General features: G+C 31.2%; 1 protein-coding gene and 2 long non-coding RNA genes across 3 annotated transcripts; 2 read left to right on the top strand and 1 right to left on the bottom strand.

The window, feature by feature from the left end:
- Positions 1-17,928: 17,928 nt before the first annotated feature.
- On the top strand, positions 17,929-23,802 carry LOC143062223 (uncharacterized). The gene is made up of 5 exons (XR_012974616.1): positions 17,929-18,279; positions 19,656-19,720; positions 21,054-21,135; positions 22,686-22,914; positions 23,685-23,802. It is a non-coding gene; the product is annotated as an uncharacterized LOC143062223 (long non-coding RNA).
- A 19,809-nt stretch (positions 23,803-43,611) lies between these two features.
- Positions 43,612-46,803, top strand: LOC143062222 (perlucin-like protein). Its single transcript, XM_076233993.1, has 3 exons — positions 43,612-43,687; positions 44,530-44,764; positions 46,480-46,803. The coding sequence occupies exons 1-3, from the start codon at positions 43,627-43,629 to the stop codon at positions 46,517-46,519; spliced, it is 336 nt and encodes a 111-aa protein (XP_076090108.1). The 5' UTR covers positions 43,612-43,626; the 3' UTR covers positions 46,520-46,803.
- A 5,710-nt stretch (positions 46,804-52,513) lies between these two features.
- Positions 52,514-66,981, bottom strand: LOC143062221 (uncharacterized). Its single transcript, XR_012974615.1, has 5 exons — positions 66,657-66,981; positions 65,024-65,088; positions 64,012-64,093; positions 57,743-57,977; positions 52,514-52,728 (listed from the first exon to the last, which is right to left on the bottom strand). It is a non-coding gene; the product is annotated as an uncharacterized LOC143062221 (long non-coding RNA).
- Positions 66,982-72,089: the final 5,108 nt, after the last annotated feature.

The following is a 72,089-nucleotide window of genomic DNA, read 5'->3' as shown; positions in this document are numbered from 1 at the left end:
TTGATCTGTTATATATATTCGAATCTAATCAGTAAACTTGACCATCTTCTTAAAATTAGTCAGATCGTACGCGTATGGGCCGACCGTATGAACATTTAAAAAAAAAAAAAAGTACGCATACGGTCCGGAACATATATATATTAAAACATATACAAGATAGATTTAAAATTCAAGATATATACAAATTATAGTGGGTAATAAGATATTGCTAGGTAGACGAAATGTACATTTAAACGATCGTATTGACTTTTGATGTCCAAAAATAGGCAGACGGGACATATTTTTACTTTATTAAATGATTACTTTATTTTGGGATTAATGGTTATAATGTATCCCGATAAGACTGAAAAAAAAAATGTGTTTTTTGTTAAGATAAACAATTATTTCATCTAGTGTAGCCGTGATGAAAATGTATATCTGCATCACTCTTTGATGAATGACTTGTTAAATTGAATAAAACGTCTTACTTGTAAACTTTATCTTTTTTCTCCACAAATTAAACAAAAGTCATGTATGAAAAGCATTAACAGTTCGAAGGTAAACTAATACTAACTTAATCCAATCAAATTGCGTAAGATTCAATAAAAATAACTGGTTCACATCATAATGTCGGTAAGTAATAGGTGTACACTGGGTAGTGAGAAAATGTCAGATATTTTAAGTTTTTGCAATAACTAATACAAATTTGTCAACCAAAAGTTTGTTATTATTTCATAATCATGTCGTTCTGTATTGGTTTAGTTTTTGGATCTTTCATTTGCGTATGTTAGGTTATACGAAGTCTTCAAAAGTTTATATAATTATGGACTTTATAAAGACAATTTTCCCTTTTAAAACATTTAATGTTTCACAAATAATACGCGACTACAAAGTAGAATCTTTTTTTTACAACACTGCAAAATATGTCATTCTGATTTGTATAGTGGTATTAGGCATAAAGTGTGTTGAAATTGATAGTGGTATAGCAAACATTGAATTCCGTCAAACAATGTTATCACACATTTGTTGGCATGACACGGGTTATGTTCTTTTCATATATATTTTATGATGGTATAATACTAAACCCCTAACGGGGGATTGTGCCTGATATTCATATGATGAAGACATAATTTTTAAATCAGTTTAATTGAAGTCTGAAGCTGGCACGTCAGTAACTGCTAGTTATCTGTTGTTATTTATGTATTATTGTTATTTTGTTTATTTTCTTTTGTTCACCTCTTCTGACATCACACTTGGACTTCTCTTGAACTGAATTTGACTGTGCGTATTGTGATGCGTTTACTTTTCTACATTGGCTAGAGGTACAGGGGTAGGGTTGATATCCCAAAAAACATGTTTAACCCCGCCGCATTTTGGCGCCTGTCCAAAGTAAGGAGCCTCTGGCCTTTGTTAGTCTTGTATAATTTTTAATTTTAGATCCTGTGTATAATTTGGAGTTTAGTATGACGTCCATTATCCTTGAACTATAATATATATTTGTTTAGAGGCGAGCTGAAGGACGCTTTCGGATGGGATAGTTTCGCGTAGCATTGATGACACATTGGTGACCTTCTGCTGTTGTCTGTTCTATGGTCGGGTTGTTGTCTCTTTGACACATTCCCCATTTCTATTTTCAATTTTATACTGTAGTCAAATAATTAAGATTGACACTAACTCTTTACATGTACTGAACTGAGTATACGGATTTTGTTCTTTGCAGATGTTTTATAAAAAAAATTGTTATTATTTGATAATAAGAACTGCATCTCCCTTTGCGCACATATCTGATTTCTTCTCTGGTAGGCTGGTAGATTTTGGATATCTCTTTTGCCGAGTTTTCTACGTAGTGGAACCTTTGTATAACTAGCGTCTCAACACTGAGGTTCTGAGTTCGCATATGGTAGGTGCAAAACAAAATACCAGGATGTTTAAATTTCCTACCTTAGGTCAGTCCATGGTTCTTTATGGGAACTCCTGCTTCCTTTGCAAATAAAAACTGACCGTTACGAAATAGAATAATAGTTCTGAAAGCGTCGTTTAACATCAATCAATCAATCAATCAACTTTTTTTTTATTTCTAGTATGTTTTGGATTTTTTGAATACTTTGACCTCGAAAAACACTGTAGATACATTAATTTATAGAACGTCAAAGCTGTCTTATGTAGTTCCCTGATATTACGCAAAGTTGTATTATTATTACTTGATGATATTTTATCTTTACATAATATGTTTGTGACATAACATAATGATGTTTTGATATTACTCAGTATGAAATAGTCATTACTTAATGATATTTCGATATAACATAATATGGTTTCGTATGGACTTGATATAGTTTTGTCATTACTTAATAGGGTTTTATCATTACTCATATCATTTCATGATTATTTAATGTGGTTGTGTTATTCGGCAAAGTTGTTTTAACATTACTTGATGTGTATGTGGCTAAATGTAACTTAGTTGTTTCGTAACATGATGTGGTTTTGTTATTTCGTAATTATTATTTGCCATTTCCTTATATGGCTTTAAAATTACATAATAATGTTTCAAAAATTTACGATTTTACACTACATGATGCGTTTGTTCGAGTATTTGATATGGTCTTGTCATTCGCTTTAGAATATAACTACTTTTAGTATATTTATAAGTTAAATGCAAAAATGAAATGTGCACATCTTCGATATACAATCAATAATTTGAAGAAGAAAAAAAACCCATTTGTGCAGCTAAATTACACTAGGACAACTCAAAATTCTACTTTAAGTACTAAGCATTATTGATAATATGTTCTAAAACTTTGCAAATATTTAAACAAAAAACAAGGATACATTTCCAAGTTTCCAAATGAAGAATTATTTGACATAAATCGGGCTGTAGCTTTTTTGGTTTAAAAAGACAACATTCGAAATGATCCACTTAGTCTATTACAGATGCCACAATAACATTATATAGGGGCTTTTGTATTCACGGTTTAAATCGAAATAAACGTCGATCCACCAAATTGTAAAAAGTGAACAGTTTCTGTCCGTCAATTGGGTTGCCTGCTGTCACATCAAGAAGAATCAATTCCATACTTAAGTCTTGTGTATTGTAAATAAACTTTTTTAATTGTTACCATTGCTAAACTATTGACTTGGCAGTGTGATACTATGTACTTTGCCATTTTATGGTTTGACGTGTCTTTAACATTCATGAACTATTAATCATTAGTGATAAGTTCGATTTCCTTTACCTTTTGGCGTTATTTGTGTTGACTTGTTCAGACCCTTCATAGGTAGTGATGAATCATTACATACCGATAAGGGTTAAGATTTTTATTGTTTGCTTCAGTATGTCTTATAGTTTTAGATGTTTTGTAGGAACTTATAATCGCATGGTCCGTTGTCATTAGTGATAAGTTCGATTTCCTTTACCTTTTGACGTTATTTGTGTTGACTTGTTCAGACCCTTCATAGGTAGTGATGAATCATTACATACCGATAAGGGCTAAGATTTTTATTGTTTGCTTCAGTATGTCTTATAGTTTCAGATGTTCTGTAGGAACTTATAAACGCATGGTCCGTTGTCTCCTTTTTATAAATTTTCATTATGTTTTATACTTTAACCTAAAATGTCAATAAATTGTAGTAATGAAAAATATGAAACTATATAGGGTAACTCACAATATAATAGAAATAATTTGTGAAATGCAATCTATATAAATAAACTACTTTTTGGTAAATTACTTGTTTCTTGATTTAACTTACTTGCATAGTTTGTACATATATTTTAATGCATTACCGGTATGTAAAAATTGTCCTCATGAATTTATTTCAAACTGGGATCATTTTAAAAAAAGGCATCATTTTTGAAAGACAGTTCTTGATTAGATATGACATTTATTGGTTTTGAATCCAAAGCAACATGATTGTTACAAACGAAATAAACATTTCCTAAACATAAACATGCAAACATATTTATGTTCACATTTATAAACGTAGGATATATAAATTTGTATGTCACATTTATAAACGTAGGATATATAAATTTGTATGTCACATTTATAAACGTAGGATATATAAATTTTTATCATATACTTAGCATTGATATGATAGCTTTTGCATATGTGTAATGAGCGGAAGTACACAAGCCATAATTTCCCACCCTGGCTGATAACCCATATCAGGTGCATCTCGTGCACAAAACCCATAATAGTGCCTCTCGTGCAAGTTACTTCAGGTGTTTCCGGTATCGGTTGTTTACTTTTCCATTGTGACGTCAGATGTTTTTTAGGACGACGTCAAAATTTACGGGAACTTTTGTGGGGATAGTTTAATACTTGCTAACAAATGCCATTGACAATTATGGATCATTTTATAGTACAACAAACATGGAGTAGTAATGATCGTAAAACTCTTCCAAATTTTCAATGTTTCAAAATGCCTCTATGAGAAATGTTACCATAAATATATAAGGAGTTAATGATGCTGTTGTTGGACAACTATAGTATATTTGATTCATAATTTTAATTTTCTTTATAAAGTGTTTGACTGTTTTAGTTATTGCATTAGTTTATTTGCCTTACATAAAACTATTGTCGGAAGTATATGATAAAGCGATTAATACATGGCATTTTCCATATCAGCCTGGGTATCATCCCGAGACCCCCATATTAGCCCGAGACGGAGTCGAGGTGCTGATATGGGTCGAGGAAAAGGCCATGTATTAATCTCTATGTATATCACCTTCATTATGAAGAAAATATTGTTACACTTATATATGTATATTATCCCTTCTGAGGATGTGGTACCACAAAGTAATTTATTACTCAATAAAACATTTCTAGAATTGGGCGTGTCACTTATGAATTTTACATTAACTATAAATCACGAAAGTCTTTTAACTTTTTCATTGACAAGTTTACATTTTCAAAAACTATCAAAGAATAATTGAAATTTTATAAGACTTTTACAGGTGGCTTATCATTATACATGTAAAAGATAAAAAAAGAAAAATGGAGGTCAAAGCCATTTTTTGTAAGGCATTCAAATGAATGAAACCTGAGGTTTCCGAAAATCTGACAAAAATCCCAAAACATGACAAGTGAACTATCCACTTGTATGTTTGTCCATCTGATGAGTTAAGCCTTTTTCAACTGATTTTTATAGTTTGTTCTTATGTTGTACTGTTATACCACTGTCCCAGGTTAAGGAGAGGGTTCGGATCCCGCTAACATGTTTAACCCCGCCACAATATTTATGTGCCTGTCCCAAGTCAGGAGCCTATAATTCAGTGGTTGTCGCTTGTTTATGTGTTACATATTTGTTTTTCGTTCATTTTTTTTTACATAAATAAGGCCGTTAGTTTTCTTGTTTGAATTGTTTTTCATTGTCTTATCGGGGCTTTTTATAGCTGACTATGCGGTTTGGGCTTTGCTCATTGTTGAAGGCCGTATGGTGACCTATAGTTGTTAATGTCTGTGTCATTTTGGTCTGTTGTGGATAGTTGTCTCATTGGCAATCATACCACATCTTCTTTTTATACAATGTACCTCAACTAAGCTCTGAACCAAAAACCAAGTTATATCGATGCTATATATGAAATTTCTGAAGAAAAAAAAATGGATTCTATTTATAATCAGGCTCTCCGACCAAACGTTATCTTTTCAAGAATCTACATGTATGATATTTAAAAAAATAAACTACTCCCCTTTTTTTCTAACTTTCCAACCCCAATATAACATTTTATATTACATTTGTTGAACTTTATGAAAAGAACAGAAAAAACTGTGAGTGAAGCAAAGCATGCAGTCATATTCCGATTTGAAAATAAACACCTTCTATTTCTGTATTTTTTTACATAAATTTCTATTTATGCAGTTTTAGAGTGGATGTTGCTATGGATACTATGTGTTTCCATGTTAACAATTGAAGGCAACAACACTTGACGATAGTAATTTAAAGTTTGCGTTAGCTTTTACGTATTTTCATATCGGTTATAAAACAATTCAGGACAATTAAGCTCTTAAACTGCAAAATTATGCATTTCCAAGGAAAAAATTGGTTGCTATCTTTTGTGATAAAACTAAAGAAAATCCCACGCATTTTTCTATTCAATTTGGTAAAGAAGTATCCAAACTTCATAACTACAGTGCTAACTATTTTGTACACATTTGCACTTTTCTGAAAAACAACAGAGAAAATTTGATAATTTTGCAAAGATCCCAATTTCAGAAAAGTTGAAAATATGCATTTTTTCGCAAAATTTTACCACGCTTAACAACAAAAAAATAGAGTGTCCGTTGCCATGGCAACAACTCATATTTTCCCACTTAAAATAATTTTTTGAGCAGTATTCATTTACTGCTTCTACTAGGCCAATTATAGATAAAATCTGAAACCTTCATGTATCACACTATGCCTGGTTCTTACCATGTATCGAAACTGGTTAATATTTTTTATATTTTTACAATCTTGAAAATACCAAAAAAAAGGACAAAGTTTCCTTGTCAAATTACCAAAATGTTGCTTTGTGACAAACAGTGCATTGCTGCATTTTTCAAACATAAAAATGTTTGAAATCTTACATTATCTTAGACGTCAACAAAAAGGAATGTAAAGTTTTACACGTGTTTGCCAAGCATGTGTTCCATAATTTTATACTTGATACATTTAATTCCAGACCCTGACGGATTATGGATAGGAAGCTCAGATTCGATAACTAAAGGACAATGGAAATGGGATAAGCCAACAAGAGCTATAACCTTCGATGACTGGGGAACGTCACTATTTTTTAAACAACCAAAAGGATGGTTCATTGAAAACTGTCTATCACTTTGGCATTGTGATCCATGGTTTTCGCAGTATCAATGGGTAGACGAGCGTTGTAGCAGAGACTTTCCGTTTTTGTGTGAAAGGTAAATAAAACTGAAAAGGAACTTATAAGCATAACTCATTAAAAGGGAAATATGTAAGCAGACAGATATATGCTCCTCACAATAACATTACAAGGCAATATATATCAATCATGTGTCCTCAACTCGATTAATATGGGACCAAATAATAAAAGTCTTAAAATGTATTGAAAGTGATTTTTTTTAAATTTCAATAATCTTCAGTATCTTCCCAACTAATGAACAAAGTTTGGCATCTTGATAAGAAATAACTACTAATAAATTACGTGCATCTTTAGCACTTTTCATAATTTCAGGAACACTAACTTACATGTTAACATTTGAAATACACGGATGTGGCCGTAGACAGTAATTAATTTCATTATAGTTATTCGAAATGTTTCGTCATATTTAACAATTCAGCTCGGTTAACTAATCTTTAGTGGCATGTACTGTACAAGTCTAAAATATAGCAAACATTTATAAACATTGAACCTTTACAAAGCATCTAAAACGTATAGCTTTATTCATCATAAATAAAAAAATTGGTCAACTTTGCATTATGTAGTATACAGAAAATTGCTTTGTTTTTCAACGACAAGTTTGAGAAAATTATGTTTTACATCATGTTAAGTACTGAGCTGATGACAACTCCATTTTATTTTAATATTTCTTCATATTTAAGACAATATAATTAACAAAAAAAAAATCATAATCATTTTAGACTTTTAAATGTTTTGTGCTGACGCTTGCCCGCATTAACAGTGATTTTTATATCAGCATGACGGTACTCTTAAAATTTCAAAATTTTACATTGAATAGCTGAGAATTTTCTGAACAAAAATAGATAACCTTATTTGTATTTGGAAAAATCATTTCACTTACTTGTTTGAGCGTCACTGATGAGTCTTTTCCTGACAAAACACGTGCCTGACGTACTTAATAATAACCTTAATACTTTTGATATTTGAAATTTTGTATTTGTGTTTATTTTTATAGATAAATAGATATGATAAAATTTCAAATGAATAACTATTCATTATAGAAAAAAGACGGGATAAACATTCTTCGAAAAAATTTCAATAACAGATTGGCAATGCAAACATGCACCCGGCTGGATTTAAAAGATAAAAATGTGGTAGTGTTATAAAGATGTTCAAGCGCTCAAACCCTGGTCTATGGTGATTTTTTGTTAAATAACATCCAAAGTGTCATTCTTACACGTACATCGAAAGGTGCACAAGTTAATGAATTTTATACTGTGTGACAATCATACGATTGATCAAATCTTTAAAAATGCCTTGTTTAAGAAAGCGAAGGTATTATAAACACTTGAGGAATAATATGATCGACTGTAGTGTTAATGGCATTGTCAGTTTGATTTCGACTGATGAGTTTGGAACGTCGCTTGGTATATTTCGCCTCATATTTTACTAATAACAACTCGTCTCATTGAGTTGCCATATAAGCCGCATATTTCTTTTTCTTTTTCAGAGTTCTTCGTGTCGATAGTGAAACCTGGCTAATTGAATGATCAATAAGACAGTCAAGTCAAGAGGAGGAAAACTTTTTTTTTATATCTAGTAGTTTGTAATTAATACGTTAACACTCTTGTGGTTCATAAAAAGTTACAAGTTATTTCAACAAAACAAAATGTTTGATAGTCAAACTGTTTACAAATTGTAAATACCGATTAAATAATCAATGGTACTAATACGTACTATCACGCAAGTATATAATGTATTCTCGTGTAAAGTTTGAAAATTTGAAATATTCAGCCTCGTTCAATACAAATGCTTCATCTATCAATACTAAATAGGTACACATTTTATAAATTAAGGTGGTACCCAACACTTTCACCAAAATTAATTTGGCTCGTTTAATTTTCATAAAATTTTGTCAAATTGTTTATTTTGACCCTTTAACAAAAATATAAAAATTTCAAAAATTTTGAACCAACCGTTTTGTCAGAAAAAATACACTGGTTATATAGCAGTTTGACAAACACCAATTTTGATCATTGAGAAGCTTAATATTCCTTTTACAACACAACGTTATCAAAACGTTTGGCTGACTTTACAGAGTTATCTCCCTGTAGTGTTAGGTACCACCTTAAGTCTCCATTAGAACAAATTAAACCGTTAAAGCTTCACTTTCCAAAAGGAGTAACCGCAACAGAAATCGCGAATGAGTAAAATTGATGTTAAACAAAGAAAATTGTAATTATAGCATAAACAAATAGACTCGTACATTTCAACGGAAAATTATTCTATTGATATGTTTGAGATTTTTGTTTTGCCATTTTATTACGGACTTTCCGTTTTGAATTTTCCTCCGAGTTCTGTATGTTTGTCATCGAATTTTGTAATCATTATTTCTTACAAAGACAGTTTCTGTACAAAATGTCAGCTGAGTCTGTGTAATATGCATTACATTAATATTATGGTTTAAACGTTTTCCATCGTTTTCGTTTGAAGCAAATTGTATTTGCACGTCGTTCTCGTCAAAACAATGTCCAGTTCTTCAGTCAATTGCTAATTGTGATATACAGAAGTGTGTCGGAGTTTAGAATGGGAATGATATATTGTAAAACAACTAAATATTGCCAGCGATTTATTTTTGCGACTTTCGCGGATAGAATATATTTCGTAGCGAACTTATAAAACTTTTCTTTTAATTAAAATACATCAATTTAATTTAAAAATCGTGAAATTAAAGTTGGTTTCCAGTATGGTAGGATAAAAACGTAAATCATTAACAACAATGCATGTTCCCTCGAAAGTTCAATCTATGAGTATATTTCGTCCCTCGTTTACAATATTATGAATGTTCTACTTAACAATAAAACTAGTATCTCTGATATCCATATTTGTGTCTCTTTCCCTTTCTTGCTTTCTTTGCAGAGCGAATAATTAAAACAAAATACCCTGGTATGTTCGATTGTAATTGTTTACGTATCTAAAATTCTATTCTATTACTACTTCGACTTTTTTTCAGTTAAGAAATGAAATTTATGTATTGGCCCTGAATCATAGTATGAACATAATCTCTTGTTTTTTTTATTAGATAAGAAAATAATATTTTTCTTGTATCAGGAATTCGAATAAACAAAAAAAGGAAGCAATTGAAAGCCCATAATTCTAAAATTGCTGTGTTGGATGTTCTTTTCATTAGATTCTCTCGTAACGTAATAAAATATTATGAAACAACAGAAACAATCTGGATTAGTACATTTTATAAGGTTTCACAATATCATATTTTTATCATTTAATGAAAGATAATAAAGGAATTGGACTAGGTTTTAAGTCAGTTTTCTGTAAGCAGATACAACAAACTCCTTTGTAATGGTAATAATTTTAATTTTATCAAACTCATAAGTTTTGTAATACAAGAGATTAACAATTTCAAGTTCAATTTAAACTTCTTGCACTTGAAAACAAAATGAATTATTTGATATCCCCTTCATGCTCACATATAATTATGTTTGATCAACCAGTACTTTTTAATTTATTTTTCTCTGTTGATATATGGAGTTTTTACTCTAAGTATAGATTGTTTTATTAAACTCTCAGTCTTTTAATTTAACTTCACAATATTTTGTATTAACAATCGTACGATTCATAGGATGTTTTTGAGATTGTGTTCATGGTTTGAGAAACATAAGTATCAGTTGTCGAGGTCGATGAATTAAATTTACACGAATAGTACATGTATCAAGAAGGGACAGAAGATACAAAAGGGACAGTCAAACTCAGAGATCCAAAAAATATGAAAACGCCATGGCTAAAAAAGACAAAGACAAACAGACAAACAATAGTACACAAGACACAACATAGAAAACTAAAGACTTAGCAACGCTAACCCCCAAAAACTGCGGATGATATCGAAGGTAAGTAGATCCTTCTCCACTTGTGGCATCCGTCGTATCATTTTCACAGCACCACATGGGAATTTCGAAAATCTATGTCCTTGCAGTGAGAATCAATGACGAAATATCAGAAAATCTTATTTTATACAAATGAGTTGACCAAACAAAGGAGAACCGAAAGCTAAGCTAAATGCAGACAAGGAATCAGAGTTTTGCTCTTTTTTTTCAAATTTAAAATATTTTATTTCACTACTGGTTGTTAACAATATCCCTTAGTGCTACAACAATGACGGCAAGGTTCCTCCCTGTGTTAGTAATTGCTAATGAGCCCAGGGGATTTGATCAGAAAAATAGATCAAATATTTATATTATGTGTAAGTTGCATTTTACAAAGTATTCATACAAGCACTAAATACATACATTATTCAGTTATATATAAACAATCATATGAGAAAGGAAAAAAACAGGGTTTTGTCCGTCATTTGTTTTGTTATAAAAAAAAATCTAGCTTAAACCGAAAGTATAATTTACCAATCAAGCATGGTTTGCCACATGGCTTGAAAAATAATTTCATGAAATGTTAAATAGTTTATTCTAGTCATCATTTCAATTATCTCATGTGTAAATTCTAAAACTTAGAATAATTAGACTTTTGCATTGAGAAGAGAATACCCTTGATTCTAAACAATTTCTGAATATCTAAAACAGAAACTTTTAACAAAACAACATCAATTTCAAGCCAGTACTGAACTGCAAACATACAAACATATGTAATCCAACCGTGATAATTCAATTTCAAAATATAGTAATAAACGATTTCTATAAAACAATGATTAAAGAAACCAAACATCATAAATACAATCCGATATGTTCATGCTAATTTAAAAAAAAGTAAAATAACAAAAATACTAATCTTCCATGAATATTCAAATAAAAAAAATTTCCCATCAAATGGGAAAACTAAAAGAAAAAAACATATGCATCAACAGTTGGTTTAATCAAAGATTGTTATTTTCAGTATTTGTTATATTCCTAAAAACATTTAGATTTTTATTATTATCGTTTAGAAATAAAAAAGGAAAATAGAATTCTTTTTTCCCCCTTTTCCTTATATACCCGTATTGGCGAGTTTGGTTTTTGTCTTCCTTTTTTTTTAAATCTTCAACTGTAGAGTAAGCGATCTTGAAGGACAGCTTACGAGTTGAAATTAATTTTGACATCATTTTTCCGACTGCTTAAGAAATTGGAAAAACTCACTTAAAACGTTTTGTAAACATTGTTCGATATGGCTTGACACTGTTTTTCTTGCAAATAAGATTCATAGACAAATTTAAACAGTTCAAATAACGAGTTTCACCTTTAATTTCAAATTCCAATTAAATATAAAAAGGAAGATGTGGTATGAGTTCCAATGAGACAACGATCCACAAGAGACGAAATGACACAGAAATTAATAGATATAAGTCACCGTATGGCCTTCAACAATGAGCAAAGCCCATATCGCATATTCAGCTTTAAAAGGCAAATGTAAATCAATTCAAACACGAAAGATCAAAATTACAAACTATAAACGACGATTTTTATATTTAAAAAAAAATGTTCTATTCACAATTACGTTAGAGATCAGGAAATATGTGTAGTACAATCAAGCCCTTTACATACAAATATATCTATAAACATTTGATAATAGAATAAATCCTTTAATTACAAGTATGTTTGAGTTACACTTAGCTACCGTCTGTTCATAATAATGCAAATTTTATATAATGTTAAATTTGTTTTCACTGTAAATAACGTGATTTAACATCTCAAGATTAAAACTAACGGTTTATATGATGTGGGAATTATTTTATTGCGTTTACAATCGTTTTTCTGTAATACCAAAACATGTAAATGATCACTGTTTTGTAAGCATTTTATTTCATTTTTGGAAATGCCATAAATTCAAAATCTGATCCGAAATTTTAAACATACAGAAAAACAATTGACCTCAAAATGAAAACACATTTTATAATATTTGTAACGTTTCGATGAAGTGTTTTTAACAAAAAATATACAATCATATTGCGAACAACTGTGGTACTTTGGTTCTTTTCTTGTCAATTTGTTTTTTTTTTTACATATTAAACAGACTTTAAACGCAAGATCCTCGTGAGGAATGTATGAAAGCTGGCATTATTCCTCAAATATACATTCTGTTTATATATGATGTTGATCTCTTATTAAAATAAACACCAAAGTTTGGGGAATATGTCGAACGTCACACCGAAATTAAATTAAAGTTAAAAATTACAGTTAATTTTGCGTATGTCATTTGCTGACTTGCATATAGAAATTGACAATGAGTGTCGATCGAGACAAAAGGGATAACTTCAGCTTCTCAATTATGAATTTTCCTTTTCAATTTACCAACAGTTCAACAGCACGCCTTAATATGAAGTAAAGATCTCCAAATGATACGATAAATCAAAGCTTACGTTTCATATCATGAATTCATTGATAGAAAAACTTATCATAGATATATTTAACAAGCTTTACATTGTGTACGCCATATGTGTTTCATGTACTGAAAGCTCATCAGTGAAAATCGAATCAAACAAGTGAAAAAGGCCAAATGAACTCTAAATGGAGTTAAAATTAATTGATGAAATCAGATAAGGTTATCTTTGCATTGCTGGTGTAGACAATTCTTAGTTTTCCAAAAAAAAAAAATAATTAAAGTTTTGTAAACAGCTGATGTAAATATGATTATGACCATCAACAGCTCAAACACGAATGCTGGGATAGATTATTATTGCTAACAAAACATTAAACCAAGGGTATCAAGATATGAAGTTGTATTTATGCCTTCAAATTAAAGTTTTATGGACATCATATCGAGTTGATTGAACATTATGGAATATTATGGCTTTCAATGCAGTTTTCATTTTGAAAAAAAAATAGCTTTATAATGATACAGGCTTATGATTCTACATCCTGCTGTTACTTATATTTTGGCATTGAACAACGGCATTTTTACAAAAATTGTTTTGACGTCTTTATTCTCATTCCTGTTGATGTGTACTGATTTATACTTTGTCCTGGATGCATGATTTTGTTTTATTAGCTATGAGTTGTCTGGAACTAGCTTTCTTGGGCACTTTGTATCTTTTTCAATGATATTTGTGTGTGTGTGTTGTTTGAATCGATCGAACCAGCTAAGTCCCTTTCAGCTGTTTTTTTTTATAGTTTGTTCTGCATATGTCCTTTTCGCCACTTTCCAGGGCGCATATGGTACCTGCAAACATATTGAACATCCGCCACGTTTGCATGTGTCCGTTGCAAGTCAGGAGTGTCTAGTTTGGTGGATGTCGTTTTTCGCTGTATATTAAAGTAGTTTTGGGTTGTTGTTTTGAAATAATCAGATTGTTGTCTAATTTTCAAATATTTGACGTTTTATCATGTCAGGGACTTTTATAGATTACTATAAGGTATAGCTATGCTGGTTGAAAAGAGCTGTACTGTGACTTATGGTAGGTCTTTAGGTCTCCGGTGGATAGTTGTCTTTTTTGAAATATTACCACATCTCATTTTTATGTACTTTCATCGTTTGATTTTGCCTTTGCCTTATAAGTTATATCTCGACTTTGAATACCCCTCGGTATATTCCATCTCTTTGTTGAGCTTGTTAGACGAATGTTTGGAATACTAATGAGACTGCTTATCGAGAATAGTTATTGCCTTTCGTCACATGAATTAATGGAGTTTTAGCATTTGTTAGCGAGAAATAAGGATTCGGTAAGAAGAGAAGATGAATAATTTTGTATAGACAAAATAAAAAATAACTGGTCATTTTTTTTCTTGCAATACATAGTTCCTAACAAACCATATTTTGTTACTGTCGATAAAACCTTGATGCTTCGATTGGAATTTGTTATATTCGATATACTATTTGTATTTTCGGTCGTTATTTTCCATGATATTTAAATTTAGAACGGAAATGGGGGAGTATGTCAAAGAGACAACAACCCGACCAAAGGCCTCCAATTGGTCTTCAACGCAGCAAGAAAATCCTGCACCCGGAGGTGGGTTTCATCCGCTTCTAGATACAATCGTGTATTAGTTCAGTGAAAATGAACGTTACACTGAACTCCAAAACATATAAATGAACTAAAATTAAAAAAAAAATCATACAAGACAAACTAAGGCCTGAGGCTCCTGACTTGTGACAGGCGCAAAAATGCGGCGGGGTTAAACATGTTTTGTGAGATCTCTCCTTCCCCCTATGTGTTTAAATTTCTCTTTCGCATCTGCTTTATCTTGTATTAGTTTGTTAAACAATTTTTTGTTTTAAAAAGACCTTTTTTAATGATTTTGTATATAGTTCCAGGCTTTTAATTTGATACACCAGACGCGAGTTTCGTAAACATAAGACACACCAGTGACGCTTATATCAAAACAGTTTCAATCCCAAACAAGTACAAAGTTGAAGAGCTTGGGGACCTAAAATTACAAACGGTTGTACCAAATTCAGCTAAATCTATGCAGTTTTAATTCGTTGTGGGTGCTTTTTTCAATAAATAAACCTATTTTTTGCTTAATCGAAAATGAGCTTAAGTAATTATATTAATTCTCTGTAAAAGGTAATCCAGATGGCCGTTATTTTGTCATCAATTTTACCAAGTTATTGCATCTTTATTCAACAATTATATGAAAATGAAAAGAATGAGAAGCGCATAAATTGTTTATTCAGCAAACAATCTAAAATGAAGAGAATAAGAAGCGCATAAATTGTTTATTCAAAAAAATCTTACGCATAGGAACCATGAAATTGTTACGCTGCCTGATTTTGATGTCTAGTCGCCCGTATCTATCTTTTTGTGTCAATTATATTGTTATACTAGTTTACAGAGTGAAGACAATACAATGATATATGTTTTGTCAATCCTGTACATTCATGATGGAAAAAAATGGATGTCATAGTTCACGACACAAATTCAATACAGTACAAAGGAAAACACTAACAGAAAAGGAACAGTAGATGATTTTTCTGTTTTTTCCCATCTAAGTGTCAGAGTGAGGATTTCAACATAAACCATATGTTACTTAAAGTTCAAGACAGCAAAAACTAAAAACTATTCTTTACTATATTTTGATAACGCTTCAGCTCTGCATTAGACAATCGCAGTTTCAATAAATTGCAAATAAATCTAGCATTAAAATCTACAAAATACTATTTGAGAATTTCAAATCAATCTTACTGAATATATCCAAAAATCTAAACAACTACAATAAATATCAAGATAAATATCAGAAAACATTACAGGAAATTGTGTATCAAACGGCTACATATTTCGGATAGACAGCATAAAACTACATATTATTTGTCAATAAGCCTGTAATTCGTCATCCAGTTATATAATTAAATTATGACTTTCAAATTTAAAGAAAGAGGCGGAAAACATGATCTCTCTAAGGGCAATCCAGTCGAACTTTAAACTTTTCAGTAGACCAATTACATACATTGTACATGACTTATGATGGACATCTTTTTGTTACCTAAATGCTTACCCTTCCGGAGCACCTGATTTCACTCCCGGTTTTTAGTGGAGTTCGTGTTGTTTCTTAATTATTATTTATAACTGTTGATGTAAATGCCCTTTGGTTTTGTGAGTCTTTGTTTACTCCTTGGTTTTGTTTGTTATTGTCTTTGCTTATTTTGTGTAAACTATGTCTTTTTTTTTTGAGTTCTTACTTTGTTGTCAATATAATGAAATAGTTAGTGACTTACATAAGGTGAGAGGATAAGTTAGCTATAAAACCAAATTGATTCCACATTTTTCTGCAAAAGAAAATTTCTGTACTAAGTTCAGAACATGACAGTTGTTATCCATTCTTTTGATGTGTTTGGGCTTTTGATTTTGCCATTTGATTAGAGATTGTCCGTTTTGAATTTTTCCTCGAAGTTTGTTATTTTACTTTTTTATATTATATATCCGTGACATTTTTCTTACCTACAATACGATTGTAATAGTGTTGACCTACAAATTGACCAGACGGTACGGAGACATGGAACTACAACACAACTTTACGGTTTGTCTATGTAATGCTGAATATTTAGCACTTGCTTCTGTTTATTATTCATTATCATCTGGAACGATTATCTTTACTTATCATATGTTCTTATCACAAATTTATTATTCATTAAACCTTATATTTAGGAATAACTGAAGAGAGTGTACTACTACTAGGGGATGTTTAACGACCTTGAATTCCCATTAAGATCTCCACAACAGGGGAAATTGATAGTTAACTTGAACTAACAGACGCAGATGTGGTTTACATGATTTTAAAATGCATGATTTAACGACAAAATGGAATTGAATTGAGAAAATAAGAATACCATTTGAAAATTTTGGAAATCATTTTTGATTTGATGGTCTTTGGGTGTAATACCACCATTGCTTTCCTCTATTAGTCTTTATTAAATTTGCATTTTTCAAAAAAATGTGCAGTATTTATCTTTGCTTCAAATATTGGGTAAAGTTTTATCCTGTCCAGTACTATAGAAAAAAGTTCGCAAAACATTTCATTGCATATAAGAAAATAACCATCACTGGAAGTTTAACAATCAAATTTCTCCCCGTATTTAATATGTGTACAAGGTTTAGTAACCATGTAACCTCAAGTTTACAAAATATGCCATAGAAATCCCAAATAAAAAAAATAATAATGCTTTGAAATTCCTAAGACATATGCTTATGCCACAGAAATGTTTTACTGCAATAAAATGTAAGATTAATTACCTACAGCTGTCAAATTCAAGGGAATATTTTTTTCGACCTATTTTTGTATCCAACCGGATGTGATGTACCATGATTTGGTGGTATTACACCTTAAATATATCTGTAAAATAATCCACGGGTGTATCGTTAGGTCGATTTTATATTCATGTTTGTTTGTTACTGTTATTTGTTTAAGTTTCCCACTTAGAATATCCAGTTGTATTGCTATTTTGGTTTCTTTTGGAGAGTTAATTAAGTGGTAGATATTGAGTTCTATCAATATTGCGTTGATTCCGGATATCGACAAATTCCTGAACTTAATATATTATTGTACATCGAATTCAATTAATTGTGAAAGGTACCACTCCATTTTATAATTTGTTGTTGCTCTGTAACAGTTCGGTTATGAGAGTATAACAACTTTCACAACTTATTCAGAGTTTTTTTTGGAACCACATGGAAATAAAAACAAATGCATTGATATCAGACTTATTTTAGAAGAAGAAAATGATAAAAATACTATTACCAATTTTGGTTTTTACTTTTTGGGACAACTTCCTATTGGTTATGTCTGCAAATGTTGATGGTTTTATTACTGAGAGAGACAAGGGAATTTCTATTAATAATCAAGCTACTATAGTGGGATCCAAATTAGCATGTTCTGCTCTTTGTCTGAAAGACACTGACTGTTGTTTTGCTAATTATAGGGACAAAACAAAGGAATGCATTCTTGGAACATTGGACAAGTGCCATGCAGCAACTCAAACAGCAATCGGCTGGTTGTTACTAAGAAAAGGTATGTAAAAAAATCATTAAAGATACAAGGATATATCATATTTTTTATGTCATTTGGTCTCGAGTTGTATAATTGACAATCATAATCTATCTTTTTAATACCAGACTCTTGTTTCGTCGACAAAAGACGCATCGATGAGATAAACCTAAATGAATTGTAAAAAATATGGCTCATGTCATTAATACAGATAAAACAGAAGTCATGCTTTTCTCGAATATCAATGTACCAAATATTTATTTTATGTTAAATGGGCATATTTCATTCACCGATTACCAAAACGCCTTCAAGTCACAATTAGTAATGATGTAAAATATAAAAGCCGCACCGGTAACATTTTACTAAGTGTACTTATTGACTGGGTATGAATGGAATAGTAAGTTGATTGTGCACGAGATGCAACTATTGCCCTTAGGCGTAGTCGAGGACAATTGTTGTATCGATGGGACAATAAACTTAATATTCCACGAATATCCAGTCAATAAGTATAAAATAGTTAAATATCCAGTCAGTAAGTGTTTTATTATACCGAAAGGGACAACAGAAATCAATATCGGGGCTAAATCAACTATCGTAATATAAAAAGCAAAAATACAATCATACTGTTTCAAATATATTCGGAATTATGATATGATATCTGAGGTATAATAAATAAACATACTACTTAAGCTAAATTGGGAATTGATTCTACCATCATTGCAAAGAACAACCACACGTTATCCTTTAATAATTTAATTTTGGATGTAACACGTCTTCTGAATGGTTGACGTTATTTTCTTATCAGCCCATAGATATAATTTAGTCATGTGACCGTGACGTCATCAACGTTATGGTTTTCTACGGTTTAAAATGGAATTTAGAATTAAATTATAAGAAATGACTGTAATATTTTTTCTGTCTATTCGAAATAACATAATATTTTTTTCATGTTATTTCTTCATAGACAGAAAAAATATTACAGTCATTCCTTAAAGGAATAAATAGTGCAGATATTATGTTACCTTTTTGTACACTTTAGATAAGTAGTGACTCATTTATCCTATCAATTATTAGGCAATGGAAAAGATTGGACATAATTATCCGTGCGAACAGCAGACACTTTTTTAGTTTAAAAAAAGGTTCTAGATTAGGTAATTAAACGGTGCCTAGTTACTATGCACTAGATCCAAGAAACCTCAATGTTATTCAAAGCAATTAGGATGTTCAGCTACGCCGGTTATTCACTGTGTACCACATTTTTAATGTAATGTCTTCATAGACAGAAAAAATATTAGTCAGTCCTTAAATATTTTAATAAATATCTGTAAAATAATCAATTGTTATCACATGAATGATTTCTAGACATTGTGGTACTCATATAATGTAAATCTTTATTTCAGGTAAAGCATACAACAACAAAGTCTTTTTTTCCATCGCTGATGCCTTACCTTGGTTGGATGCACAAGTACGTAAATGCCATAGTAAAAGTGTATGCATAGCCTATAGATATATATACGCAATAGGCTATTGTGATAAAAATTGGAATCTAGTACCCAAACTGTATAAACATAAACAACAAACATTTTACACAACTGTTAAAAAACATTCCAACAAGTGTATATATAAATCTAACGAAGACGTCAACAAAAGATATCATTACAATTGATAGTAAATTGGACAAAGTCTCTCAAAAAACTGTTTTGTAGAAAGAAACCTAAAAATATTTACCTGCAGAGTAAGAATATATAGATTCCTACACTGCAACAAGTGTGTTACGATATTTCTCCACTCGAGACAGTTAAATTTTATTATTTAAAGCGCGAGGCTTGCCGAGCTTTTTAAATAATTAAAATTTAACTGTTGAGAGTGGAGAAATATCGTAATACACGAGTTATAGTTATAATGAGTTTTTCCTAATTTTTCCAAGATTTTCAGAAAGTTGTGTTCTTTATATGCGACGTCATCAGGCATGGTCGCCTTTTTTCATGACATCACAATAGGAAAATTCAGAAGAAAACATGAAATTTCGAAGTCAAAATCAAATTTGGCTTATCATTTGCCGAGAACAGATATTTCACTAGTGAGGAGAAATATTTTTTCTCACACCGCTCAAGAAATGTGAAATTAGCACAAAAGTTAGAGAAAATGCCTTCCTACATTCTTTTTTCTTAAAACAAAATTTTATTAACACTTATAAACAAATACATCTAATACCAGCACCTTATTCCGGTCTCTGTAACGTAAGTAAATAACATAACGGTGAATGGTGTTAGAACACAGAGTTTAATTAATCCGGATGAAAATTAATGTCTTCACCTGTTTACAGAATAACTAGATAACACGTGAAGTGCTTTATATGGAATGTACATTCCTACATTTTTATACATTTAGCCATATTTAATAGGAGACTTTATAAAGCATCGTCATCAACAGTACATGAAACTTGGCATATTTAGCTCTGGACAAAATATACATAAATAACAAGAGTAGCATTTATTTAAATATTGATTCAAAAAGGGGGACGAAAGACATCAGAGGGACATTCAAATTCATAGATCGGATATTTAATTGACAACACAATGGCTAAAAAAATAAAAAGGCAAACAGACAAATGATAGAAAACAAAAGCCGAACTCCAATCAAACAAATAGGGATGATCTCAAGTGCCCCGGAAAGGTAAGCAGATCATGCTCCACATGTAGCACCTATCGTGTTGCTATTGTTATTACAAACCCGGTAAATAATATATTTTGATAAAGGATACATTCATAATAAAAAGATGTTTTCTTTGATTTTAGGCATACTGTAATAAATTCGGTATGAGACTCGCCACTATAAGTAGCGCAAATGAAAATGATTTTTTGAAATATGTCACTTCTCGTAAGTAACTTTAACATTATACTAACGAAATGCTGTTTTGGATGACAATAGTACTGTTGTTTTATGGAATGCATTATATTGAGATACAAATCACAATAATCAACCCATCGAAACGCTGACAAACAGTCTATATACGGTGACCTATAGTTGTTAATTTCTGTGACATTTTGGTCTCTTGTAGAGAGTTGTCTCATTGGCAATCATACCACATCTTCTTTTATTATATTATGTAGACAGTAGACGTACTTGCAAGCATACAACTTTTTTTTCTGTTATCAGTATAGATTACTCATTGATTCAAAGCAAAACTACTAATGGACATTCAGGTAAATCAACCTTTTTCGATTATAATCTAGGATTATAAAAAGCAGTACACAATCGGTTAAGTTCATTGCTGAAATATGAATTGTATGCTAATGCAAATGTCATTTCTTTTAAAGTTTTAACTGTAGCACAAAGAAGTTTAGTGAAACCATTTCCGCCTTTATTTGCATAAAGCATACTGAAAGCATATCTTTTTCAATATTCCATTACACATTTTTTTTATATGTTTTTAAAAAAATAATTATTATAAAATTGGGTCTGAAGCTTCCACAGCAGCACTGCTGCCCATATACTGCGATTTTATTACAGAACGGTAAAATCTATATTTTGGTCAACATTAAAATGTATTACTCCGGTTGACTGTCTGATCTTTTTTTTAGGAGAATCGGTATGTTATATCGACAAATTACTTCGGTTAACTGCCTGATCTTTGTAGGTTTAAATTCGGAATAATAGGTACGTTATATTGACAAACTATTTTGTTTTACCATCTGGTCGTTGTCGGTTTGCAATTGGGAGATTCGGTACCTTGTGTCCACAAATTATTTCGGTTTACTGTCTGATTTTTGTCGGTTACTTTTGGAGGAACCGGTAGGCTGTATTGACAAATTACATGGGTTACTGTTCGATCGATGTCGGTTACTTTCGGGGGAATCGGTAGGTTGTATCAGCAAATTACTTCAGTTAATGTCTGATCGATATCGGTTTGCAATTGGGAGAATCGGTAGGTTGTATCGACAAATTACTTCGGTTTACTGACTGGTCGATATCGGTTTGCAATTTGGAGAACCGATACGTTGTGTCCACTAATTACTTCAGTTTACTGTCTGATTTTTGTCGGTTTATATTCTTGAGAATCGGTAAGTTGTATCGACAAATTCAGTCGTTTTTTTCAATATTAGAATAATACAAATCGGATAAAAATCATCTTCTTAATAGTACCTGATTGTTATGCTGATCAAATTTAAGTTTTAATGCCTAGCTTATGAAAAAAAGTTTATTTAAAATGGTCCTTTTAATGTCATCTTATGTACGGCCTTCCACAAAGACTAAACCCTATACCAAGAAGTTAAGTTCAAAACGGAACTTTGATATCAAAATTATTAACAATAAAAAACCAACAAAATCTCATGTTATTTTACTCATTATTGTATAAAATGATAATACAATTTTACACTTTATGAATAACTTTGCTATGTATTGGAAACTGGTAATATTAATTTCAGGTATGACTGCAACATGGTTAGGAGGATCAGATTTGGTGACAAAAAAGGACTGGAAATGGGATAAACCATCGAGAAAAATAACTTATTTTGATTGGGGACATAATCAATATAATAAAGAACCCGATGGTCTTTCGTCTGATGTGAGGGTAGCGGATTGTCTGATATATTCTCCTATATGGAGATGGTTAGACGAAGGATGTAGAATTCCTTACCCCTTCTTATGTGAAAGGTATTTTTTCATCAAATTGTAATGAAGGCTATTACTTTGATAAAACAAAAACAAACACGTGTTACTAGCTTGCGAACTATAAACAACTGTCATACAAGAAGGAGGTTAAGCTAGATATAAAACCAGGCTAAATCTACAATTTCTGCGGAAATTACTTGCACAAAGTTAGGAATATGGCAGTTGTTTTCACTTGTTCCGTTTATTTGTAGCGTTTAGTTTTGTCAGTATTTCAGCTTTGAATTTCGGTATCTTTATTTGTTTTGTTTCATAAGTTGACCAAACTGTCAGAAGATCTCAAACGTTTCAAACATTGTTCTCGAAAGTATCTTATTTTTTCATTAAATTTCAACACACACAAATTTAAAATGTTAATATTTGGAATACAGTCGTGTTTAGTCTACAAATAATTGCCCAACAGACCTCGAGATCAAACAATTACAAGGCGAAATCGATAACTAAGAGTTAAGATATAGACAACCAAATAAAAAAAACCCTGAAAAGATGGGATACTGTGAATACTGAAAACACAGTATTTGTCCAAATGGTTGAGACTCCTTTTGTTTTTTTTTACCTGTTTGGCTGTCGTCCTTTTTTGTCGTCAGTCATATTCTTGTACGTCAATGGATGCCTGTGTTGACATATTTTTTCTTTTCGATCTAATGATACGTTTTAAAGTCATTTTGACATAGCGAAGTGTTCTGAAACCAGAATCTTATATTTAATAAATTGCAAGCTAATTTATAATAAATTGGTATTATCATCTTTTGCAGGATTGTTCGTATTGATAACAGAACCTGGCCCGTTGAATTGAATTGAGAAAGAGATCAACCTGAATACGCGACAGTTACATACTAGTCCTTTTATATAGTTTTTATTGTACTGTTTAAATCTGATTATACTGCTTAAATGGGAATTAGATACGAGTAAGACGAAAAAGAAAGTAGAATTTGAGGTTATTTTAAACATTGATAATAACAAAATACTTAAATAATGATTCGTTAATAGAAGCATCAATATTTTTTTTTTTTATATTAAAACCATAAACATCAATAGTATATGGTTGTCTTGATAGACAATATTTCGGACTCATTAGTGTCCGTATGCATTTAATCTTATATTTTATTCTTAGTAGAGTATTTGTTACGCTTGTGTTCAACATGTCAAGTAATTAATTCAATTGCAAAATAAAATTGAGTTTTAGCTGTAAGCAAAATTATAGTGAAATGGTTTACTTTAACTTATATATCTAATATGTTTTATTCAAGAAGTCGAGCAGAAAGAAGAATTCATACATTGAGTGTGTCTTTAAAGAAACTGCGTGGTTTTGTATATCAATAAATTAACTCATTGAAAATATCAAGTGTAAAATATGTATGACAGACTCGCGTTTCCTTTACATGAATTTGCAAAAATAAGACGACAAAACAGAAAGAAAATATCAAGATATTAAATTGAAAATTAAAAAAGACATTTAAAAAAATGTTGAACCAACTTGTCAACATTAATTTGGCAAACAAATCAACACAATCAAATATTCCTCATCAGTTAGACAATTTTGCCATCTGGTTAAAGGAGTGATTGCCACCAACAAAAAAGTTTAACCCCGCCACATTGTTTATGTACCTGGCCTTAGACAAGAGCGGTTGTAGTTTGTCGCTATAGTCATAATAAATCAGAATTGTTTGCGTTCATTGCTTTGTACATAAATCAGTACGGTGACCCTAACTTCTTCTATCTCATCTGGTGCAGAGTTTAACATGAACAACTCGACAGGTGTTATATGTGGGGCTGGATCTGCTCACCCTTGCGGAGCACCTGAGATTACCCCTGAGGTTTTTGGTGGGGTTTGTGTTGCTTAGTATTTATTTTTCTATGTGTTATTTTGTGCAATATTTTCTGCCTTTTACTTTTTCAGCCATGTCGCTGTCAGTTTATGTACGATTTAAGAGTTTAAATGTACCTCTGGTATATTTTTCCCGTCTCTTGTCTCATTGACAATCAAACCACAGCTACGTATTTTTATATAATATAGTATTGAATAAGGAGATATGACATAGCATGCTATCAAGGGCTCAACTTAACATACAAAATTGTTGAACCATTGAAATGAGGAAGCCAATTGCCTGATTTACTAGTAAGTACAAACAAAACCGAAGGACAATACTGAAATAAAGTAACAAACGGCACACACAAGAACAAAGAAAAAACGATAAAACAGTTGACGAAAAAAAAACATATATGCTATACAGAAAACAAAGACGTGCTCGACACTTGGGATGGATACATGTATAATGTAAGGAGGTTAGACATATTTTCCGGCGTCTAACTCTTCCTTTACTTTGGACTTTAATGTTATATTTAGCACAACATAACAACAAAATGAATATTAATATATATCCAAGATTATTTATTGATCAGTTTACATGAAATAAATTCAGTGTAAAAGCAACATTGAAAGTGCAGGAAAACAGCTGATTTTCCTATAGTTCATCTGTTCTATTTAATGTGAATATCATTGTCATACTATAGTTTTCGTTTATCGTGTTTATATTCTTTGAGCAATACAATTTTATAAAGTCATTTTTAAATTATCATAATTTTATCTGTATATTTTGTTCATGTACCACAGACAGTTTAACTTTTCTTTTTGGAGTCTATTTAACTGTCTGGCTTGATAACGTAACAATGATACACAAATTACTTTCATTGGAAACTACAGACAAGGGTGTAACGACGGGTTTGGATATTCGAATTACTTAAGGTTATCGATACATAAATAATGGTTATTGGAAACTACAAACAAGGGTGTAACAAACAAGTTGGGATATATGAATAACTTTAGGTTATCGATACACAGCTTAAGCTCATTGGAAACTACAGACAAGGGTTTAACAAACAAGTTGGGATATATGAATAACTTTAGGTTATCGATACACAAATTATACTCATTGGAAACTGCAGACAAGAGTGTAACAAACAAGTTGGGATATATGAATAACTTAAGGTTATCGATACACAGATTACGCTCATTGGAAACGGCAGACAAGGGTTTAACAAACAAGTTGTGATATATGAATAACTTAAGATTATCGATACACAGATTGCGCATATAAGAATCTACCGACAAAGTTTTAGCGAACGAGTTGGGATATATAATCAACGTAACATTGCGAAAACGGAACATCAATGTCACAAAAGGAAAATTACAACAGGGAACACAAATACCTCCTTTATATCGCCATTTCAGTTTTGTCGTGCGACACTAAAATATCTGGATCTAGGAAAGGGCTCTTGTTAGGGAAAATATCAGTTGTTTTCTAATTGTTCGTTTCTGTGTATGTCGCATTGTCGTTTGTTTTTTCGTTGCATTTCAGTGTTTCTGTCGTTTCGTTGTTTTCCTCTAATAGTTGTTGTGTTTCCTTCGGTTTTAGTATGTAACTCGGATATGTTTCTCTCAATCAATTTATTAATTTTGAACAGTGGTATATTTCTATTGCCTTTTCATATAAGATAACTGTTGAGGAAATTACATGTGGTAGGTGTTGGCAGTATATTTAAAGTTCTTGATTATTTTACCAAACAAATATCATCAAGGAAGATATTGTTCAATTCATCAATTATATTAAAATAATACGGATCTTTATTGAGTTGGTGCATAAATCTTCTAAACTGTGATTTCTGAAAATAACATGAAAAAGTCTGCGCAATTGGTGTCCATGGTAACATCTACAACATGATGATACAGTGTATGTACGAAGCGTAGATAGATGTTGTAAAGGGATACTACAGTTATAATCCTTTCATCACCGTTCCAGTAAGTATTATTTCAATACTAGGAAACTACAGAAACATCATTTGTAGACTATTTTATACCTTGATTAAACGATAAATGAAGGTACTAAGGTGTTTGTACAGTATGACAGGGACATACTCTGCGATTATTGTCATTAAATTAAGGTTCGCCATGATGGCCTTTTATATCTATCATAATGCCTCATGGTTTGATTAGTTGACAAGGTATTAATAACAATCAAAATACCAGTTAAGGGAACTGGTGATTGCATTTTTTGAAATAAATAACTACTGATGATGTGTTCCAGATGAATATTCAGTAGGTGTTTTGGCATACTTTTTGCATTTAATTACTATGACATGGTTGGTTTAACTCATTTGAGAGCATACACACGATTCTCGAAATTTGTTTACTCAAAGTGGCGATCTTATTTTCAATGACTTTACTTCTACCAGATTGATGTGTTTTCTTGTTACTTTTCCCAATTATCTTATATAGATATATATTAATCTAAGCTAAACATGTTCTTGCATTGTTATGAAGCACAGTTTATAGCTCTTCAACAGTTTCGGTACTTATACATCTTTGGACTTCAAATGTTTGGCTTTGAGCGTTTCTGATGAAGGTAAATCCAGAAAAGCGCTTCGGACACAACAAATTAATTAACGTGTTGTTTTCAATATTTTATGACCTTACACGGTAATGTCCCGTCTTAATTGTATCTAAGTAATAAATTCAACATCACTTTCTGTTGTTTAATGAATTTTGTTTCGTTAAATAATCAACTATTTTCTACATATGCTGCCGAAATTTACCCAAATGTGCTTTCTTTAAATTAAGCAAATATAAACGGTAATAACTGTCTTTTCCTATAGTTAGACGTTTCAGTTTTACATCGGTAACTTCACACTAAAATTTACGGAAAAAAAGCACGATTTTTCTTTCCTTATTGTTAATTTTCCTTTTTTTGAGTGTATTGTTCCTTTGGTACCATCTTATGGTTTTTAGATATCATCACTCTTTCGCTATGCTCGTGTCTAATGTGATGTTTTTTGGTGTTTTTTTTTTGTTAAATTTAGTTATTACTGATTATTCAGGAATTTCGTTACCACAAATTACTTAAAACCTTTAGTATATTCATCCTTAGATAAAACGATTTTGTTTTGAAGTTTAGTTGCACCTGTAGACATTTATTTCAAACGGAATTGCACATCCTCAATTTTACGGATATGTTGGGTTTTTTTTTAGCCCGGAAACTTGAAAACGATCCGTATAATCTTACCGGTCCTCTATACAAACCTATTCTAAAAGGTTTCTCATAAATTTTGTTTTTAGTAAATTAAAATCAAACTAAATATTATTTTTAAAACATATGCACATTAACATCACACTCTGTCGAAAACGGTTTCTTGCACAATGTCATGTTTTTCTCCAAAAGTTTTTGACATCTTTAACTAAATCCATTTGATGTTTGATCTGTACTGACTGATATGTTTTTATTAGATGCATCCTTTTTTAATTAGCTGTTATTGGCTTTGAACTAGCTGTTAGTAACTGCAATAACTCCTAGATCTGTACTTAGTGTTATTTTGTTGTGAGATGTACAACTTCCTGTACGCCCACTCTGTGTTTTTGTTGTTTCGTTGTTTCCCTCTTATAATTGATGTATTTGCTACGGTTTTAGTTTGTCACCCGGATTTGTTTTCACTCAGTCGATTGATGACTTTGGAACAGCCGTATACTACTGTTGCCTTTATTATATGTAGTTCTATTTCTATCCATCTGACGAGTTAATAATTTGTAACTGTTTTTATAGTTTGTTCTTATGTTGTACTGTAACACCAGTGTCCTAGGTTCAGAGATGGGTCCGATTACTTTCAAGGTAATTTATTAAATTACAATTACTTTGTCATTTCTACGATTAAATTCAATCAATGATTACATAATTTCTGAAAGTGTCTGATTAAATTAATGATAGCATTGGCAAAGTAATTATGATTACATCTGATAACAATGAATTAAAAAAAAAACACAAACATTTTAAATGATGTGAATGAATAATTGTTTAATATAACTATAGCATTTTATGGAAAGGATTTTGTTTGATATATTATAAAACGATAACTTCAACCTTCAACTATTCAATAAACCACATACATACATGAACATTGTGTCACTGGTTATAACCCAATACACTTTATCATCATTTGTTTCTGAATTATTTTGACTTTAATCTATAGCTTTATAAAGAGTTTGCTGTTTGTCTTCTGACCTATTCCAGACTTTATATGTGTTTCAAGGTACAGTTTATGGAAGTTAACATATGGATGAAATAAAGTCGAAGGGTTTGCGCTATCCCACGTGTTTAACACCGCCACATTCTGTATGCAACTGTCACAATTCCGGAGCCTGTAAATAAGTAGTTTTCGTTTGTTGTTGTGTGTAGCATATTTGATTTTTGTTCATTTTTTCATAAATAAATTAGACCGTTAATTTTCCCGTTTGATTTTTTTAACATTTGTCATTTCAAGGGCTTTTATAACTGACTACGCCGGATTGGCTTGTGAACTATAGCTGTTAATTTGATTGTCATTTGGTCTTTTACACCACATCTTCTTATTAATAAAGTTAGTTTCATTATTATATGTAGCATATAAAAGTTGAAATGTCTCTCGGTTTTGTTTACATTATTACTTTAATTTCTTTTTAAATATTTTAACAATAAAGAAAACAAATGTTTATATCTTAAATATGGAGGAACTGAAAAGAGTTTGATAGATGTGCAAGTCTATTCAGACTGAATAATTAAATAAATTGTCAAAACCATAAAGAGCCTAACTATGCACAATATTATTAAATCACTCCATATTCATAGTTGTAAATATAACGGAATTTGATGAGACTGTCGTAAAAGTGAGAGATTTAGCGCTATAAAATCTACATTTGAAAATGCCTGTACCAAGTCAGGAATATGACAGTTGTTCTCCATTGGTTTGATGTGTTTTGTCATTTGATTTTGACATGCGATTAGGGACTTTCCGATTGAATTTTCCTCGGAGTTCAGTATTTTTGTGATTTTCCTTTATTCTAACGTTTCGTCTCTGAGGGTATGACGCGCGTTTGACGTGTTAAATTATAAGCCTGGTACCTTACTATTTTTACCACAAATACATGTGTTATGATGAAAAAAATCTATTCATAATGATATTGTATTATTCCATATTTTACACAAATACATGTGTTATGAAAGGTCAAATGATTTTATGTGACTTTTCCCCCTATATAATTCAACTTTGATTTCTGTCTACTAGATTTGTGACTTATTCCCTTTCCTTTTATAACCGTTTGGTCTAAATCAACAGATAACATGGTTGTATTAAATTAAATTATCTAACTTGAGTGCATTTAAAGTCCAAAATTCTGTGACCACTTTAATGCTTTGTATAACAGATTTTTAATTGAGACATATATTTTTACAAACAGCCTCTTGAATAGCCACTTCAAATTACTCAAGATGCTATAAGTTTCAAAATTTTAGAAAAAAATGGGACATATATGATTTGCATTTGATTTTTCAGCAAATTAATTCTTCTCGTGAAGTTTTGAATTACAAATATTATTTTGTCTTGTGAATTGTGGTCAATTGAGAAAACAATCAAACGAATAAATGGTTCTATCTAAAACTCAGAGCTTCAAGCTACAATGTGAATGCAAATAAATAATGAAAAAAACTTGTTTTCACAACTTATTATAATGGAGGTTATAATAAAAACTGTGGAAAGAATTATGAACAATTTACCTGTGCGGATAAACTTTTGATGAAGGATATCACTTACCCACCTGACTACTCAACAGATGGATAATACTGCATCTCACCAGAAAGCCTTATTAGATTGACAAGCCCTTGATTAATGTTTGAAAAATAAACACTTTGATTTTTTTCGAAAAACTAAGGGTTTTCTTATCCCAGGAATAGATTACCTTAGTCGTATTTGGTACAATTTATTGGAATTTTGGGTCCTCAATGCTCTTCAACTTTGTACTTGTTTTGGCTTTATAACTATTTTGATCTGAGTGTCACTGATGAGTCTTATGTAGACGAAACGCGCGTCTTGCGTATTAAATTATAATCCTGGTACATTTGATAACTATAAACATTCTATTATTGATGACTACTAACAAAATACCATCATTTGATGGTGACCATATCAGTTGAAGACTGGAAGAAATACAACACGATGTACTGTAGTTAAAAGTAAATTAATATGTTTTATTATTAACCTTTTTCTATTTGGGAGTACAATAACAGTAAACTTTCCAAAATCGTTACACGAAAAATATGTTTTGATAATTAGATTTCAAATATAAAGTAATTCAAGAACTAAGAACTAGTTCAGTCACATTAAAAATCGAATTGTTTATTATCACTGAATTTATATTGGATCTTACATCAATCAACCGTTTTTAATAACTTATTATAATAATTGTATCTATTCCGTAGGGAACAAGATATTCGCTATGAATTGAACAGATCGAATCTCTTTCCAACACAAAAACAGTCAAAATATGACAAGGATAATTAAATCACTCATGTAGTTCGAAGTCATTCGGGAAGGACAAAATGAAAAAAAGAAATGCTAGTTTTATTTATTTTTATTCTGTGCAACTTATTATTGGTTTGTGCAATGGAAGGTGGTGGTCTGATCATTGAGAGGGACCGGATAGTTCCAATTGATACACCGGCTACAATAGTACGTTTTGAAATAGCATGCACTTATCTTTGGTTTAAACAATATTTTATTTCAAAAAGTGCACAAAGTATAATTATACAATATAAATACAGGGATTTGGAAACAAGAAAAACTTATATAAATCCGTGTCCCTTTAAAAAATGACAAAATTAGAAACATAGTATAAGAAACTCGTATAATATAATTTTCAATTCTTATTTAACATGTTTATTCTGTGGTTTGCCCGTTACTCAGAAGTCAGTTTGTTCGAAAAATGTGATCAACTCGTATTTTCATAATTATAGTGCATGTAGCTGAGAAATATGTAAATGTTTCGAAAATAAAGTTACATCAAATAAAGTTTCAACATCTTAATCGACATCGACATAAAAATTATTGTTACGGACCAAATGTCCCTGTTTCTAAAATAAATCTTTGTACAACTTTAAAGATATTTTCGTTTTCCTCATCACTGATTAGTTCACTACCTCATGATAATGTTAATAACGCAATATAGAAATTAAGAAAAACGCTTCGGACACACACCACTTAAAGTGTAATTTCTAAGTATAAGTTTATATCTACTGATAGACTGTTAGTCATGAATCATATGACATAATCTCAGAAGTCAGTATTTCAGAGATGTCTGGATTTAAATTACTCATTTCTTAAATTATACGTGATACGTGATTTCAGTAATTTATTATGAGAAATTATAAGAAAACCATTGCTCACTTTTCAGATGTAGATAGAACGAACAGATCAATGGTAATCTGTCGATTACAATGCCTGCATGTATAATATGTGCTTATATCTTGCTTGAATTCGAATTCGAAACCGGTTCTCTAGTACTCACTTTCTTGGTAAAACAATTATCTAGCAGTTTACAAGAAATATACCGGTATGTCGAAAAACAGACTTGGTTGAATATTAAATATAATGCATATTAGAAAAACAATATGTATATTAACAAGCCGGACAATCACACAAAGTATCAAACATTTCACAATGTCTGAATGCATGAGGTCATATTAAGTTATGAAAGTTTGGTAACGTCAAGTAATATCAATATATTTGCAATTTCAACAAACTCTTAGATAGAAATACTCATGTGCATGCCACAATACATTTGATTTTATATATACTTATGTAGTGTACTGGAGATTTTCTGCAGGATTTCCGCAGCCAGATGATTAACTTAATAGTGATTGTTTAGCATATTTGAATTGTGACCCGTTAGAAACTACATACAAATGGGTTGACGGTGTATGTTGTTCTTTCTTATCCATACTTTTGCGAAAGGTAATGATAAAAATTAGTTCATTTATTAAAAGAAATTTCTACATATAACTTTTTGTTAAAATTTAAAGTAGTGTGCATTACTATGTTCTGCATTGTTTACTTTACAACTGTATATAAGTTAAACTACGCTTTCATTTCCTCATGTGGAGCATGACATGCTGACTCTTCCACAGTACTTTAGATTATCGCCCCTTTTTGCGGGGTTCATGTTACAGAGATGTTGCTTTTCTATGTTTAGTTTTGTATATAGTTGTTTTCTTTTGGTCTTTTCCTTCTTTTATTGTTGAAAAAGTGTTGTCAGTTTATTTTCACCACTCTTTCAAAAATATATTACTGTAAATTCAGAAATTATTGCGTGCATTAACTATTGCGATTGTGTCATTTTTTACCGGAATGCAATTGAAATTTTTGCGATATTGAGAAAAAAATGTTTAATTCATATAAAAAATTTCAAAATGCAAGTTGAAATTATTGCGATTAAAACCCTGTCGCATTTTTTGGCAATAATAAAAACCTCGCAATAATTTCTGAATTTACAGTATTAAAAACGGGAGTGTCTCAGGATGTGCAGGTTTAAGAGCGGGAGTGTCTCAGGATGTGTAGGTCTAAGAGCGGGAGTGTCTCAGGATGTTCAGGTCTAAGAAGGGGATGTGCAGGTCTAAGAACGGGGGTGTCTCAGGATGTGCAGGCCTTAGAACGGGAGTGTCTCAGGATGTGCAGGTCTAAGAACGGGAGTGTCTCAGGATGTGCATGTCTCTTGTTATAATTGTCAGTTACAATACATTCGTTTGTTTTAATATTTTGAGCAAAGATTTGTGGATTGCGATAACTAAATTGTGGGAATATTTCATTTCGTTTTAAAAACCCAATTCTGCATTAAAGCAGACAACTGTCCTTATAATGATAATCAATGTATTATTTATGATATAGAAAAGGAAGATGTGGTATAATTGTAAATGAGACAACTCTCCACAAGAGACCAAAATGACCTAAAGAAATTAACAACTATATGTCACCGCACGGCCTTCAACAATGAGCAAAGCCCATACCGCATAGTCAACTATACAATGTAAGTCTGCTATTTTACTAAAGTAAGCTTGTATATATTTTTTCTTTAACGTCTGAATATTTGAGATTACAGTACTTGCTTATGATATTTCACTGACATCAGTATTACTCGCTTACATTAAAGCACTAGAGATCACACAAGAATTTTCTAAAATGTAAACAGATCAGTGAACAGAGCTTTGTTATGTTTATAATAAATAGAGAAATGTTGAGACATACCATACATAGGGAATAATGTAAATACATGATGCTTGTGTTAAACTAGAATCGGTCAAGCAAATATAATGCATTATAATAAATATATTGATTTCGAATATCATAACTTATCCAACAATACAAATGTATTTGTATCGAAATCGATCCTTTAGCAATATTATTCAACGGTGGTCTGAACGACAATATTGTTATATTGTACAATACTACATAAAGGCAACAGTAGTTAAACGATGTGCAAAGGTCACAAATCGATTGAAAGAAAATAAATCCGGATTACAAACTAAAACCGACGGAAACACATCAGCTTTCAGAGGAAAACAGACGAATAACAGAAATACCGAATTAAACAAACAAAAAACCCGTTAAAATGCGTAGAAACAAAGTATTTGATAACAGCTGTCATATTCCTGACTTGGTAAAGGACATTTAAAGAAAACATGGTAGGTTGAACCTAGTTTAATGGCTAGCCAAACCTCCCGCTTTCTGACAATGTTATGAAATATCGCTGTAAAGACAACACTACGTGAAAGAAATACAGCAAAACACACGCAAAAACATTTATCACCCAGAAACACACAAAAAAATAATGTAATAGTCGACACAACAGGCAAACTGCACAACAACAACGAACATATGTCATCAACAACAAACACAACAGGATATGAACATTAGTGACACGCTTACGTAACTAACATGCAATCTCGAACATCTTGTTGCTTATTCTTTAGTTTTCTATGCTGTTTCATGTGTTATATTGTTTGTCTGTTTGTCTTCTTTCATTTTTAGCCAGGCGTTGTCAGTTTATTTTCGATTTATGAGTTTGACTATCCCTCCGGTTCCTTTCGACCCTCTTTTATCTTCCATGTTCATTGATCCTCCTCTCCGTAACGCGTTCCAAATTATATATATAGATTTCAAAACTAACATTTGAACGACTCAAGATGGCGTGTACATCGTCTAAGGCTGATATCAATTATTTAGTAAAAATATGTGTTCACACATTGTTTACATTTTGGTGTTAGACCCTTTTTTAAAGGGACCACATAAATATAATAAAGAATATATTTTTGTCTATCTTTTGCAGAATTGTTCGTGTTGATGGTGAAAACTGGCCAATTAAATGATAAGACAGAAAAAAATTGTTAATTTGTGTATTGAAAATCATCTTTTTCTTCTTTAATCTTATACGGCAACTTATTTAATAAAACAGAATCATGTACATAGAAAAATGTAAAGTATCAAATTTTATAAACAGTTATGTGTGAATATACAGTTAATGATGATATTATTTATTTAACAATTAACAATGAAGGGAGCGAATTAAGGCAAAAGAAATACACACAGTACAACAACATATATATTATTTTTTTAGATCTGCAAACTACACCTTAATATAAGTAAAGGCAACAGAAGCATTCCGGTGTTCAGATGTCATAAATCGATACAAAATTGATTTTGAAGAATATCCCTCTGCCTGCCTACAAATGTTAAATATGTTGAACAAGGCTTTATATATATATATAATATGGGCTATGGGCTATGGGTTGTTCATTGTTAAATTCCGTGTCATTTAATCTCATGTAAAGAGTTGACTCATTTGCAATCGTACCACATTTGTTTTTAATAACATTTATATAGATATGCTTCTGTTGTTAAAAAGAGAGTTGAAATGAAAAACTTCATGTGTCCGAAGCGGGTTTTCTAGGTTACCTTCAGAAGGCTCAAAGCCGAATATTTGATAGCCAAGAATGTATAATTGCCTAACAGTTGAAGAGCTATATGTCCAAAAAAAGGACTTTAAGGAAATAGCTAAATATATCGAAGCTCAACTGTGCCTTATTAGTTTAATCTAATTTTCAATTTGTTACAGGACAATTTAAAAAGGGTTTGTTATAAAAATGTATATATAATTATACCAACATAGCTATTACTCAGCTGGTGATACTCCGGGGAACAGATAGTCCACCAATAGGGACATACATGGTATAATAGTATAATCATTTACGCAAAGAATGTTAGAGATAAATATATTGCTCTTGGTTAAAGGAGTTAGTATAGACTTTGGAGGAATAAAACTAAAAAAATCATAGATAATACAAAACAGAATTATTATCAAAACATGGTAAAGGATCTGTGTTAAAATATAAATCTAAGAGAGCATGAAAGTTATACAACTGTAGACAAAGCAGATTTCAGTAATCTTGGTAGATTTATTTAATAACATAAACATCTGATATAAACAAATCATCTGGTAAAGATACCACTTCGTCCAAAAATAATAGTGTAATATCTATATCACAGATGACGACGAATAAGTTACAATTGTTTAACTAGAATCCAGTCCTCTTTCCTAGAATTAATAAAATTAACAGCAATTTTAATAACACAAAAAATTCGTATTTTCATGCCAGTACCGAAGTACTGGCTACTGGGCTAGTGATACCCTCGGGGACTAATAGTCCACCAGCAGAGGCATCGACCCATTAAAATTTACATCGAGTGTGTACTTACATGATCAACACGATAGGAACCTCAATGGCGTGGTTCAAGTGACAAACATAATAAAGTAGGATATAAAACATTTATTACAAAATACGAAAATATATTATGTTAAATGTAAAAAAAAACAACACATTATACAATAATGCATTTTCAAACTTTTCAAGCATATTGTTATTCTAAACTGTTTCCAAAAATTGATCGCCCTGAAGATCATAAAAAACATTTTATTAAAATAAAGTATGTCAATAAAGGTTTTGATTTTGTAAATATTGCCGGTATTTTTAACGACCATTCTGTTAAAGACCAAATTCCTGGATATTTTGATAATACTGAACTCCCTCTCATTTGTTATATTTACAAGAAATCTACCCGAAAATATGTGTTTAATTATAGCCAATTGTGTAAAGATGTAAATATCACTGAAAATACACCTATGTCGTGTAATTGCAGTAATTCAGAATACACCTATGGACCAATTTCCCATGTTATAACAGGAGACCTTAACATCGTTCGCGACCGAGAGTTAAAATCATTCCTCAGTAAAGGAGCTAAATATCGTCCCCCGTCAACTATTAACTGGAATGAGTGTCGTAATATCATCAACGACTCACTCCGCGCCTACTGTTTGAAATGGGTAAAACGGGAAAAAGCTGACAAAAAATCTTTGGACTCTTTTTTTAATTCAGTAATGAAGATAGTTGATATTCGAATACAACATTTTAAAGAACATTTTACCCTCAACAAAAACTATAAAAACCCTATTTCGCGTATCAAAAATAAACTAACAGAACTAGCCAAGGAATTTGTTTTTGTCCCGGCTGATAAAGCTGCTAATAATATCATTATTGTTTGACGTAAATTTTATATAGAGGTTCTGCAAAAGGAAATCACGAATTCACCAACATTCCAACTGACTTCATTTTCAGAAAACGACATCTGTAACAAACATAAACTTTTAGCTACTTCTTTACAAGCAGAACCAAACACAATGAAAGTCCCAACTATGTACTGGCTTCCGAAGCTGCACAAAAAACCTTACAAATATAGATTTATTTCATCTTCCAGCCATTGTTCAACTACTAAATTGTCTGTTTTACTTACTAGTACACTTGGTACAATAAAAAACCTGATAATAAATTGTTCAAATAAGGCCTTTGAAAATAGTGGAATTAATTACTTTTGGAGTGTCAAAAACTCGTTGGAAGTACTTGATAAATTGCATGCATATATTGGTGATTTTGAATCTGTTCAAAGTTTTGATTTTTCTACCCTATATACCACTTTGCCTCATATTCTTATTAAGAAAAAATTCACATCCCTAATTAACTGGGCATTTAAAAAGTCGGAATGCGAGTACATATGTTCAAACTCTTTTAGATCATTTTTTAGTAGCAATAAACAAAAGAACTATGTCAATTGGACATGCTTTGATACTATTTATGCACTTGAATTTTTACTTGATAACATTTTTGTTCGCTTTGGAGATTCCGTATATCGTCAAGTTATTGGAATTCCAATGGGGACTAACTGTGCACCACTTATTGCGGACCTGTTTTTGTATTGTTATGAGTTACAATTTATGACTAAAATTAGCAAAGACCCATCAAAACAACATTTGATACAAAAATTTAACAATACTTTTAGATATTTGGATGATATATTGGCTCTAAATAATGACGACTTCAGTATGTATACTAAAGAAATTTATCCTGTAGAACTTACTTTAAATAAAGCTAATGATAACAATGACCACTGCCCTTTCCTCGATCTTGATATCTATATCATAAACGGGAAGCTTAATACAAAAATTTATGATAAAAGAGATGATTTTTCATTTCCTATTGTTAATTATCCATTTTTAGATGGTGACGTTCCCTTGTCACCATCTTATGGTGTTTATATATCTCAACTTGTACGATTCGCTCGTGTATGTAACAATGTATTAGATTTTAGCGAGAGAAATTTATGTATTACTGAAAAATTATTACACCAGGGTTTTCGATATCACAAACTGGTCAAAACATTTACTAAATTTTATCACCGGTATAAGGAAATAATTCGTAAATATAACTCAACATGCAGACATCTTATACGTTCAGGTATTTCACATCCAAAATTTTATGGAAATATTCTTTATAAAGCTCAAAAATGTCAGTATTCTCCTCAGAAACTAACAAAACCTTTAAATAGACTTATTAAAAGGGGATATAGTTACGATACTGTTGTCAGGTCATTAAAGATTGCATATTATGGCTTTAACATTGATTCACTGATAGGGTCTTTGCATCGGAACTAAACACATTTATTTCTTAAAAAATAACAGTTGTTGGCATGACACGGGTTATGTTCTTCTCATATATTTTATGATAGTATGATACTAAACCCCTAACGGGAGGGATTGTACCTGATATTCATATGATGAAGACATAATCTTTCAATCAGTTTAATTGAGGTCTGGAGCTGGCATGTCAGTTAACTGCTAGTAGTCTGTTGTTATTTATGTATTATTGTCATTTTATTTATTTTCTTTTGTTACATCTTTTGACATCAGACTCGGACTTCTCTTGAACTGAATTTTAATGTGCGTATTGTTATTCTTTTACTTTTCTACATTGGCTAGAGGTATAGGAGGAGGGTTGAGATCTCATAAACATGTTTAACCCCGCCGCAATTTTGCGCCTGTCCCAAGTCAGGAGCCTCTGGCCTTTGTTAGTCTTGTATGATTTTAAATTTTAGTTTCTTGTGTATAATTCGGAGTTTAGTATGACGTCCATTATCACTGTACTATTATGCATATTTTAGGGGCCAGCTGAAGGACACCTACGGGTGCGGGAATTCTCGCTACATTGAAGACCCATTGGTTGCCTTCGGCTGTTGTTTGCTCTATGGTCGGGTGGTTGTCGCTTTGACATATTCACCATTTCCTTTCTCAATTTTATTAAGAAAGTAAATTTGGAAAATTGTTGTTGACCTTTCAATACAGTGTTCGTATTGATTTGATTTTGTTTATTGTCAATATAAAAACATATCAAACTGTTGTTTTCTCTTCAGTTGACAAATATGATAGAAATATTTCACATCGGATGTTTTGCATTTATCGTCCGACGTCCGTAAACTTTTATTACTTAATAAAATTGAGAATGGAAATGGGGAATGTGAAGAGACAACAGCCGGACCATAGAAGAATACATTGATCTGTTATTTTTCTCAATTGTTGAGGCATATGATAAAAAAGATCATAACATGTCATTTATCTCATAAGATGTATCATCAGCCCTCGGTGAATATTAGCCCTCACGTTTTCAGCTCTTGTGCTGATATTGAACATTGGGCTGATAAAATATCTGATATAAAACATTCCATGTGCTAATCTGATAAAATTATTATAGTATATGGAAATATAAGGATTAACTTTAGAAATCTGTAGAAGTATATGGGATAAGGTTCGTGAATAAAATAATTATATTCATAGACCTTTTTAGTAATATTCAAACATCCAATCATCTTTTACATTTCTCCCGCCCGATAAATTGAAACTATTTGATGCTGACTTTACCAGATTGAAGACATATATTGGAACATGTCAACCATAGTAATTATTTTCTATAATCAACCTTTTCCTTTGGGAATGTAATAACAGGGAACTATACAAAGCCATGACACAACACTTATCCTTTTATAATTAGATTTGAAATATTTAACATAAGAAAATTCAAGTTGAGTGCAGAGTAATTCTTACTGCATTGATGTAACTGTTACATCAATCAACCGTTGGTAACAAATTATTTTGATAATTAAAAATATCCCAAAGGAAAACCATATTTCTGCTATTTATTGAGTTGAATATACCTCTTACCAACACAAAAGCATTCAAACTTAAACAACGATCATAAAAAATCCATTTAGTTTGGAGTCACATGAAGGACAATATGAAAAAAAAATTACTTTTTTTTAATTTTTTGGTTTTGAGTAATTTCATTTTAGTGCGTACTACGAATACAGGTGATATCATCATTGAGAGGAACTCGATAATTCCAGGTAAAGGTGTGACTACTATAGTACGATCTGAGTTAGCATGCACGTTTCTTTGTTTAAAAGACAAGGATTGCTGTTTTGCTAATTATAGAGATTCTACAAAGGAATGCATTGTTGGATTGAGTATGTGTCATGCAGATACTATTAAAGAAATCGGCTGGACATTTCTAAGAAGAGGTAGGATTCAAAATAAAAAAAAAAATTCTTCTCAAATCTAATTATTTCAAAGAAAGATAAATTTCATTTGACATATAAGAAATTGCTTTAATATTTGTTCGGTCTAAGAAGAAATAAACAAAAATATGGTTCACGCATATTAAACCCGCATTTACTTAAACGTGTGCACCACATATTTAATGTTTTTTCGAATAGACTACAAAAAATTACTGTCTTCCCTTATAACTTAATTTTAAATTCCATTTTTAGGAGTAAAAAATAACAACACGTTGATGACATTACGGTCACATATTATTGTTTTTTTTCTCTTCAGTTGACAAATATGATAGAAATATTTCACATCGGATGTTTTGCATTTATCGTCCGACGTCCGTAAACTTTTATTGCTTAATAAAATTGAGAATGGAAATGGGGAATGTGTCAGACAACAGCCCGACCATAGAAGAATACATTAATCTGTTATTTTTCTTCATTGTTGAGGCATATGATAAAAAGATGTCATTTATCATATATAATGTATCATCAGCCCTCGGTGAATATTAGCCCTCGCGCTTTCGGCTCTTGTGCTGATATTGAACATTGGGCTGATAAAATATATGATATAAAACATGCCATGTGATAATTTGAAAATATTACTATAGTATATGGAAATATAAGGATTATCTTTTGAAATCTGTAGAAGCATATGCGATAAGGTTCGTGAATAAAATAATTATATTCATAGACTTTTTTAGTAATATTCAACTATCCAATCATCTTTTACATTTCTCCCGCCCGATAAATTGAAACTATTTGATGCTGACTTTACCAGATTGAAGACATATATTGGAACATGTCAACCATAGTACGGAAGTACATAGTAATTATTTTCTATAATCAACCTTTTCCTTTGAGAATGTTATTACAGGGAACTATACAAATCCATGACACGACACTTATCCTTTTATAATTAGATTTGAAATATTTAACATAAGAAAATTCAAATTGAGTGCAGAGTAATTCTTACTGCATTGATGAAACTGTTATCTCAATCAACCGTTGGTAACAAATTATTTTGATAATTAAAAATATCCCAAAGGAAAAAAAAATTCTGCTATTTATTGAGTTGATTATACCTCTTGCCAACACAGCAACATTCAAACTTAAACAACGATCATAAAAAATCCATTTAGTTTGGAGTCATATGAAGCACAATATGAAAAAAAAATTACTTTTTTTTAATTTTTTGGTTTTGAGTAATTTCATTTTGGTGTGTACTACGAATACAGGTGATATAATCATTGAGAGGAACTCAGTAATTCCAGGTAAAGGTGTGGCTATTATAGTTAGATCTGAGTTAGCATGCACGTTTCTTTGTTTAAAAGACAAGGATTGCTGTTTTGCTAATTACAGGGATTCAACAAAAGAATGTATTGTTGGATTGAGCATGTGTCATGCAGAAACTAAAAGAGAAATCGGCTGGACATTTCTAAGAAGAGGTAGGATTCAAAATTAAAAAAAAAACATTCTGCTCAATTTAATTTTTTCAAAGAAAGATAAATTTCATTTGACATTGCCCCAGAATTTTCGTTTATTTTTATCATGTTGCTGTAAGGCTAGGGTACCTGATGAGGATAATGCCTAGCTAAAATAAAACCTAAACCGAAACACCAGGTAAAATAACATCATCAAATTAATTATTTCTATTATTATCTATGCGTATATATGCGTATATGCGTATATGATTTAACTATTGAATTATTATAAAATAGATACTTGCCTACATAGTTTGGTTCAAAACGAATCTAATAGTAATATTGACCGACTATATCAAATATTTAAATATATCAAAATAAACTATATATATGTTTTTTTTATAATAAGATAATGAGATCTTATATTGATTCTTTGAAGATATATACTGTTACAAAAATATAAAATTTTGTCCTACAGATAATATTGAGATGTTTTGATTGCTTAAGGACTCGGTCTTATTTCAACATCTCGGAAGATTTATGCTTTTACAAGAAAAAGAGAATTGTGTCTTAGGAATTGTGTTGAGATATGTGGATTGGTTAAGGACTCGTTTATTTAAACAGGGATTTGGCTTTTCTTCTCGGTCCCATTTTTACACTCAGTTAACGTGTTCCGGGACGATAACAAACATGGGCTTCACATTTTGAACTTGTTTCTTCCTTTAAGTTCTATAAAACATGATTTTCATTCCACACTCGTTATATCCGGTCGTGTTTGTGTAATTTTAGGATAAACACGCACAATTAACAAATTTATTTTGTTTTCATTACGGATTTCATCTGACTTTTGATTTTTTTATATTTGATTTTTTTTTCACATAATCTCTTTATAAATAAAAGAACATTATAAGTTTTTCCGTACTTCAGGTAGTGCTTACAAGAACAAGGTTTTTTTCTACTTCGGGAATGCAGTGCCTTGGAATGATGCGCAAGTATGTAATCAGAAGAATACAATTATTCGACTACTTATAACATGTACAAGCTGTACAAATAGTGTCGTTGATACCAGTTTTTCAATACAGATGTCATTCATTACATTGAATTGACCTTTATCTAAGCAATAACCCTAACCGTAACCTTGTGAGTTGGCTGTATACTTTATAAAATTGCTTTCCATAAATAGTAAGCTCATTATATATTTGAAAATAAAGTTTTTAATGATATCAATTTTGTTATTTCTTTTTTTTTTAAAGAATGCATTTGATTAAAAATTTGAAAAAGCTACTTTTACCTTAGTAACTGGAAAAAGAAATTATTTTTTTTAAAATATAACCGATAACATGCAACTTTGAAACATTTTGTTTTTCAATGAAAGTGTTAATATTACAACCATTGCAATGTATTATCTATTTAGGGATATTGTTACAGTTTTGGTATGAGACTTGCTACTGTCAGTAATTCAGATGAAAACGAATTCTTGAAATCTCTCACTACTCGTAAGTTATTTTTAAGTTGTTATTTTAGATATAATAAAAAAAATGCGATATAAGAATTTAATAGTGAAAGAACAAAGCTACCGAACTCCGATGCAAATTCAAAATGAAAAGTCCTTAATCAAATAACAAATTCAAAACCTCAAACGCATCAAATCATGGATAACAACTCTCAAATTCTGAAGTTGGTACATACATTTTCTTATGCAGAAGAAGGTGGATTAAACCTGGTTTTATAGCTAGCAAAACCTCCTACTTGTATGACAGTCGTTTTTTGAGCCTATAATTTATTAAGGAAAATATTTTAAACAAGCGTTACAGTGATTATTAGAGTATAATTCGTTCCCTTATAGTTATTGTTGTTATCAGAACAAACATGTTTCATATTAATGCCATTATTAAAGATGCTTTTATGCATAATATGTACTCACATCTTGCTTGAACTTTAAAACTGTTTTTCTAAAGGTTATTGTTAATAAAAAAAAACATCAACTAGCATTTTGTAAGAGAGAGGTATCGATTAAAGATGTTGTTCTGTATTAAATGTAATCTGTGCTTTGAAACAATGCGTATTTAAACAAACCACGAAAAAACAAACACATGTACACTGCAAACAATCTCTTTTCCAATGCATGATGTTAAAAAAACGTTCAGATAGGTTAAACACAGAAAGTGTTAGCAATTCATAGGCAATCTCTCTTACCCCTTTGATAGAAATATTTAGGAGAAATATTAATCCCACAATGAAGATTTACTATATATGCTTATTTCGTTATATTATAGTCTAGTTTTGTTGACCATTTATAATGCCAAAGATATAAAATCTTCTCTTTTTTATATTTCAGAGAGTTCGGGAGTATGGTTGGGAGGTTCAGATTTGTTGCAAGAGGATAATTGGAAATGGGACAAACCAACACGATCGATAACCTATTATGACTGGGGATATTATAATGGGATTCCTCAGCCAAATGATTTATTTAGCCAAGACTGTTTAACATATGGCCTAAGCGATCCGTTTGAAACTCAATATACATGGGATGACCAAACATGTTCAAATTATTATCCGTACTTATGCGAAAGGTAATGATTAAAATAATAGAAAGAGTAAAAGTAATAACTAACTAATACATCTATATCGAGTTATTTTCCTTTCAGAATGACAGGTCATTCATTTGACTAATAAACTAGACGATACCAAGTTTCAATGAAATGTTTTTAATGGCATAAAATAAAGACATGTGAAAGATCTTTTTTTTCCCTAAGATTCAAACTATTTTTTGGTAACACATTTATCCCATTTGATGTTAATCTTATGTTGTTGCCAATTAGGTTTTTAATGAAAATTTACGTATCGCTTCTATAAAAAAAATGAGTTAAATTTAATAAGGCAAATATTTTGTAACACTTTTAAAACAATTAAAAAAGCTTTACAAACACAGAAGAATTCAATATTGTTGATTAATCAGGAAATCGTTCTTTAACCTACATTCGTATAAATGTCAATTTTTCGAGTTTTATGTGTATTACGATTATCTATTCTCGTCAATGATAAAAATGATATTTCACAATTATATATTATTTGCTTTCCAAATATCAAAACACCAAATATTTCTATTACCTTAAGGTAAACAGATACGTTTAACATTGGGAGATGTATAATAGTTTATCTGGATTTTAAATTTTTTAAGTAAAACAATTGTTGCCGGACAAGAAACAGAATTATTTTCGTGTGTAAAATAAGTCATTAAACAACATTGAAAAAAGACGATCCCTTTTAATACATTATCATTTTTAATGGACAGTGATCTTTTTTTAACTTTTATTTCTTAATTATAATTTTTTTCTCACCTCAAAATTGAGCCATCGGGCGTGGTTATAGCAATAGAAATTGATTGTTCACTTAAATTTCATCGGTAAAAAGAGATGCATTTTCTTGTATATATTTGCAAAAGTTAATATTTGTTGACGTTAGAAACGTCAGAGAATGCTTGTTTTCATATAGTTTAAAACACCTCGGGATGTCAGGAATGCCCACATATGTCTATTCGTAATTTAAACTAATTTTGCATCAATGTGTATAGTGTAATTATTAATAATTCGTTTATAGTTTTTTTAATCTATTATGTCCATTTGTTTTTAGAAGTTCTCATTTTCAAAACATACGTTTTTATACATTAGTTATCAGTTACATAATTACCACGAAAGAAAAGCGTCAGACGTTCCAACGATCAATACCTAACTAGATCGTTAGAGGAAAATAAAACATCCGAAGAACAGTAATAAATGCGCTGTTCCATTGCTTTTTGTTTTTTGGATTTTGTTGTTGTTGGGTTGTTTATTTTTGAAGATTGTGTTTTGATTTTGTTTCATAGAGGTATACCCAATACTCTTGGTTTTTCTGTTATACAAAAGTAAAAACATCCTAGAAGTATATTCGTCCGACCGATGATGTTATATTCGAATCTCCTGGTCAAGTCACGTGCTTGAAGTTGTGTTGTTTTACCGATTGACCGAATTTATCTGAAAGATTGAACACTATTTATTTTTCAGACCGTTCATGTGATATTAAGATCGGAATTACCGCTTCAGACCAAACTTCGTTTACTAGTTATAGCTCAGAAAGAACATTTATCGTACTTTATCCTACTTTAAAGATTCCATTGATATCGTCCAAAGCTAATAACAATAATTTATAACTTATATAGTTTCGTTTGTTTAGATACATACGTTTGGCTGTTTATATCTTTTCAAAGGCTCTGCTAACTCAAGGATAATGTTCTTTTTATCTTTTGTAGGATTGTTCGCGTTGATAGTGAAAACTGGCCAATTGAATGAATAGAGAGACAAAAAATGTTAACCTGTACATTAGAAGTTTTTTTTTCTGCTTTAAAAATTGCACGGCATATGTTTTATAAACCAGAATGATGTAACTTGAAAAAAAATTGTTAAAATTGATAAAACTAAGCTGAATAACTGATACATCTGTGACATTATATAATAATAGATGTTACGTTTTGTTCATTATCATGGGGATTTGAGTATGGTTGCCATAATGTTTTATGAGGAACTTGTAAAAGGAAGAATGGTTCAGGATGTACTTAGATGAGATTTAATAAATCAAGAATTTTAAATTGATACTATGAGCCAAAAAGGCATTAGTTAAGGATCAAAATAAGCTAAAATATTGATAGGTCATGAAACTCCTTTTCGAGACATTGGATTTTTAAAGATATGGCTGGAAAAGGCTTACTCGGACTTTTACCTTATAATTTCATTGTACCAGTACTTCGATTCTGGCCTGAAAATACGAATTTTTGTGTTATTAAAATTTGCTGTTACAAAATGATAGAAATTATTATAAATTAAGGAATGTATCTCCCTCATGCAAAGCTCTGATTCCTTCCACGGATTTGGCTATACTTTTTGGACCTTTTGGATTATAGCTCTTCATTTTTTATATAAGCTTTGGATTTCAAATATTTTGGCCACGAGCATCACTGAAGAGACATGTATTGTCGAAATGCGCATCTGGTGCAAGAAAATTGGTACCGTTAATTTTATAACTACTACTGGGTCGATGCCTCTGCTGGTGGACTATTAGTCCCCGAGGGTATCACCAGCCCAGTAGCCAATACTTCGGTACTGGCATGAAAATATGGATTTTTTGTGTTATTAAAATTTGTTGTTACAAAATGATAGAAATTATTATAAATTAAGGAATGTATCTCCCTCATGCAAAGCTCTGATTCCTTTCACGGATTTGGCTATACTTTTTTGACCTTTTAGATTATAGCTCTTCATCTTTTATATAAGCTTTGGATTTCCAATATTTTGGCCACGAGCATCACTGAAGAGACATGTATTGTCGAAATGCTCATCTGGTGCAAGAAAATTGGTACCGTTAATTTTATTCATTGGTATCATATGGGTCTTTGCTTAGATTTTGTTACGTGACCTTTTATGAGCTATTAAGACTTATACGAAAAGATAAACGGGGCAAAATACGTTACCTTGTATCGTATGGAAAAACCCGATGAAGTCTGAACATCTGAAACAAATTCCGAAACCTCATCTAAGTACATCTCTAAGTACTATGGCATATTATATTATGAATGTTCAAGAGACAGGTAAAATAAAGTTTGTTGTTATTTTGTACTTAAAATTTTGTGAAATGTTATTTTGATAGAACAAAGTCTTTTAATGAAGATGTATGTGACCTATGAAACGTTACAACGTCTTGTCCCTTTTAAAGTGCAGAAAATCTGTTGTCAATATTAAATTTAACATTTCGACCTCTCAAAAAACATTACACATTTTGTGTAGAATGTAGAGAAAAACCTCGACCTTATTAAAGATCAGTTAAAACCCCTTCTCAAAGAAGAACACATTCATGCGTCACGCTCGTGTATGTTCACACTTTGTAAACTTCATCTGAGAGTGTACTTACATGAGCCACACAGCAGGTGCCACATGTGGAGCAGAATCTGCTTACCCTTCCGGAGCACCTGAGATCCCCCTAGCTTTTGGTAGGGTTCGTATTAATTAACCTTTAGTTTTCTTTTTTGTGTCTTGTATACTATTGTTTGTCTATTTTTTTCTTTTTTAGCAATAACATTGTCAGTTTTTTCGACTTATGTGTTTGTAATTCCCTCTGATATATTTAAGCCTCTCTTTTTCAAAAAAAGTCAAAAAGTGTTATCTGCTAGGAAGAACCACTGAAATAAACACTTCAAAGTCATCATACCAAATTAATTAAGCAATACGATTAGTCTATTTCTTGCTTCATTAACAACATGTTTTTTGCAATATTGGAGCTTTAAATACATCTAATCGGATATTTTAACGAATATGTCAACTCTTGATAATGACATTTAGATTGAGAATCTACATGTAGGGCGAGGATTTCATAGAAGGATTTGCATATCTGTTATCAGCTGGTCTCGCTTTTTTCAGATTTGGTTTATAACTTTTTAGTTTTGAACTTTCCTATGATTTCGGTGATATTGTTTTTTTTTCTTTTTTAAGTGTCCTTGATGTGGCCATTTGATAAAGGATTTTCTATTATGAACTTTCCATGTATTTTGGTTATTTTCCTTTTTCATAAATTACCCGTTTATTAATTTTGAAATTATAAAAAAAACAAGGTAGTGATTTTCTCAAAGGCGTTCTTGAATCCCGAAAAGTTATTTTGACGCTTCGATTTATAAAATGTTATTTATTTCTTTTACAGCAATAGTTTAATACCACTCCTTGTGGGCTATTTTTTCTCTAAAGGCATCAACAACTTGTGGACAGGTGAAAATAAGATAAAAATACGCTTTGTTATCAAGTTTAAATTACCTAAATTCTTCATTAAATCTTATTTTCTTAAAAGGACTACAGATTATTTAATTGATGAAAACGTTTGAAATTTCAAATTAAAAACAATAAAAGTAAAACTGGTCAAAATCCTTCAGGCAGAAATGACCTTATATGACTGTTTTTGTAGATCCTTTTCGTTACACTTATCTTTCAGTATTTATACACACTTTGCTTTCACATTTTTGACAGTGCACGTCCCTCATAAATTAAATATCAATTCAGAAGTGTGCTTTGAACGCTTAAAATTCTTAAAGTGTTATATTATTATAATTCTTTTCTGATTATGATATATTTAAATTCCATCATGGTTTTTTTGTTGGCACAGCTTTGGTTTTGGAAACTTTTTGTATGTTCGTTGTTTTTTTTTTTTTTGGCTTGAGTAATAGTGTGATATGTTTTTTTTATAATGAATTTGTATGCTCTATATTTTTCTTTTTTTCAACTTATCGAACACTCATCTTTAATTTTACGCTTCTTGGAGACATTCTTTAGAGTAATTAAGCTTTTTTACTGTTATGGTATTACAATTACAACCTAGGTCATATGTTCAGCTCTATAACTTTTTCTAATGAGTTCGTGAGTTCTTCTTCTAAGGGATCGGTCATGTGGATGATTAAAACTGGTCGTTTGTATTCAACCAGAGAACATATTCAACCGAACCTGAATAAATAAAGATGTTATATTATTTCTAAACTTTCTCTGCGTCACTCTGTAAAATGAATTTGAATCTTGGTAATTGAAAATAAGTTATTCAATTTAAAGAATTACATTGACGGTACCAATTATTATGTGCTAACCTTCTTTGTTACATTTGTTTGTTTTTATAGTGATTAAGATGACTACACAATCTTTTCTTCTATATTCCTTTTTTTGAGATTTTTACCTATTTTGTCTGTTTGTTTTGTTCACACATCGTTGTCAGTATAATATAATTTGATGCGACTGTCATACAAGAGATAGATTAAGCTAGCTATAAAAACCGGGTTCAATCCACAATTTTCTACATAAGAAAATACCTGTACCAAGTTAAGAATATGGCAGTTGTAATCCATCCGTCTGATGTGTTTGAGCTTTGTGATAAGGGACTTTCCTTTTTGAGTTTTCCTCGGAGTTCAGTCTTTTTGTGATCTTACCTTTTTCTGGTACAATATTATTTATACTCATCTTTGATTCGTTTGACTTTCTATTTTAAACAAAGAACATAAAAAATCCTATCTTTAAATTTTGCTTAAACTGTATAAATGACGAGGTTTTCTGGAATGATTTTTTATAACTCTGTCTGTCAATATACATCATTTATTTATAACAACCACCCTACTTATCTTCTTAACTCCTTTATCTTAATTGGTTTGTAATAGGAACCTAAATTATATATTTTTATTTGATTTTACTGGTCTTTATTATTTTTAAGAGAAATAAAACGTGATTACATGTGAGATAAGTTAATGAAGTAAGAAAATAATTGATTTATATTAATCTAAGGTAAACTCAATAATTTTCCGTCTTTTAAACCTTGAAGATTTCAGGTTATTGACCATACACATGTCTGATGTTAGATACTGAAAAACATATTGATGTGTGTATTATAATTGATATAATATGTCTTTATAGAGGAGAAGCGAAAACATACCAAAAGGACATTCAAAGTAAAAAAAAAAAACACTGACAGCGCCATGGCTAAAGCAGAAAAAGACAAACAAACAAACAATTGTACCCAAAACAGAACAAAGAAAACTAAGTAAATGGAACCCAACAAAAAACGGGGGTCGATCTCAGATGTTTCAAATGGGTCAGCAGATCATGTTCCACATTTGGCACCCATCGTGTTGCTCATAACTATAGGATCGTTCGTGTTTGTTGACTACTTCCAAGGGTATAACTTGTCAAACGAACACTGCACAGTTTCATCATAAATGTGAATTTTTGTTTAAAAATTGAAAATAAACAATAAATAAAAAGAAAGCATTAAAAACTCATAATTCAGAAAAAACTGACAATATAGCATAAACGCAAAGAATAAAAAAGCCACACCAGTTAAAAAAACACTACACAGAAATATATTAACAAATTACATGAATGTTGTTACACAAATATATGAACTTTCTCAAACAAGTTTTATCAGTATATCCTGATCTGTTTTGGCTTGAACGTGTTAACGCTCTGACGTAACTTTTTTTTTGTTATAGATTACTTTATATCTAGCAAGTCATTTCCATAACAGTACAAGTTTCAAAATTATAATAGCTAAATTATTAAAATTCTCACTTCTTTAATTCGAAATTTTATTCTATAGGTATCACTAGCTCAGTAGTCCTTATTTATGCGCTGATAGGAATTTTCATTGATATTGTCTTATATATATGGTCTTTTGGAAAATGTTGTTTCTGCTGTATTGAGACCCATTTACCAAGGAATTTGTTTTGCATGCATACGTAAAATAATGCGGTTTTTATCCAACGTTGATTTTCTATTTAGACTTGTTCATATTTTTTTCGTTCGGTTTGTAATACATTTACCTACGGGTTTATATGATCCGTTCATTCCATTTCGACTCTTTTAAAATTCAAGAGTCTATCCTTAATTCAGGTAAATTGTATGGCCTTCCAAATACCGTTTTGATTCCTACCATCACTGAAGAGACATTAGCTATGATAATTTTGAAAAGTAGGTTATATAGTTTTTAAATAAAACATATCAAATAATTCCTAGCATTTATCATTTGTTTTAATGGCTTTTAATACTTGTACGGTTATGGAAATGACTTGTTGTTAGATAGAAAGTAAACTATAAAAGATGTAGTTATACAAATATATGAACTTTCTCAAACATGTTTTATCAGTATATCCTGATCTGTTTTGCCTTTAAGTGTTCACGTTCTGACGTAACTTCCGGAGCACCTGAGACCCTCCCTTCGTGTTGCTAAGTCTTTAGTTTTTATCCTGTTTCTTGTTTACTAATATTTGTCAGTTTTCTTTTTCTTTTTTAGCCAACGCGTGGTCAGTTTATTTCGATCTATGAGTTTGACTGTCCCTCTGGTATCTTTCGCCCTTCTATAATAGTAGTTTCTAGAATACATAAACTGGCAGAATTTTGGACAGCAACTTTTTTATCAAGGAAGCAAATTGTTGGGTTCAGATAAACCAGGCTGTCTTCAGAGGTGTTATAAATCGTATATAACTGGCATCTGACTTCCTTGGTAAAAATGCAAAGAATAGTGGAAACATACCTCCATCAACAAGTGCGTGTAAAATGTACATTGTAAATAAGTTTATACTTTTTTATAATTGATATTTTAGGGAATAAACAATTTTCAAAACAAATATTACACTTAGTACAGATCTGAGAGTAATCGCAGTTGCTGGCAGCTAGTTAAAAAGCTAATTACAACTAATAAAAAAATCATGAAAGTTCTGAGATAGAAAATCGAGAGAAAAAAAATTTAAGACTATGAAAAAATTGTTGAATCGATACGAATGGTATTTTGTTTTATATGTGTCGATTAAAATATCATACACTAATAAAACTGGAAATGATCCAAAAATTAATATACACGAATAAAATTTATAAACCATATGGTTGGGCGGTTCAAAAAAGTAAAATTGTAAATTTCAGATTCACAGGTAAACATTATTTGTCTGTCTGGTCATTCAATTGGCCATGTCTCACTATCAACACGAACAATTCTGCAAAAGATAATAATATAAATACATTATAAAATTAATTAACAATAATGTTTACAGAACAGTTTCCGTAAAACATGTTTTGACCTATAATGGTTTACTTTTATAAATTTTGATTTGGATGGAGAGTTGTGTAATTGGCAATCATACCACAACTTCTTATATTTTGGCTTTATAAATATTTTGATATGAGCGTCACTGATGAGTCTTATGTAGACGAAACGCGCGTCTGGCATACTAAATTATAATCCTGGTACCTTTGATAACTACTTATACATTGAATTACTACTTATACATTGAATTATTAACAGGTTAAACGATTACCATGAACTATAATGGTTTACTTTTATAAATTGTGACTTGGATGGAGAAGTGTGTCATTGTCACTCATACCACATCTTCTTATACATCCTTGTTTCAGGCCACAATTTACATCAAACCAATCTGTTTAGTTACCATTTACTTTAACACAAGACTGTACATTGTTATAAAGAGAATAAAGAGATTTTAACATTTTTGAACTAATACCAATTGTTTTTAATTTACAAAATAATAAATTTCTATTTATCCAATCGTAAGCTTTTTTGAAGTCAATGAATACCACATATGTTGATTGTTTACGAAGTTTTCTAGTTTCTATAATAGTAGACAATGTACTTAAATGGTCAACAGTACTACAACCTTTTCTAAAACCGTTTTGCTCGTCACATAGGAAGTCAATATCATCAAGCTTATATGTTAGTCGAGAGTTCAATACTCTACAATACAGTTTGTAAGAAACTGATGCCAAAGTCATACCACGGTAAGACAAGGGATCCCTCGGATCTGATGTTGAGTTTTTTTGAATAGGCGTTATAATCCCTTTTGACCCCATTGCTGGAACTTTACCAGAGTCAAAACAGATATTGAAAACTCTAGTTAGTGCAATTTACATAGTTTGGTTTTTGTACAATTCAACTGGTATTTCGTCATATCCAGGTGATTTACCATTTCACAATCTAACATATCATCATATAAAACATCTACATCATTTTCACATATATTTGCATCACTATCATCAATTCTATTAAACATATTACAGAAATCACACTTCCATTTATTTAAAACTTCATCTTTATCACTAGAAATTTGACCATTATCTAATTTCACTTCCATGGGAATATAATTTTGGCACTCACTACCTACACCAATTTTTCAATTTTTTCGCCAAAACTCTTTTGGGTTTCCACACGAATTACTCAATTCTTCCTGCATGGAGTACCAATATTGGCGTTTTGCCTTTTGGACCGCTTTATCAAATAGTTTCCTTTTATTAACAAATACTTGTCGAAAAAACTTTTTCTGATTTTGAATTTTACATTTAATCCATATTTTTTCGGATGCACAAACGTCGTTCCATAATTCAGTTAACTCCTCACTCCACCAAGGTTTCTTACATCTCCTTCTTTTATTATTATCGCCGTCGGATAAGACAATCACTTTAGATGATTATTTTGTAGACATTTCTGTTTTAATAACATTCACAAATGCATCATACATGTTGTTAATCTGGTCTTGCGTTACATTTGAAATTTCCAAATTTTGAATAATAATATTAATATCATTCAGAGCAGATTCCGAACTGAGCCAGTCTTCTGGTATATTTTTGATGTCATATTTGGTTTTAGTTTTACGATTGTTTTTTGGTTGGGCAGCATTTTTATTACTTTGACTAAATTTCAACGTTATTTCCCAAGTAAGTAGAGAGTGATCTGGGATAATTTTCTGAAGGTCAAATTTACCATAAGCACATATTTGCTCTATAATTAAACTAGTTCTTGTAACTTTAAATTTGTTGAAAATATCCAGCATTTCGTACGGTACTACGCAGTAATCCACAACGCTCAGACCGCGGGTCGATACATAGGTGTAATCATTTAATAGGGTATTTATTCCATTTAAAATACAACAGCTAACATCTGTAAGAAATTCACAAAAAACTTTCCCATAACTGTTACATTGAAAGTCTACACTATGCCTATCAGGAAGATTATTAATACCAGTGATTGAATCAACAAAGTCCGAACATCGGCTATTCTAGTCACCACACATATAGAAGGGGTTTCCTTGAGGAACAGTGTATACTTTAGTCATTAAGTTGTCAAAGAATTCATGTACGTTAACTGCACGTGTGGAATTTTCGGGAGGAAGATAAACAACACAGACATAAAGAACGTTATTGGCATTGGTTTTATTCTCAAGTTTAATCCATAACATTCCCTCAGTGTCATTATCTGCAATTGTAACATCAAATTCATTGCATATGCTATTTCGTATTAAAATTCCAACGCCACCCGATCCGGATTTTGCTCGGACATGAATATGTTTACGATTAAGACCGAACCACTGATAACCTTCAACGCTAATAACTTTAGCTCCAGTAAGATGCGTCTGCGCTAGTCCAAGTATATCCAAATTATAATGTTTTACACATGAGATTAAAAACATATATTTATCGCTATTTACATCAGACTTCCAACCATTAATATTCCAAAATCCGCAATTTATGTATTTATGCCCACCACGGCTATTTTGATTTTGACCTCCTCCGTTCTGACCTCTGTAATTTCCTCGACCCCGACCGTTCAAATTCCTTTCTGACTGATTATGGCTATTATAGTTTGTATTGCAATTATCATTGGTAGATTGTCCATTTCTATACGTTGATCTTTGATCAGTGTTATGGCTATTTCCACCTCTAGTGTTTCCACGACCACGATCATTTCGTCTGTAATAGCCACGATTACCACTCACATTATTGATTATCGTATCGTCTCGGTCACCGCGTCTTTGTGTATTGGTGTCGGTGTCGTGTACTTTTAACGTGTCTAGACCTTACCACTGATCCTCTGATCTCAAGCTTGTCGTTACCAATTGCGTTGACAATACTTCTCAAATTAGAGTTCAATAGTCGTTGTGCGCTAGGAATGGCATTATTGATATAGACATCTTTATAGATACGAGTCTTTCTTAATTCACGTTTTTTCTTCATTACCTTTTGTTTGTCATCCTTATTTTGTAATTTAACTATAACAATTCCGTGTTTGCCTGTGTGGTTATTCTTTTTTCCGCTCTACAGCGGCAACTTGTATACTATTTAAGTGTATTCTATGGTAGCCGGATGCGGCCATTTCGCCTTTTCGCGTTTTCGTGTTTTCTTCCTTCACTTTGCAAACGCGAAATCGGGAAATCGGGAAATCGAGAAATCGAGAAAGCGAGAAAGCGTTTTCGCGTTTTTGCTTTCTCGTTTTCTCGATTTCCCGATTTCCGTATTTCTCGATTTCCCGATTTCCCGATTTCACAATTTCTCGATTTCTCAATTTCTCGATTTCCCGATTTCCCGATTTCTCGATTTCTCGATTTCTCGATTTCGCTTTCTCGCTTTCTCGATTTCCCGATTTCTCGATTTCTCGATTTCTCGATTTCGCTTTCTCGATTTCTCGATTTCCCGATTTCCCGATTTCTCGATTTCTCGATTTCGCGTAAAAGTGAAAGGAGAAAACGCGAAAACGTTAAAAGGCGAAATGGCCGCATCCGGCCACCATAGTATTCCAACTTTGATTAAATCGTCAACTTTATAAGCAATATTTTCTTTTTCTGTTTCGGGAAGATTTTTGATCACCAATGAGAGATTGTCTTCACTGATCACTTGAGTTTGCTTTTTATTTTGTTTAACCACATCTGAATATGATTGTTCTAAGGAGACGACTTTTTCGGATACTGTTTTTCATTTGTTTTAAATTCTTCTCTAACTTTTTTCATTTCTTCAGACACTTTTTGGTCGATCATATTCGTCACTTGTTTTGGAATGTTAGTTTCAATATCACCCATCCGTTTAGTTAAGATGTCACAAAATTTTTTCATGCTATTGGCTAGCCCAACCACTAAATTCTTTAGCTCACATATATCATCGAGTTTGTCTGAACAGTGTTTATTTTGTGTACATTGACTGTGAGGTGACCCGTTAATCAGATTTACACGGTTTTTGTGTACAGTTTCTGGTTTCAGTTTTTTTGCATTTTTCGAATAGAGATCGGAATCGGAATCGGAATCAGATTCATGCGGTCTTTCTAATCGATTGTTATTACTCACAGTTTTCTCATTTAGTAAATCGACATGGATATCCGCCGTTGTTATTAATTGGTTTACTACTGACGTCGCCATTACTGACTGGACATACGGTCCTACAGATTTTGAATTTAGCGGGTCGAATTCTAGTAGGTCAAGTCCCTGCATTTCACAGCATCAATATCTTATTTGGCCTTTAGTGACTCACTAGTATAATTGTTTATGGTTCTAAATCACAAAAATCCACATACAATTCAGAAAAATTTAGATTTTTGTTCTTCGAAAAAAAGACGACCATTCAAATCGACATATGCGCAATCATTATATAACAAGCTGTTACGGTTAACGACCAATTTGACATAGAACGTTCATATTTATCTTTTGGAAATACTTGACATTGTGTGAATTGCAGACCTGTTCTTTAAGATAACAATTTCAGTAAGCAAAACTTTTTTTCTGTTACCTTAGTGCACATTTTACCATTATGATTTTTCATTTTAGTGAATGTTTTGAAAGATCTTCGGATGCCGAGGACTACTGAAGGGTCTTTTATTTAAGTTTCATCGAATTATCATCTCTATTTAAAGTGTGATGAATATGAACAGAATGCAAAAAGAATTCCTTTTGTATAGCATTAATAAGAATTTTCGTTTTTAAAGACAATTCATTTTAATCAATGCAACAAAAAAGAAATCAGTATATTGTTTTAAATAAGATGACAAGCTTTGAAATATCTTACAGTGACGCTCGAATAAAAATTGTTTGTTTTGTTAATTATTCCTATTCTTATACAATCATTTATACATGTTTTTTTTCGAAAGTATAGTACTTGTATCTAAATCAGATCAAGAAAGTTCAGTAAAGTGGTTTTTTGGCCAAATTTACTTCCTTCATACTGATTTATGTTTACCTCTCACATATGAAGTAATAAGAACTCCCACAGCTCGCATCAGCCCATTGATAGTTAGTTTCCCATGGATCACAGCGCCAATATGTTAGACAGTCTTGATTAAATACATTGTCTGGTTGCATGAAGAATGCTGACCTTCCCCAGTTAGTAAAGGCCAACGGTAGGTTAGGTTGGTTCCAGTGCCAAGCCCCTTCATTCGGCATATCTGAACCTCCCAACCATACTCCACTGCTTCCTAAAATTAGGAATAAAAGAAACTTTATAATTTATCACACTACAGGTAAAGAGCTAAACTTAATATTACCAATAAGTGTATAAAGTAAAGAAGCTTTGTGAAATAAACGTTGTCTATTGTCTTTAAATTAAATGATCATTCGGCAGTTCTGCTGGCATATCTCTATGTTTTGTCACAGGCACTTGTCTCAGAAAAAAAAATTTCTATCTACCTTTATATAACACAAGGTACTTAACTTTCTTTTTAGAAAAATGTCAGTTTGTGACGAATATCCGTTATATACCGCTTTATAGGCTGTAAACCCCACTAAAACTTGTTATATGGTAAATCTAAATTGATTTATCTTTACAATGGTGTATAACATGCCTACATTTGATTTTCGGAATCATCCGTAGCAATCCTACCAAAGTATGTCAATTGTAATAATTTTGCAAACCGCTGAAGAATTGGTAATAAACGCTTAAAGTCTCCTTGTATATCTCGGTTTCCGATTGGTCAATTCTATGGGAAAGTCTAAATGATTCTCGGAGTTATCTGATCTTGTTTCATTTCATACGTAAAGTCAAGAGAGAGTCTGCATGACATTGACGTCATGGGAAAATTTGTAACTTATTAGACATAACACAAACAACACTTGTTACATTTTTTTCACGGTATATTATACAATTTTACTAACTGTATGATAAGTTCTATTCATACGAAAACTAACAGTTTTTCTGAAACAATTTTTATATTTAATCATTTACTGCGAGACGTGTATTGCCAATTTTGTGTAGGTTGACGAAATAATTACGATTGACATACTTGGGTAGGATTGCTTCGGATGATTCCGACAACAACAGTAGGCGTGTTATACACCATTGTGAAGATATATCAATTTAGATTTTGGCATAAGTTTTAATGGGGTTGACAACCGAGACACGGCATGTTTAATGGAATTTCGTCAGTGTATGACATTTTTCAAAGTCGCGAGTTTAGTACCTTGTGTTATATAAAGGTATATAGGGGAAAACAATTCTGAGACGAGTGCCTGTGTGTTTTGTGCCTCATATAGCAAGTAAAGTAGTGATTTGGTTCAGCTGAAAAATGTTACAAATAAGCACTTCGGAAGCTGTAAAAAGATTTTTAGTTTGAGTTAGAACTGATGAGGTTTTCTATCATTTTGATAAAATTTGTCCAAAAGTAGTACAAGACTCTGTAAACATATTATTGAGAAAGCGCAGGATGGATTTTTTAATTTTCTTATTTTGTCTTACAGAAATGAACTAAACGAAATTTATTTTACATGCACACGTATAAAAATTGCGGTTGGTAAAAACCTCATATGTATATACGAGTCTAAATTGAAAACTACGTTCAAACCTATGATTGCGTTGGATAAAACTGCAATTTGTATACGTGCATGTAAAACAAATTTTGTTGTAGAAGGGTCTAAATACAGTACAAACAACATTTTCCAAAAGACCAAAAAAGTGAAGAAGTATATTTAAACAAAACGCATTTGACTAACAGGTCGAACAACTGATGTTCTTTAACCCTGCTGACTGCCATTGGCGATTGCCAAATAAAATTGATCACAAGATGTACCAAAATGGATCTTAATATAAATTTAATACTAAACAGAAAACAATTAACTTGTGGCCACAATGTTATGCCACAAACAGAAGGTGTTAATATTTTTTGTACACCAGATACGGATTTCGACAATAAATGTCTCTTCAGTAATGTTAGGGATCGAAAAGGTATTTGGAAGGCCATATAAAATGTACCCTCATTTTTAGATAGACATATATATGAGGGAAAATCAGGAACAACAGAAACACCGAACTGTTACAAAAAAAACGCCAACATACATAGAAACGGACTATTTGATAACAACTGCCATATTCCTGACTTGGTACAGGATAAAAGATACCATGGGGACAACAATCAAAGTACTGAAGTACTGAACATCGGATGACCGCAAGTTCTTGTGGATGGTCAACATCACTTGTCACATCTCTATACTTTTAACTTTTTTGGATTCGAGCGTCACTGGTGAGTCTTTTGTAGACGAAACGCGCGTCTAGCGTATATACTAAATTTAGTCCTGGTATCTATGATGAGTTTATATACATGAAACTGAGGTTTATGTACACAGATATTTTTTTCTGAGACAAGTTCGTGAGTAGATGATGAATAAATTACTGGAAATTCAACCTCACCAAAATACCTTATAAATTGTAGCGATATCAATGTTTTTTTGTTATGTATTATATTTACATGTATATATAATTTTCATACATTTGTATATTATTCTATTCTACTGTTCTAATATTAGTGTAGTGCAAGTGCATGGTGAACACTCTTCTGTAAAATATCGATTTTTCTAAAAGATTGAAAATGAGTCGGCATTCATATTATCCCGCAAAAACAATCTTCCAAGCAGAGTTACCGGTCCTTGTCAGGATTGTTTTTAAACGTTCTTGAGATATTCTTCCGCATGCTTAAACACAAGTTTTCGGTACGTGTGCATAGATATTATCAATATTTACTTGCTATATATATAGAGTCTATAAGAATCTACCAACCAGTAAACTTAATAGGTATTGGATCATCAAAATTGACAATACTACACAAACAGGAAAAATTATATGAGTCTGAAAGATTGTGTAACAATACCGATAAATAGATGGAAAACAAAACACTAAAAAGTGTTGAATATCATTGCACAAAGATGGAAAAACTGAACAGATGATATAAATTATACAATAATTGCAAATATTTCGGCTCAACAAATGGCCTTCTTCGGTGACAAAAGTTTTAACAATAATGAGATATAATGTATAAGGTGTAAACATAGATCACTAATAATACAGGTAAGTTTTGGTCGATTGATTTTAATCCAAAATCCTGAATATAATAATATAAACACTAGACTGTAAATTTAATTATTTCTTTCTATTGATTCCATCTGGATGGAGGACACCCAGTGTTTTTATCCAAAATCTCTCCCGATTTTCTCTTTGCCTATTTTGCCATGTACAATCCTGTTCGATCACAAGGATCTTCATGTGATCAAAATCTTTCAGATTGTGATCTGGTAACCTGAAATGTTGGCTGACAGGAATATACGTTTTTTTTGTGAGGTCACTCCTGTGGCCATTGAGGCGTTTGTGAAATGGCTGCATAGATTCACCAACATATTGGAGACCACATCTAGGACACTCAAGAACGTAAATCACGTTTGAGCTTTTGCAGTTGACATTGCAGAAGATCTTGTATGTCTTTTCTGTGGTCTTACTATATATATAAACATATACATAACGACAAAACATTTTCATATTATCAATTTATGTTCTAAACAAAAATATTTTTATCAGTATTCATTGATGAGAAGTAATTATAAAAAAACAATAAGGAATGTTATTTTGCACTCGTTAATATCCGTGTATTCATCATGTTCATAGATCGGTTACAAACCCAAAACGAAAGTTACGTAATGGAAATCTAGGCGATAGTAATATATCGGAATGCCCTCATGGTCATCGCGATGTAAAAATCCGAAATCGTCAGTAGACAGATTATGGCAAAAAAAAAAAAACCCACATCATTTCAGAAAAATGTTATTCGTCTAGCTTTAGAAACCAATATGATCGCCATTAGAAACGAGGGATAAACTCCAACGCTCGACAAAGTCATGCAGTTTTTAACTGACTTGTGTCGTGTTGTTCATTTCAAATCAAATCCGATCATAAGTTGATTTCAGGATTACAATTCCGACAAGATATCTGTGGGCATTTTTAAACACAGGAGTGATTTTTAATTTCTCTATTATTGACAGACATTATACCGTTGGCTTTCCCGTTTAAATGGTTTAACACTAGTCATTTTTTGGGCCCTTTATATATAGCTTGCTGTTCGGCTTGAATCAAGGTTCCGTGATGAAGACCGTTCTTTTACATATAACAGTTTTTCTTTTACAAATTGTGACTTGGAAGGAGAGTTGTCTCATTGGCACTCATGCCACATCTTCTTATATCTATATAACATTGTGTAAGAGTCGAAGATACGTGTCCTATCCTAAATATCGTTCAAATCAATAGACAATTTTCTTATTAACAACTTTTTAATTCAGCCAAGAGTAACGTAAAGAAGTAAAATCAAGCTTTGAACTGGTTCATATTTTGGAGGAAATAAACTGTTTTGTGTTATTATTAAACGACAAAATAATCGAAAAACAGTAAACTTTCCACCCAAAGTGCACACATGTTATGTTTGATTTAAATTCTTTTAGTTGCTCTTATTTAACCTGTCCCAGGATATCTAACAACAGATAAGGTAACCTGTCGAAAAAATAATATTATCCGGAGCCAAAAATCGTATAGAAAATGTCTACTATATGTCCTTCATTTTCACAAATATGTGTACTAGTATTTTGCAACATGTCATGCCCTGTTATATATGTCAGCGTCAGCGCCAATAATTATCAAAAACGTTATTGAGGATAATTCAAATTATGTTTTTATGTTTTTGCAAAACAGAACTGTAAAAAAGCACTGATATGCAACATCGACATGAAGCAAGTACAAAATATCCCCCCCCCCCCCCCAAAGCCACATGCTTATCTTTGTGAAATTGTTTGGAATTCCTGTATAGCTTTTAATTGGTGCAGTCGTCATACACGCTTGGTTTAATGCCAAAGCTCAAATGTTGTCACAAAACACTAAAACATAAAAGTTTACGACAAAAAAAAATACTTTTTTTTTCAAGTCTACATTTATTTATCATTTAACTGTCTTGGTTCGTATGTTTGGTTATAAGATTAATTAATTGATTGACTGACAGTTTATGACACAAAGAAAAACATATTCCCTATTGAGTAATTTATTGATTGTGATTCTATCGGCAACGTCCAGTGATAAATATTTAATAGAAACTCCTAATTCATGGAATGATATATGTTCCATCCTCCAATTAAAGAGATTGTCCGGGATAAATTTTATCGGTTATACAATGCACGGGTTTAGGTTTCTGAACAATCAGGGGGGAGGGGGGAAAGGTAGGACCTGGAGCCGTTTCAATTATACGTTTTCGGGTAAGTGGATTCCGAACATGTTTATTTGTAATCATGATATTTCTAGAATCATGCAAGGATTTTTAACACCCGTCACCTTTCCCTTCCGGAGCACCTGTGATCACCCCTAGTTTTTTGGTGGGGTTCGTGTTGTTTATTCTTTAGTTTTCTATGTTGTGTCATGTGTGCTGTTGTTTGTTTGACTTTTTCATTTTTAACCATGTCGTGGTCAGTTTGTTTTAGATTTATGAGTTTGACTGTCCCTTTGTATCTTTCGTCCCTCTTTCCTGTACCAAATCAACAATGAAATAAGTAATATTGAAATGGTCCTTTTATCAAATGTCTAAACTCTAGACTCTCGGCGACTCTCAATTCTCAATTGTCTTATATTTAATGCGTTTCTCTCAGTTTTAGTTTGATTCCCCGATATTGTTTTTTGTCCATAGATTTACGATTTTTGAACAGCGGTATACTACTGTTGCCTTTATTTATAAAACAACACTCATACTTTCACATTAACTTCTAAGTATTAAACCGGATAATGTTAAACTTTTACAGTAACTTCTATAATATAATTTATTTGCAAAAATCATCAGCTTTATGTCTAATTAGTGGTTTTTAAAAATATGTAACAGTAATTTCATTTATATAAAATCTTATAAGTATATTGGTCTATACGAATATATATATATATATAAATAAAATGTAATGATTTATTAATACTGAATTGTATGCTTCTTGATATTTAAGGCCATATTATCCGTCTTGCATGATCAGCATTAATTGAATAATTCCTTTGCTTATACCGAACAGCAAGCCACAAATGACTAGTGTAAAACTGTAGAAAGCACTAAACAGCAAACTTTCCCTCAAAATTGTACCGATTTTAATCTTGAATTTACTATGCAAAATATATCATATAATTCTCTTTCTTACATTGCGTTATTATTTTCATCTTTTAATTAAATATTGACCTACGCATGGTAAGAGATTGCACAAATTGGTCTTCATCTGTATTACTTATAGTTGCTAGTCTCATACCAAAACTGTCGCAGTAGTTCTAAAAGATAATAACACAGTTTTATAAAAGAAATACAAAAACGGAAGAAATGTGCATATGTGAAAACTGTAATGGCTAGCAATACAATTTTAGTTCTAAAAAATAACTGCTTCCAACTATTTGATTAATACGCCTTGTTTGTTCTAAAATAAATATCTTCTTTAAAAATCAACAAAATTACAATACTGCTATTACCAATGTTATTTCAACTTATCGGCGGAGCTTACGTTTTAATTTGCATAAGTACAGTTTACTTGAAGATGTGTGAGATTAGGATGATTGCCGTTATAATTATTACTGATTTCTAATCACTTATCAGTGTCATCAAAGAAATTTACAAAAGAATGACTGGACACTTCATAGATGAGTTTATCCTAAAACACCTATCTATAGATGAACTGGTTTATTATGAGCAAACCGGTTAAACTCCGCCCAGTCAAGTGAAATAAATCGGATAATATCATTAAAATATTTTACCTTTTTTCATGATTAACTTAAGTAATGAAAAGCAATCTCATTGTGAAAAGTCTCAAAATACAACATAAGTTCAGTTGGGAAGATTATTGTAATCATAAGTGTTGAACCTGATGTTCAGTAGTTGTCGTTCGTTGATGTGGTTCTTTAGTCGTTTTCTAGTTTCTCCTTTACTATATATATTAGAATTGGTTTTCGTGTTAGAATGGTTTTACACTAGTAATTTTGGGGCCCCTTTATGGCTTGCAGTTCGGTGTAAGCCTAGACTCCATGTTGAATACAGTAATCGTTTTTCTTTTAGAAATTGTGACTTGGATGGAGAGTTGTCTCATTGGTAATCATACCAAATCTACTTCTTTCTATTTACATATTATGAAATCAATACTTGAGGAAAGCCATGAAACTGCTCTTATAGCTTAAAGGTAAATAAATACATTTGATATATTCACTACTTACTTGTGCATCATACCAGTTCAATGTATTCCCAAAGTAGAAGAAAACCTTGTTTTTGTAATTAGTACCTGAAAAATACATTCACATTATTGAGGTCCAACATAATAAAAACAGGTAGTACTAAATTTTAATGACAACATGCATTTAATCTATGTGTTCTTTACAAGACTGAGGCGGTGCGGTATAATTTATAATAAAACAACTATCCACCAGAGTTCAAACGAAGTAGCGGTTAATCAATTTTAAGCCCCCGTACGACATTCAACAATGAGAAAAAACCATACCGTAAAGACGGCTTTAAAAGATTATGAGATGAAAAATATGAAACAATTCCAACGGTAAAACTAATATAATGGCTAAGCTTAAAACAAAAAGATTAAGGAAAAATAAATTTGACAGACGAAAACCACTGCATATTTTACAGGTGTTATTGTGTTCTAATTACTTTAATTGTATGGCTACATATCAAGTTTTGTCATTTGATTTTGCCATGTGATAAGAGACTTTCCGTTTGAATTTTCCTCGGAGTTCAGTATTTTGGGGATTTTACTTTTTCTGAATATTTTGTTTTTCTTCAGAATTGAATGCTCCTTTTTGTAAACTCATTGGGGTGTAAATATGTTGACCGAAGTACAATTTGTATGAAATGGGGAAGCGTTTCATTCTAAAAATATGCGCACGGTCAACGCTTTTACAATCCTATGAAATTACCAAAAGAAGCATTCAATATTTATAATTAAATGTTTTAGCTATGATCATGAAAACACGATGATTTCTATCTTAGTTTTGCAGTTATTAACCCGTGCATTTTACTGTGGGAGCTCATGTCTTTATGAATGTTAACTTTTATTTTGAAATGAAAGTTATTTCAGGATAACACAAGATTGCTATTAGCCAATCAAAATAACGTATCATAATGAAACATACTTGCAATGTAATTATATACTGATGAAAGGCAAATGGATGTTCACAAAGTTGCATTCTTTAATTCGGGATTCGGTGTTGAAATTTTTAACTTAGATTGAAGATAATCACAAAAGGACTATTTTGAAAGTTCGCATACACCATAATTTTAGTATGTAAAAAAAGACATGTAAGCAAAATTTACACACACTTATAGAAAAAAGGATCACTGAAAAGTTCCTTTTATTCTAATGTTTCGGAAAATCTGAAGTAAAATTTAAGTTGCATTTATATGAAGAGTGACGCACAACCAGGCTTTGTTAAGAATTGCAGGCCATATAGTATCTTCAATGTGGTAATTGTTTTGATTACCAACTATATGGATTTGATACATATGACTGAAGGCTCTGTAGAGGCAACACGCGTCTGCCAAATAAAAAATAAGCCTAATAGCCTTGGTTTTTTTTCACTTTTCTAGTACTATTTTAGCATGGAAATTATCATGACAGGCAATTATACATCATTACATGTACCACTAAAAGTGTTATTTAATTGAAATGTATAAAAATAGGAAGATATGGTAGGACTGCCAATGAGATAAATATCAACAAGAGACAAAATGACAAAATGACACAGAAATTAACAACTATATAGGTCACTGTAAGGTCTTTAACAATGAGCAAAGAAAATGTAAAACAATTCAAACGAGATAAGTAACTACTTCGTTTCTTACCTCTTCTTAGAAATAACCACCCAGTTGCTGATTCAGTTTCGTCATGGCAACGACTATTTCCCAGAATGCATTCCTTTGTTAAAACGTTATAGTTAGCAAAACAGCAACCACTGTTTTGTAAGCAAAGGGAAGTACAAGCAAGCTTAGAATGTACTATTTTAGCCGGAGTATTAACAGAAATTCGTTTGTCCCTCTCAGTGATAAAACCAACAACGTTCTTGGCATTCACGAAAAATAAGGTGCACGGTATTAAAAAAGTTCCAATAAGCAGAAATGTTCTATTCATTGTGTCCTACTCTTTGACTTCGGAGTAAATGGATGTGTCATTGGTCTAAGTTACAGTCAGACTATTTTCCTGCGTAGAACGTGTATATATCTGATCATTGCATTTTGTCTATCTTGTTTATTTAAGGACATGTTTAATTGATAGAATACTTTGTCGAATGCAGTTCAGAGGAATAATAACAATGAACTAAAAATCATTAATATTGAGGCTCCCGCAGGGTCAAAAACGACCTGCGACCTCTGGGCTTTTTAGAGGCGACTTTCGACTTGAGGGCCTTCTAAAAACGACATGCGACCTGTAAAATTTGGAAAAAAACGACCTCCGACCAACTTCCATCCTCTGTGTTAGGAAAAAAACGACCTACGACCTGTACATTTCCATTAAAAACGACCTCTCGACGAATTTTAAAGCGACCTTGCGACCTGAGGGGGTTACCCTGTAGGAGCCTCAACATTCAGTTACAGTTTTTCCGAACTTTATCCTAATTGTCTAGTAAGTAATATTTGAAAATGTTTGAATACCCAGTAGGATTTCCAGTGAACGAAAGAAGATAAATCGAGACAGTCAACAATACCGGTGACGGATCGATACTGATAAAAACTTATTTCTTTATGATAATTGTAAATTTTAGAGAAATTACTTTTTTTTAACTGTGTTATTAGATATATACATGCAAAAACAAGATGTTTTATGTTCAGTATTTATCGAGATAAATGCTTCAGAGTCTTGTAAAACTGAAATTTAAAAACTACCAACCTTTGCTACATATTGATAAACAAGATTGCATTTCCTTTAAATCAGTTAAAGGGTCTTATGGATTACCTAATCACTTTAGTGGTTCAGATACACTTAAGGTGGTATGGGTGTCCTTCGCCATCTTGGATTGTACCATCAGAAAATCTAAGGTACAGATAACCAAGTTACCAAACTTTGATGCAGGAAGGTAGATAACTAATGTGAATTTGCACTTTTAAAAGAACACATTTATAAGATTATAACTCATTAATGTTAATATTTTTTACAATTGCAGATTATTTTTGCTTGATTTTTATTGTTTTTAAATTGTCGATTTGAGGGGAGGTAACTCTGAAATAGTGCATTTTCTGAAGGAATCTTCATGGAATGTTGCTATTTTGTATGTTAGCTTGAAAAAGCACGGTAACCCTATATTTTCTTTTGATGTTTTCAAAGCTATCTTCTCGTATTTTATTTTACAATTCTATCATTTTGTTTAGCTCCTAATCACATAATGATGTTTTTTCCTGTATAATCCCTAAATGTGTCATTTTGTCACACTCTGTAGCTTAAGAAAGTTCATTTGTTTGAACATAAATCAATATATACTAGGTTTTGGCAAAGTATGAACAAATTCCATTATTTTTAATTTAGACTCCAATACAACCTTAAAGATGTAATCCCTTGCGCTAGGAAGAGTGGTAAATCTAGTGACAAAATATTTCCTCCCCTGTAAACACTGGAAACTAAATCTTCTACATGTTTGTCCTATTTTTGCAAGGACGATATCAAATATGGATTTACTGAAAAACGTTCTGGTAAATATCAAAAATGGAATTAAATTGAAATGAAAACAAAACTTCCATTTAATATTATCATTTTCCTCATTAAGTACCAAACGACGAGTACAGCAGGCTATAGAAGCTTGGTGTAAAACTGGTTTAAAATGTGGCAAAATGAATATATTCCTGAAGAACCTACTTCATTTTTTTTATATCTGTATACCTCTCTGGAAAATGCTAATGTTTCGTATATATGTACAGCTAGATAAGAGAAAGTCAGGGGAAAATACCAAAGGAATCTATTGATATGCAGCAAAGAATGACACTTCTGAAATTTAGTTTCTAAGCAAAATCAAACAGACCTTATCTCGATGTAAACATCGAATGTGAACAAACTCATCATATATACCAGGATTAAATTAGGTAGTTACGCTAGACGCGCGTGTCGTCTACATAAGACTCAACAGTGACACTCGAATAAAAAAGTTAAAAAGACCAAATAAAGTACGAATTTGAAGATCATTAAGGACCAAAAGTTTTGCCAACTACAGCTAAGGTAATATATTCCTGAGGTAGAAAATCGTTCGTATTTAAAAAAAATCGTAGAAGACCAGAAACACTCGAGACGACTTTTTCTTGAAGATTTATTCAAAATAGTTGAAAGATACATACTCTATAAAAAAAGAGTTATCTTCAATTTTTTAATCTGCACAGACAGACTTTTAAATGTTAAGTTAATTTGACGAAAAAACAATAGTTGCCTATTGTATGCATATGTGGTAAGAGCACACTGGTGATTTCGGAGTGTAAAATAAGCATTGTTTGGGAAGTTGTAACAGAGGAATTTGTAGAACACTCAGAAAATTGGTGACCCGAAAGAACTTTGGATTTTAGATGTACATGTTTTTTTCCATTTTTTTTTTTATCAATATGCAGCAAAGGTTGCCAGTTTCTAAAAGTAACAGTTTCCCAAGACTCTGAAGCAATTATCTCGATAAATACTGAACATAAAACATCATGTATTTGCATGTACAGTACTTGCAACCTTAGGCGTTACTGTTTAGCGAGCAATCAGCGGTCATCGATCAATCACCGATCAGTCAAGTTCGCGTCAAACTCACGTCAATAATCCGTCAGACTTATAGTAAAAGTAATTGACTATAGTACCGATCGACCTTGCTGACGGATCGAACTTTAATACGTCACAGGATAAACTAATACAGATTACGGATTCTTAGTTTAGTTTCGTTTAATTTCATTAAAATGGCGACCCGTGAAATACGAACGATCAAGCACGTACAACTGATACATTTTTTATTAAATATTTAGCTTGATGAATTCAAATGAAAAGAAATGTACAGATAAAACCTAAATTAAAATATAATCATTAAAGAATGGTCTTTTTCATTTTTATTTAGGTTATATATTTTCAAAGCCGGCAAGCTCAAAAACGGTGTCTATATCGCGATTTTGATTTTATTATTTTCCAAAAATACTCGGGAAAACGAAATGAAAGGATCAGTAATTGAAAATATTAGTCTATTATTTTCAATATCTATTAATCTTTGTATTCTTATATTCATAAAATTCTTTAAAAAAAAAATTAACACAATAACGGACTTTCTCTATTCCTATCACAATCGAAGCCTTTGAAAAAAAAAATTATCAAAAAATGCTGTTTTTTATAACTAGAAATATGAATAATTTTGAACAATGCAAACAACATTACATTATGTTTTTTTTTTTAACCTAAATAAAGAAATAACTATTCTTAAACAATAAAAAGTACAAAAATCTAATGGCAGTCAATATATTCCATGAAAATGAAGCAATAATTGCATGTTTGTTCAACAAAATTAAAATTTTAAGCAGATTTATTCTTGAATTATTCTCATTTTATACAAAATACCTGATACTACTATAGTAGTCTCAGAAAATAGATATAAAATTCATTTGTTACATCTAATTGCAATTGAAGTTACAAAATTTTCCAATATGAGAAGAAATATTTGCATTTTAGGCAACGCGTACAAAAATTTAATATCTTTTTCCTTAAAGTAAACATCCTTTATGAAGGACAAGCAACCCTGATGAACAAAAAGTACTGAAATTATATGGCGGTTAATAATTTGTACCAAAATAATGCAATAACTGCATTCTTATTCCACAAAAATAAAAGTTTAAGTATTTTAATTCTCATAATATCTCAATAATTAGAAGACTCGTCTTAAGAAGGTAAAAATAACTGATTTAAAGAAAATAGTATTATTTTTAATAAAAAGAAGAATAATTTTGGTTATTTTAAACAATGCGAACAATAATGTGGTCATTTTTTTTTTATATAAATTTCCGGTTAACAAACGTTTAAATTTTTCGAAAAACTAAGGAGTTTCTTATTCCAGGCATAGATTTCCTTAGCCGTATTTGGCACAACTTTTTGGAATTTTGGATCCTCAATGCTCTTCAACTTTGTAATTGTTTGGCTTTATAAATATTTTGATATGAGCGTCACTGGTGAGTCTTATGTAGACGAAACGCGCGTCTGGCGTACTAAATTATAATCCTGGTACCTTTGATAACTATTAGTATGATTTTTAAGACATTCTTTTAATTCTATAAGAACAACCTATTCTAAACTCTAAAAAGTACCAAAAAATCAAATGGCGGTCAATAATTTTCAGTAAAATGATGGAATATTTGCATTTTAGGCAACGTGTATGAAAATTTTATATCTTTTTTCTTAAAGTTAACATATTTTATGAGGAACAACCAATCGGGATGAACAAAAAGTACCGAAATTATATGGCCGTTAATAATTTGTGTCAAAATAAAGCAATAACTGCATTCTTATTCTACAAAAATGAAACTTTAAGTATTTTAATTATATCTCAATTCTAATTAGAAGGCTTGTCTCAAGAAGGTAAAAATAACCGATTTGAAAAACAAATAGTATCATTTTTAATAAAAAGAAGAATAATTTTGGTTATTTTAAACAATGCGAACAAATTTTAGTATGATTTTTAAGGCTTTCTTTTAATTCTATAAAAAAACAACCTATTCTAAACTCTAAAAAGTAGAAAATCAAATGGTGTTGAATAATTTCCATTCAAATGAAGAAATGATTGCATTCTGGTTCAACAAAATCAAAAGTAAACACATACTTATCATTCAAATATTCACTTTTTATACAAAATTAATTATAAAAAGGCATTTATAACAACTGTTTGCAATTGAAGTTACAATATTTTCCAATATGAGAAGAAATATTTGCATTTTAGGCAACGCGTATGAAAATTGAATATCTTTTACCTTAAAGTAAGCATATTTTATGAAGAACAACCAATCGGGATGAACAAACAGTACCGAAATTATATGGCGGTTAATAATTTGTATCAAAATAAAGCAATAACTGCATTCTTTTTCTACAAAAATAAAAGTTTAAATATTTTAATTCTCATTATATCTCAATTCTAATTAGAAGACTTGTCTCAATACCTGATTTAAAAACAAATTGTATCATTTTTGATAAAAAAAAAGAATAATTTTGGTTATTTGAAACAATGCGAACATATTTTTGAATGATTTTTCTGACATTCTTTTTATTCTATCAAAAACTGCATATACTAAACT

This window comes from Mytilus galloprovincialis, chromosome 2 (genome assembly GCF_965363235.1).
Source record: "Mytilus galloprovincialis chromosome 2, xbMytGall1.hap1.1, whole genome shotgun sequence".
NCBI lineage: Eukaryota > Metazoa > Mollusca > Bivalvia > Mytilida > Mytilidae > Mytilus > Mytilus galloprovincialis.
The sequence above is the reverse complement of the archived record's forward strand: the minus strand, read 5'-3'. Positions and strand labels throughout refer to the sequence as shown.

Coding starts and splice junctions, on each gene's coding strand:
- LOC143062222 (XM_076233993.1), top strand. CDS start 43,627: ATGAGACTTGCTACTGTCAGTAATTCAGATGAAAACGAATTCTTGAAA. Junction 43,688..44,529: donor CTTGAAATCTCTCACTACTC/GTAAGTTATTTT, acceptor TTTATATTTCAG/AGAGTTCGGGAGTATGGTTG. Junction 44,765..46,479: donor TATCCGTACTTATGCGAAAG/GTAATGATTAAA, acceptor TATCTTTTGTAG/GATTGTTCGCGTTGATAGTG.